The sequence below is a fragment of the Phaseolus vulgaris genome, chromosome 3 (assembly GCF_000499845.2).
Source record: "Phaseolus vulgaris cultivar G19833 chromosome 3, P. vulgaris v2.0, whole genome shotgun sequence".
In the NCBI taxonomy this organism is placed as follows: Eukaryota; Viridiplantae; Streptophyta; class Magnoliopsida; order Fabales; family Fabaceae; genus Phaseolus; species Phaseolus vulgaris.
Genome location: NC_023757.2, coordinates 32,906,463 through 32,978,551, shown reverse-complemented (window position 1 = coordinate 32,978,551; position 72,089 = coordinate 32,906,463). Strand labels below are relative to the sequence as shown.

The 72,089-nt window shown below is 30.7% G+C and overlaps 6 protein-coding genes across 11 annotated transcripts in view; 4 read left to right on the top strand and 2 right to left on the bottom strand.

Moving 5' to 3' along the window:
* LOC137807189 (protein Brevis radix-like 4) overlaps window positions 1-4,134 on the top strand; it is a 6,047-nt gene extending 1,913 nt beyond the window's left edge. The window contains exons 4-6 of the mRNA XM_068607681.1: window positions 1,797-1,932; window positions 2,333-2,733; window positions 3,668-4,134. Of these exons, the coding sequence (XP_068463782.1) occupies window positions 1,797-1,932; window positions 2,333-2,733; window positions 3,668-3,746 (616 nt within the window). The 3' untranslated portion in view covers window positions 3,747-4,134. The remainder of the gene's footprint in view (window positions 1-1,796; window positions 1,933-2,332; window positions 2,734-3,667) is intronic.
* A 6,326-nt stretch (window positions 4,135-10,460) lies between these two features.
* Window positions 10,461-12,004, top strand: LOC137807188 (protein BIG GRAIN 1-like A). Its single transcript, XM_068607680.1, has one exon. It carries the CDS (start codon window positions 10,764-10,766, stop codon window positions 11,922-11,924), a length of 1,161 nt encoding a protein of 386 aa, XP_068463781.1. The 5' UTR covers window positions 10,461-10,763; the 3' UTR covers window positions 11,925-12,004.
* An 11,731-nt stretch (window positions 12,005-23,735) lies between these two features.
* LOC137805876 (vacuolar protein sorting-associated protein 2 homolog 1-like) lies at window positions 23,736-26,114 on the top strand. The gene is made up of 4 exons (XM_068605771.1): window positions 23,736-23,863; window positions 25,118-25,222; window positions 25,392-25,652; window positions 25,747-26,114. The coding sequence occupies exons 1-4, from the start codon at window positions 23,756-23,758 to the stop codon at window positions 25,879-25,881; spliced, it is 609 nt and encodes a 202-aa protein (XP_068461872.1). The 5' UTR covers window positions 23,736-23,755; the 3' UTR covers window positions 25,882-26,114.
* A 12,986-nt stretch (window positions 26,115-39,100) lies between these two features.
* Window positions 39,101-39,586, bottom strand: LOC137805565 (RING-H2 finger protein ATL52-like). The gene has a single exon (XM_068605510.1). It carries the CDS (start codon window positions 39,584-39,586, stop codon window positions 39,101-39,103), a length of 486 nt encoding a protein of 161 aa, XP_068461611.1.
* A 3,520-nt stretch (window positions 39,587-43,106) lies between these two features.
* On the top strand, window positions 43,107-43,743 carry LOC137807187 (uncharacterized). The gene has a single exon (XM_068607679.1). It carries the CDS (start codon window positions 43,221-43,223, stop codon window positions 43,581-43,583), a length of 363 nt encoding a protein of 120 aa, XP_068463780.1. The 5' UTR covers window positions 43,107-43,220; the 3' UTR covers window positions 43,584-43,743.
* A 3,934-nt stretch (window positions 43,744-47,677) lies between these two features.
* LOC137807186 (pre-mRNA-processing-splicing factor 8A-like) lies at window positions 47,678-51,826 on the bottom strand. Of its 6 annotated transcripts, none has more exons than XR_011080485.1 (10): window positions 51,339-51,826; window positions 51,105-51,253; window positions 50,847-50,969; window positions 50,546-50,745; window positions 49,172-49,218; window positions 48,926-49,052; window positions 48,568-48,712; window positions 48,291-48,480; window positions 48,062-48,169; window positions 47,678-47,927 (listed from the first exon to the last, which is right to left on the bottom strand). XR_011080485.1 is itself a non-coding variant. In XM_068607677.1 (9 exons), the coding sequence occupies exons 6-8, from the start codon at window positions 48,598-48,600 to the stop codon at window positions 48,140-48,142; spliced, it is 231 nt and encodes a 76-aa protein (XP_068463778.1). In that variant the 5' UTR covers window positions 48,601-48,712; window positions 48,926-49,052; window positions 49,172-49,218; window positions 50,546-50,745; window positions 50,847-50,969; window positions 51,105-51,782; the 3' UTR covers window positions 47,678-47,922; window positions 48,062-48,139. The 6 variants fall into 6 exon arrangements, 4 of the variants coding, with proteins under 4 accessions (XP_068463778.1, XP_068463776.1, XP_068463777.1 ...); XR_011080484.1 differs by having other exon boundaries at window positions 47,678-47,922; window positions 51,339-51,787; XM_068607677.1 differs by having other exon boundaries at window positions 47,678-47,922; window positions 48,590-48,712; window positions 51,105-51,782.
* Between the last annotated feature and the right edge of the window lie 20,263 nt (window positions 51,827-72,089).

The window sequence follows — 72,089 nt, the reverse complement described above, 5'->3', positions numbered from 1 at the left end:
TCGCAACGCATTGCCTAAAATGTAATGTATTAGATAGTATTTAAAATAAAATATTTACAATATGTAGAGATACTAAAACTTAATGTTCTTTCCTTCTTAATCTGGACAATACAGTTACAGGTAATTAAGTGGTAATAGTGCAATTTTAATTTATATACCAGATGGATGATTTTCACGAGTTTTGAATGCAGTGGGTGATCATCCTATAATTGGTAACTTCTTGCCATTGCCACTGCATTGTCTTTTGTTATAGAATAAGTGTACAGGGAGAGCTAAATAAAAATAATTCTTTTTTAATTTTAAGTTATTTTATTTATTTATTATTTAAAAAAAAATTATATACCTATTTTCATATCCTTAAAATATTTCTTAAAGATCCATCAGTCGATAAATGGGAACTGGTTTGAGCTTCAGCTCGATCACAATTATGCATTTATGCTCAGTTGTCGCTGCCAATCCAAGTATCCAAAGTCCAAATCCCCAATGCTATAAATGAAAGCATGATTCCTCCTCTGCAAATATGAGAGTAGGTTTGGGCCCCACATTCCTCAGTAAAATTTCACGCCCTTGCCAAAAGCAATCAGAAAAGGTGTTTAAAAGAGAACTTGTTGTGGCCTGTAAGGTGGTGGCCCTGGTGGGTCGTTGTTGATTGTGTTGGTACCTTTAAACCAAGTTTTGTCGAGTGGTCGGAGGAAACTCTTCTGCTTCGTTTTTTTTTTTTTTAATTTCGTTGTGTCATGCCTGATTCTTCGTGACTTTGTCTTCGTCAAATTCCAGTATTTTTGTCTTTTAATCTGCAATAGGCTGGGGAATGCTCCCATCATGCTCCACTCCAGAAATATATACAAGACAAAAATATGAACTACCACTACGTGGGCACGAAATAATGTCAGAGATAGATGGCTGTATAGGTTAAAGTCTTCTAGATATTCTTTTATCACATTTTTTTCTGTAATTATTGTTGGATAGAAACATGAAGGACACTTGGGTATGTCGACCCCGCCTGGTGACTTGTGATGCAATCCCAACCAATGTGGAATTAGTGGGTGGGTCTATGTACACATGATTTTCTGTCTCTTCTATTGTCTTTTCCTTATCTGAAGTTATTATTCAATTTAAAACCTATTCAACAATCTGAAATCAATTCATGTTTGGTGGGTTTTAGTTACGTATTTGTCACTAATTACGTTTGGGTCCACCTGCTTTCGATTGTCTAGACAAGCCCCAAATATAAGGTCAAGTGTGGCAATGGAACAACTTTATTCCACGCACCGAATGACTGTTTTAGCTTTTAATTATGTATAAGAATTCTTTGTCAAAAAGTGATCAGTTGAGTAACTTAGCATAATGGATTACAGTGTCATAAACCACTAAGAGAACTTGCAATTCATCTAAGAGCTATTTATTGGTTGGTCAACAAAATAGCATAATAATAACAGCCACAAACTGAAATTAGTTGAGGTTTTAGGCTATAATCACGCGGACCACTCATACAGAATATGCTAAAATAACTTTGATCATCGTTTAGCTTGAAAGAGTAACTATTCCACCCGTCTACGTCTACCCAACATCACACATGAAAAAAGAAAAATAAATGAATGGAAAACAGGATAAGGTGGGAAGGACAAAAGGGACAATTTAGTTTTAATTGTGTTTATAATACTGTTATGTTTCTCTTTTCCAAAATTTAGATGCTAAATACCATGTTGCTTTGTTCTAAAGCATATAGTTCATATGATGACATCAGGCCTACAGAGAAGTGAATTGAAATTTGGTTTATTTTCTATTATGTATAGTCGAGAGATGTTCAATAAATGGCAAGCACAAAGGTGGTGGGCAGACAACTACGACAAAGTTATGGAGCTTTACAATGTTCAAAGGTTTAGCCGCCAAGCATTCCCTCTTCCGACGCCACCAAGATCTGAAGATGAGGTAATTTAGTTAGCTTATACGCATGTAATCATATACTATGGAGTATTTGGCTTCTGCATAGGCAGAAAGAAGTAAGGATCAACTTACAGTGTTGGAATCGGTTGGAAGTTTATTCAACCCTGTTTATTTTGGGCAGTGATTTTTAGTCCGATAACGCAATATTAAAACATAAATCTTACCTCCCTTAAACACAGCGAGTCTACGTAAAAAGTTCAGGTGCTTGACTGTAACAAACTAACGATTCTCCCTTTAGTTCAATGCCTTCTTACCAGCTTTCCTTTTCTTTAAAAACAATAATCACTTACATCAATGATTATTTTCTCCTTTTTCTTAATTACTGAAATCAAAGTTATTGCGTCACTGTTTTTAATTTGTCAATTTTAACATGGATTCATAACAGAGCACAAAGCTTGAGTCAGCAGAAGCCAGTCCTGTAACTCCTCCACTGACCAGGGAACGGTTACCTCGTAATATTTACCGACCAACAGGGATGGGAATGGGATACTCATCCTCAGATTCCTTTGATCATCAGTCAATGCAATCCCGGCATTTCTACGACTCAAATGGTTTGAACTCTACCCCAAAAGTGTCCACTATTAGTGCGGCCAAGACGGAGATATCATCAATGGATGCTTCTATCAGAAGTAGCTCATCCAGAGAGGCTGATCGCTCGGGTGATTTATCAATCAGCAATGCTAGTGATTTGGAGACTGAGTGGGTTGAACAGGATGAACCTGGGGTTTACATTACAATCAGAGCATTGCCAGGTGGCGCAAGGGAGCTCAAACGAGTCAGGTTCAGGTACGCTTGCTGCCAATTTTATGACTGGACAATGCCCTTTAACAGTTCATTACTATGTTAGATATGTGAGAATTTAACAATGAAAAATATTATTTTGACATTTTCACTATCTTAGATATGTGAGAATTTTTACTATGTTACTCTAAATTACACTTTTTTTTTAATGATACAAGTTATGAAATGTAAAAAGATATTTTTGTCATTTGAAGAGATGTAATTTGAAGCAATGTGTCATGACTGTTTAACAATACAGTAGATATTGGTCATCTACAAATATAATCAAAACAGAGTATATAAAAGCTTGTAAATTTTACCATACTAGGGTTTTATATCATTAAATTAAGTTTAAACTCGCATTTTAATGATATTAAAATTTATGTTCACAAAGTTTGTTAAGCTGTATTCTATCATTATCATTATGTGCTATCGGATAGCTATTTTGACCCGTACAATTATCTCACATCTATAAATATATTGATAAAGAGGATAAATGGGTATAGGACTCATCTAAAAAATAATAATTTTTAATTAGGCTTAAACCATGTTTTAGGAAACACATTACAACTTAATTGGCTTATAGTATAAGAATTAGTCTATTTTTGTGTGCTGATTTGTCTGTTTCTGCCTCCTATTCCGTTCCCATTTATCACTGTCCAACTTGTGTTTGGATGGTGAAAATCTAGCTGTGAAGATACCAAAAGTTGATTCACTTTATTACTTATTCTAACAATATAATAATATTTATTAAAATATAGTTAAAATAATAATATAGAGTTATAAAGTGGAAGTAATTTTTTGATTAGGGCCACCATATCATCACTCGTGAAGATACATTCATGCATTAATTAGTATAGTGTGTGTTTGTTTTTCATGGTTGAATTTTGATTTAGAACTCCATGGAATTTATTTCTTGATGTTCTCATGGGTTACACAGCCGAGAAAAATTTGGAGAGATGCATGCTAGATTATGGTGGGAGGAGAACCGTGCCAGAATACATGAACAATACTTGTGAGTTGAGATTTTACAAAAGGGGGTGGCTGCTGATGCTTTACAAAGTGTGGAGCTGGTGTTGCTTATTAAATTGTTCCATATTTATTTTACTATACTACTAAGTCTCTTTATAGGCGAAGGTGTCAGATAAGGTGCTACTTGCACCTCTGCCTTTTTTTTGGGCTATTTACATCTCTACGCACGCTTCTCGTCTTTGTGCCATTGGTTCAGGTTATGTTCTCTCTTGAATGTGGGTGGTAAATATAGTTTCTAGTAGTTAAAGGTACTGATGGACCTAGAGCGGCAATGATTTACTTAAAAAAAGTTTAAGAAAGTCTGGTGGCTGTAAATTCTATTACTATTCAAATTGGATACAAAGAATGAATTTATTTTCTTTATTTTTCTTCCTACACTTCTAGCTATAAGTTATCATGCACAAACATGAAATGCACATCTCACCAGCTTTACTGTGTCTTTCATTACTGCTGAGTTACTCATTATTTGTTTGTTTGTTCATTTATTTACATTTTTTTCCATACGTCTCCTCATATCTCTCTTTTCCATTCCTTATTATGTACTCAGAATAAATATTGTATTATTTTGGGTACTGTAGAACGAAATGTTTCTAAGGATATACAAGCTCCACGCTTCCAGTGGCACTAGTACTATTCTTGGGCGAGGCTCGCGCTTAACCTACATTAATTTTTGTTTCGTCTCCAATTCCCCCCACAAGTTTTTGGTGAAAAATGTGGTCGAATTTTAAAAAAGTACAATCATTGACACAATAAAAAAATTAAGATAGTTAAATGTGTTGTGAAGCTTTCACAAGAAAAGGAGAAAGATCGTTGTCATCCTTATTTAAATGACAAGGAATATTTTCATCCTACCTTCACGCAATTATCAAAATTTAGAACATTTGAGTCAGATTCCCCGTTCAAGAGTATCTCTTGGTTTTGTCAAGTTTTATGTTCTTTAATGCACTCTCTTCAGGGACGTCCCATAAAATGATTTTGTGTGGGCAACTTGTAAGCATTCTAAGAATAATGATTAAAAAACTGATAAAAATGCAATATATATTTTCTCCATGAATTTAATAAAAATGTTTATTTATTTTTAACTTCTCTCTCTAAGGTAAGTTAACATTCTCCCTGAACTAAAATATATAAATAAAAAATAGGCATTTAAATAATTTAAATAAGTAAATTTTAACTACCTCAGTCTTGTTTAATGTTATTTTTAAAAAATATTCATATTTTTAAATCTATCCATTACCTCCAATAAATATTAGAGACTAATTTAGGAAATTTATTTTTATATTTATGAAAATAAGAATATTAATTAAACTTAATTAGTACTATTATTAATCAGAAAGTAATAGTCAGCAAAAATAAACTGGCACAAGTGACCTAAAGAACTGCTAAAAGTTTTCCTTTAGGGTTTAAGATGGACTATTTGAAGGCTATACCTTTAAGCCCATTGAGTTAAATAAAAAAACGAGAATCCACAAATTTTGACCCAAAATTCCCATGGGCTTTATTGACTATATTTTATGGCAAATTCTCTCCACACCTCCATATTCTCTTTTTTTAATTCTAACAATACCTTTTTGAGTATGGTGAAGAGTGTGATGTTTTTTTCTTCATTTTCAAGTGATGGTGGTTGTTTGTGGTGGTTGGTAGTGAACTTTGGTAGTTGAGATAAGTTTTGTGGTATTTTTATTGGTTGTGACCGTACTTTCATTGCTTTTTTTTCATTTTTTTGGAAAACATAACAAAAAAAAATCCAACAAGATACAAAAATGGAGTGAAAAAACTCTAAAAAAAACACATCTTCACATTGGAGAATATCAAATACAACGAATTTTCTCATCAACTCCTTCATACATGCTCAAATGATGAAACTATTAACTCAAACGTTGCGAGTAGGGAAAAATAGAAGTGTTGCGATTGAAATAAAAGTATGAGATGCGAAAATGTTGATGAGAATATTTAAAAATATGAGATTATGTTTCATTTAGTGTTATTTATAATTTTTTTTAAATGTTAAAACTGACTTTTCAGAATTAATATGGAGGTACACGATAGAAGGTATGAAGGTGGAAGTATGAAGGTGGTGGGAGAATTTGTCTATTCTATTTTTTTTTGTAGTATAATATTTTTATGAGAGTATTTTGCGCAAAAATGTAGTTGGGATTAATGGAGTCCTAAATTCTTTTTGGTATTTCTTCCTGTGCCATCAAATAGGTAAAATAATCAAATGTCTCATTTAATCGCTCTTAGACAAGTTCTTTCTGAGTATATTTTGAAAAAACTATTCCAAAAAACACATCCCAGAACCATTTATATATGTTTTAGAAAGTTTATTTCAAAAGTTATTTCTTAAAAATTAATTTCAAAAATATTTTCCATAAAGTTTATTCCGAAAACCATTTCAAGAAAATGTTTTTCAGAAATTTTGTTCCTTTTCATAAAAACGTTTTCATAATACATTTCATGAATTCTGTAAAGAGGTGTGTTCCAGAAACTTCCAAAGAAAATAATCCAAAAGTTAATTTTAAAAAGGGTAATAACAGAAATTGATGGGGGTGCAGGAAGCGTTTGGATAAGATGCAGGAAGTGTTTTGATAAGGTGGTGGAAGGTATTTTGATAGGGAACACCCAAATCTTTTATGCCAACACCAAAATACAAAACTGTTTTATTTGAAACGTTATACAGTGAGACGTTTGATTTGATGAAAAGACAAATCACCCAATTCAGAACTACTTTTAATTATATTTCAACGTTGTTTCGGTTTATGCTGACAATCATAAATGCACTCTTAAATGCTGCTAAGAGATCATCAAATTATTATTTTCAAAACAATCATTTCGTACTTAAAGGATCTACGCAAACAATAAATAATAAAAGGACCAAATTTTGAAAACTAAAAATGACAATTCATAATGTACATACATACATTATCCATATCTATTTATGTTAAATAATATTCACACTTTTTATATTTATATAAACATGTGACTCATTTATGTTTTAAGTAAAATCAAATTTATATATTTTTTACTTCCAAAATAAATATTCACATATTTTATATTTATAATAAATAACATTTATCTTTCTTTGATTTTTAATAAAATTATACTTATTTTATTTTATTTTAAAAAATATATATCTACTAGTACTTAAATAAGAAAATGTGAAATTTTAAATTTTTAAAATATAAAAGTTATTTTATTTTTTATATAAACAAGGAATTGAATGATTTTATATTTTATCATGTCTTCTTAAACTGCTTTCAGGTATTCTTATGAATATCTATGTAATACCATTTGCGTTGGATTCTTATTGTATGTGAAAACTTATCAGCCTAATGGTAATCGCAGTATTATAACTGAGATTGATTTTTAGTATATTTAGATGAGAAAAATTTATTATAGGATAAAAAATATATCATAATAATATGATTTTAATTTTATATAAATAATGTTTTCTAAAGATATACCATTTTATATTTATAAGATAATTAATGAGTGATAATATAACTTTAGGATACTTTAAATATAAACTAACTAAACCATTTCCTTTTGTTTTATAAAAAATACTTTTAATATTTAATATTTTGATATTTTAATATATAACTTTTAATTTGTTATTTTCATAATTTTTATTAAATTTTTATTTAATATGATATTTTTAAGTAAAATGAAGGAGCATAATATCACTGTTAAATTAACAAATATAAGTATCATATAATACCAATGAATTTGATTAAAAACTAAAAAAGTATGTAAAATGTACACAAATATTAATGTATATTTAAAAATTAGAAGAATTTTTTTTTATTTAATGAGATAATCAAACGATTCACTTGAACATAAGATTATCAGTGTGAAGTAGATAAAGTTATTTCTATCTAATATTTTTCAAACAAAAGTTTTCATTAATTACTTAGTGAAGCAAACAATACCTCCTCCTATACATACATATTTAAAAAAAAATAAAAACTACTTTCCTACGTTCCCAAATCATGTTCTCATTTTATATCATAAGATCCTAACACACGTTAATTACTTTCAGGATTTAATATAAATTTGAGGTTTTGATTTATAAAAATATAAGAGATTTTAATTTTACATTTCACACAAGAATTTACGACTTAACGAATAATGTCAAACACACATGCCAATAATGTTTTTCAGATTTTACAAACAATTGAAGAACATTAGATATACATACAACAAATGTTTTTTATTTTCTACAACTAACTATAGAACATTAGACGTACATATAACACATATTCTTCAATTTTAAAAGAAAAACTCTATTCTTATATTCTTACATTGCAACCCAAAAACTTTATCCTTAATATACAATACTAAAATCATCCTATATAAATAAATTACACTTTAAATTTATTTTTTTTATATATAAAGTTTTCATGTTAGGCATCACTATGTTACTTCAAGTAACAACAATCATTTGCCATCACATGAAAAAATGTTATTAAAAAAAACAAAAATATGGAAGAACTAGACCAAAACTCATATGTTAACAAAAATGATACATAGGTAGACTATACCTATTAATAAAGAATTTTAAGAACAGACTAGATGGAAGTCTATTATACCAATGAAAGGATTTTGCATGAATAAATCATAAATTAGCCAACTTATCAGCACACACATTCCCTTCACGAAAAATATGAGTAACCCTAAACCTGATTTTTCCACAGTAATTAAGATAAGTATTCCATCAATTACGAAGCATCTAATGAACATTTATCCTAACAGTAAATGCAGCACAAACCAAGACATAATCACATTCCAGCCGGACATTAGTAAAACCCAACTTTTGAGCTTCTTCCAAAGCATATATAACTCCATAAAATTTAGCAGCCAAAACAGTATGAACGTCAAGAAACATAGATAAAGCTCCAATAAACTCCCACATACTCCCACGGAAAATACTTCCACAAGCGGCAAGACCTAAATAACCCTTAGTAGCCCCATCAGTGTTAATTTTAACCCAGCTTGGTGAAGGAAACTTCCATCTAACATGAAGAGGACGTAAAACTTTACCAGTATGAGTGTTAATACCAAAAAACTTGAGCACATTGAAATTGAACATATAATTCTTCATTGAAACTTTAGACGAATTACCCACTAAATAAGTTAAATCTTTAATAACCAAAATAGCCCTAGAAATCTCAATCTTATCTTGAAAACGAGCATAATTTCTCATACGCCATATCATCTAAATAGAAAAAGTTATCACAGTTAACTTAACCAATTTAACCAACGGACTACCATCACTCTTAATACAAGAAGAAAATCATCCTTAGAGAAATTTAGGAAACTAAAACTTCTCTTACCTAAAAAATTTTCTTGTTCAAAAAGTTTCCAACTCACAAAAATCACTTAACACATTGAAACTCTTATATAAAAACTATTTAGTTATTTTTTATAAAAAGAAAAGCTATTTAGTTGTAATTATCTAATTATGGTAAGATTTTACTGAATTTTGAAATAAATAATACTTAAACTCTAAATCCTAAACAATAGTGAAAATAAAGAAAGGATAGAAAAAAAATCTTAAAAGTAAGAAAAAAAAAAGAGTTAGGTTTATTGATTTTATCAATGTATATTGATATAACTTTTTCTTTTCGTTAAAACGAATCTTTTAATATCCTTTTAGTGACTAATTTCTTAATAATTCAACCTTTAATTTTAGTTAGAAACTCAAGTTAGTTAAATTTTGTTTTAAATAGTCTTGAAAAGAAAAAATATCTAACGTGTTTAGAACATTATTAAATGAAAAATATAAATTGAACTATAATGTATTTCTCATTCGTATGTTAAGATTGAATAGCTAGTCCCCAATATTGGTATCTTATTTATGAGAGTGTGACTTAAATTTAAAGAGACTTGTTAGTCAAAACAATAAATATTGTTCGGAAAAGAAATTAAAATTAGGTACGTTAAGATTGACTTAGTCATGTAATCAATGAACTTAATTGTTAATATACAGACTACTGAATATAAAAACAGTTATATTTTATCTGCTTTTGTTAATAAAAGTATTTTTTATACACAAATTTTCAGACAAATCTATCAGACCGTAGTTTGATATTAGAAAAACATTTTTTTAAAATTACAATCCAGTTTTTCTTCTAATGTTTCACACTAACAATTAGTTTTAACAACAAATTTAAGTTCGTAAATTTTAACCCAAACACACGCTAAAATCCTATCACTGTTCCTTCTATATATACTCAGAATAATATTTCTTTAATCAACGATCCAATCTGGTAGTCCTGCATGTGTAGGTGGGTTATGGATTCAATTATAAACATCTAATCAATGAAATTCATTTTTAGTATGATTTTCAATACAATTATTTTCAAATGTCACACCAAAAACATTGACACGGTTTATTAATTTTAATTTTTGTATGTAGTTAATTAAGATATAAAATGAAAAGATTTGAATAAAAATCCGTAATGATTAGGTTGTGCGTGATTTTGTTAGTCTAAGGTAAAGTGTAATTGAATTTTTGTTTAAAAATAGTTAAAAAGGAAAAAGTGTGGTGGAGTGTGATCTGAAGTCTGAAAAGATCGGGCGCACGCGCGGGAACTTTTTACACTTCTCTTCTCTTCTTCTTCACACCAATTCCAACCAAATTCCATTATTCCTTTTACACTATCAATCAAAATACAGAGAATGAATCAAAATCAAAATAAGGAAACAGCATGTATTAACCATCTCAGATGTGTATGTGTATGACTTTGTCAGACTCTGGTGTTGGTTTCTTTAATTAAGATTGTTAATTTATTTGTTTGTGTTCACCGAAAGGTGTACGTACACTTGTATACACATGCTCTTGTACAAACACATACAAACACAATCCCAACCAACCCTGTCACTTCTCATTAAAATTCTCCTTTCTCTCCTTCCTCTCTTCTTCACACCATTTTCTATTCAATTCCCCCTTCTCTCTCCCTACATTGCCCTCTTTTCACTTTACCCCCATTAAACCAAACGCCATGAAGGAACCCACCCCACAAAGGAGAAGAACTCCTTCCTTCTCCTCCTCTCTTCTCGACGCCATCTACCATTCCATCGACCACTCAAAATCCAACCTTCACCAGGATCAACACCCTTCTCTCTTCGACCCAACTGTGCAATCTTTCGACTTTCAAAAAGGTGGCAAGAAAGAGAGAATGAATCTTCGCCGAGCCGTCATGCTAGAGGATTGGATGGAGAACCATACTTCTCATTCCCGTTCCCGTTCCCTCAGCTCTCAGTTGCTCAACTCCAGTTCAAGCTCCTCGGAATGCAGCTCCGGGGGGATATTTTCCTCTTCAGAAACCGACACCACGACCTTGAAGAAACAAAGACCCAGACCCACATCGGAGAAGAAGAAACAAGAGCACAGGGTCTCCGAGAAGCAGAATAAAGAGGGTGGTTTCGCAAGGACCAAGTTGCGGGCTTTGAAAATTTACGGCGAATTGAACCAGAGAGTGAAGCAACCCATTTCACCAGGGAGCAGAATCGCTACCTTCCTTAGCTCCATCTTCAACTCCCAGAACGTCAAGAAAGCCAAAATGTGTTACGTTGGGGCTGTTGAAGATGTTAGCTTCGAACACAAATCAAAGTCCCCGTGTTTCTCTTCGACTCCTTCTTCGTTCTCCAGAAGGTCTTGCATGAGCAAAACATCCTCTTCGGCTAAAAAATCCAACGCCAATGGGGTCAAAAGATCCGTTAGGTTTTATCCCGTTAGCGTAATCCTAGGTGAGGATTCTGAACCACAACCCAGTTATCACAAATGTAGCAATATTTATGAGAGTGGGCCTAACTTCACTGTGAGGAAGATCACTAGAAGTTCTTCGATAACGGAGCAGAAGAACACTGTTCGGGGAAATGAAAATGGAGCTGAAGAAGCAGCAGCGCGTGGTTTTGTAAAAGGTTACAGAAATTCTGGTAAGGGTGAATTTGATATTAGAGGCTTTTATGGTAATGAGGAGGAGGATGATGATGATGATGAAGAGGAGGAGGATGAAGAAGATGATGTGAGTTGTTCAAGTTCAGATTTGTTTGAGCTGGATCATCTTGTTGGAGCTGCAAGGTACCAAGAAGAACTTCCTGTCTATGAAACTACCAATTTGGAAACAAATAAAGCCATTGCTAGTGGTCTATGTTTGTAGTTTAGTTTAACAACAATTAATTGTAATTATTTTTCCAAAGTTTGTGGAGCTCATGAATTTTTTAAAACAGTGCCTGTTCTCTTTTTTGTGCTGTTAGCTACCATTAATTGTGATCTTTCAAGGTCGAGATTCTGATATAGGCTTTATGCATGGTAGGAAAAGGAGTTATAATGGTAAACAAATTTTAGGATTGAATTGGAAAATGGACACAATTGTGCGTGTTAGAGAGGAAGATAGGTAGGTAGAGGAAGCTCATGTTCACTCGCACAACTTGTCAAAGCAAACTAAGACAAACTGAAAAGAGAAAAGTAAAAGTAGATTCATTTTTTTTTCCTACCCGATGAGAAAAGCAAAGTTAAAAAAGCTTAACGCTTTTCCACTGGCTTGGCACATGGCCTCACTGAGACATGGTAAAAATCTCCACCACTTTAACGTCATAGAAGATTTAAATAAATGATTACATCTCACAACTTTTTGCGCGTTTGAAATCCGCGATTACTGAGTGATTTTGAACTGATATTCTTGGTTGTAAAGCCAAAATTGAAGCTAATCTAAAGAGAACGTATCAACATATTCATATATAGGAGAGAAAGGAGACTATATAGCAGACAGGGTAGGGCCTCTGATTTGAAACTGGGGAAGTCAAAATATGGTAGGAGGATATGATCAGGCATAATAGCATGAATCTAAACTTACTTTTGACAGTGCAGAAGAAAATTTGGTAATCCTAATGTCCACATATGAAAATATGAGACACCATGGGCAACTTGGTTGACAAAAACAGCATCCCTGAAAGAGGCTTTTGAGTAAAAGATTAAAATGAAAAAGCAAGGTATGATGGTGAAGATTTAGATATGGGCATGTTGGTGCTTGTAAATGTTTACTTTATGAAAGGTTGACTAAAGAGATGAAGGATTGAGGTGAGTTAATTGGCAGTGAGGAGAATTGGGATGCTACTCACCAACCAAGCATCTCTGGGAAGATTATAAATGCGTAGCAAGTGCATGTGAAAGCAGCTTCACTTCACATTATCATCTATGGCCACCACCCATATGCCTATGATTCCTTTGCCATTTTCTTCCCAAAAACACACTTCACCAACTTCCTCTGCGCCTGCTCTCCATAAATTCCCTATCTTATTTTACCTTTTTCTTATGTAATACTAATAATAATATTACCAAAATAACTCATATTTCTCATTTTCTTATTCCTTAAAGTAATACTCTTTTTTTCTTTCAAATATGTCATCAGATAAAACAGGAAGACATAACGAGGACAATACTGTGTCAAGAAATTTAAACACTTCTCAAATTTTATATTTTAACCATGTTTTAATATTTATAATTTTTACTTTTTTTTCTAATTTTTATCTGGAAATTGTTAATTGAAGTGTACTATTAAGTGATTTATGTTGGAGATTCCACCAAAGTGACGAGGACATTTCACAATAAATGCATTTTTTTTAACATGTTTTAAAAAGATGTGTTGAAAATATAAGAATAAAAAGATAGTATAAAAATATCATTATTTTGAAATAGGTGATCTCAAAATACTATATTATAAAGCTTGAAATTAATTCTTTTAATTTTGAATAAATCTCTATTACAATCACTATTAATAATCACGATAAAGATTATGTTTTTTAACTGAAAATGATTCCATCTCTATTATTTCATCAAAATATGCTTTGAAGAAACTTAGTCAGTATATTCTTTTCAACGTCATCTTTTTATTTGAATTGAAAAATATAAACTATTTTTTTATATAACGTGTTAATGAATACTAAAATTTATCATGTACATTATCAATGAAGACAATCATAAAATAAAAACTAATTTTTAGTGACAAAAAATAATTATTTACTAACTATATTAAAGACCATTTTAGATTTTTTTTTTTATATATTAGTTTCTATTATTGTTAAATGATTTCTAAATTGGTATCTAATTAGCCACCAAAGTTTTTGTTACCAAATTTAGAAACTAAATAATTGGTAGTTAAAACTTTGGTTGCTAATTAAATACAAATATAAAAACTATTTAACAATAATAAAAATTAATTTAAAAACCAATTTTTTTTAGTTTTTAAAAAAATGATCTTTAATTTAGTTATATAACAACTAATTATTTTTTTTTCTCTAAAATTGATTTTTATTCCATGTTTTCTATTTCATGTTTTTCTTTGTAGTGTATATATACTCAAACAAATTTGTAAATTCTCAATCTTACCAACGAATTAACATAAATAATATAACAAATGTATCACCTAATAGTAATTTAAATTTAAATTATTTTAAAATATATAAAGCATTAGGATTTTGAATGGAAGCCTGTTAGGACAACTCTGCACTGTGCTGGCTCCGTTGTAGCTAGCTATGAACTTGGGGGGAAATGAAAAATAAAAAATATGCATTTATATAACAACGTTAAAGTGTAAATATAATAAGTACGATTTTTTTTTGCTTTGTATATTATAATAATCACCATGCCACGAACAAAGTAATTGCTTTCATACTTTTTAGGTGTGAAAATAGTTTGTATTATGAAATAGTTAATTTGATCAACTTTTAGTCATTCGACGGGTCCAAAAGGGAAGCTTTTAAATTAAAAAAATTGTAATCTGAAGCTTTTAAAATGTTCTTATAAGTCTCTAAAAGTTTTAAAAAAATAGTAATCACACTAAATATAATGGGTGTTATAGATAGTATAATAATATTATCAATAAGGAGATATAAGTGAGACAATAATATTAATATTTGAAATACGGTAAATATTAAGTTATATAATTTCATGTATATACTATTTAAAGACTTATGATTGAGAAAAATGTTGATACAATTCTTTTTTCATTAGGAATTTTCGTTGACCAAGAATAATAGTAAGTGATAGATTAAATGTTGAGTTGTTGTGGTGGTAAATGGTGATTTTGAAACTTGTTAGAATATGCAAGAATGTGGTTGATAAAGTTTTGAAGAATAAGTAGTGCATGTGTTTATAGATCTTGTTAAATTATACAATCGATCTTATTCTTCAAATATTGGTATAATGTTTGAGAGAAACAAGAGAATGATACTTGTTCAAACAATGAGAGAACACTTGAGTGAGAAAGATGTTGAATTAATTATTTTTTCATTTTGGAGGAAATATCGTCCAAGAAATTTTTTCTTGTTAAAGGAAGCAAGATCGCTCAAGAGGAGATGCGTTTGTTCAAGCAATGTGTATGTGATATATGTGTTATGTTGTTACTTATAATGTGGTTGTGTATTATGATACCTTGTGTGGTATTATGACCCTTCATGAATGTACGGTAGAGGATACCTATGATAATATTGTATAATATTAAACATGAAACTTATTATGGAAAGAAGATATCATAGTTTCAGTGATGATTTGGATTACATAGATTAAGACATTAGGTGGTAAGAAATTGAAGGAGATTTGTGCATCAAATTGTTATAAAATAGGTGTAACAAATCATCATAACATAAGAAGTTGAGAATAAATTTCCAATAAGCTTTTGATGGGTGAAACATGTTCAATATGAATCTTTCGAAAGTCATAAAGCTTGATAGGTTACTCTAAATCATTAAGTTGTAGTTGAGAATTTATGTAGTCTTTGATAAAAGAGATTGAGGTGCAATTTGTTATGATATTATCTAAAGTGAGAATGAGATGTGTGATTAATATATATTATATGATATATCATGTCATGTTGATTGTTTATATTATTAGCAATATTACGTGGTAAAACTTCTATGAGCATACTTGACACGAGAGTACATAATGTTAGTGGTGACACTGGAGAGGTTAGATTAGATTAGAAAATATTTTTACACATATATTATTAATTATGAGGTGTTTCAAGCGAAACCTACACCCATTTCTACATTTAGACCCAAATCACCTCAATTTCAAGAACCAACAATTTGATTTTAGCCTTCATATGTTCAAGCAAATCAACCTAGAAGTCTATGTGTCCTTTCTAATAATTAGAAATAACCATATAACACATCATTATTACCTTAATTGTATTTGTATTGGCTTGTAAATCAATGTTTTAGATCAACCTTAATTGAACTTACTATCTCATTCTTGAGGATAAAGTCTTTAGAAATTCAACTAAAACTCCAACAAAAATTTAGGTTATAAAAGACTAAAACATTATCAAGTCTTTAAATCTAACTCTACTTGAAAATGATTAAAGAGAATTCTTGTAACAAAGAAATTCATCATCTTTAAATAAAATTAGCACAAAAATATATTGAACATTTTTATTTACAATAATCAATTAGATTATAAAATTTCCCTTCTTAACAAGTTAACAAACCTAGAATTTTGAGAGTTGAAATGACCTAAACCCCTAATGAACACTCCAAAACAAAATAACAATAATTTGATAATAAATAATAAATCACAAAGCTAATCTCTTCTTTAAAATTTGTTATGTAAAAATCTTAAAGATATTATTGTGATATTGTAATAAATAATCAGAGATAGTGATGGATAACCTATCTCATTATTTGTAAAGAATTTGGTTCATATTCTAATCCAAGTCTATATAATAATAAAAGTATCTATTTTTAATATTTTAAAATAGAATGGGATTACATTTTATACCTTTTTACTTGTATAAATGAAAATTAATTTTCACTATTTTTACATATTATTTGATGTAAAAGGTCAAAGTATAATATTTATATAATTATATACAATTTGATTCTACATGCTACACACCACACATATGAAGTGCATGCAACCAGGAGTGCCCACAGCCAGGGTGCCCCTGTACCAACTAATTATTATTTTGTTTTTTATGTCTAAATTCCTTTCACTTAATATTGGATTGTTCTTGCATACAAGATCTGATGCTATTCCAATTATTTTCACATGTCAAATCATATAAATGTCACCAAACAGAATAATTTGCTAATACTATATCATCAACTTTTCTTAAAAATCTTTTTTTAAAAGTGGAGATATATATTTAATATCTTAAATTACAGTAAAAAAGGTTTGGATTTTTTTTATAAAATAAGTTCAATTAAAGTACCAAACAAGAGCAAATCACAGTAATTAGCATACAGTTTCTTTTAAGATTCCACTAAATTTCATGTGTGTATTTAAAGGTATTTATTTAGAGCAAATTTGGACAAAGAAGTACCCATATTATTATTGGCCAAAACAAACAAAACATTATTTTGCTTATGCCACAATTACTTTTTTTGTTTCATTTTAAAATAATTTGTTAATTTTTTTGTTTGGGAAATACAATTTTTTTAATATTTTAGGATAAGTTTGTTAGACAATTTGTTTTAGTTTAATAAGAATGTAAACGTAGAAAATTATCTATTTTATATTTAAATTTGAAAAAACAACGTTATCGAAAAAACCGGGTTTCCCAAAAGTGGTTTGAAAAAGTTTTCCACAAAAGCTTTTGTTTGGAGTAGGGGAAATTTAACTTTTCAAATAAAAATAAAAATATAATATTACTCCTATAAAAATATTTAATCCGATAATAAAATTAATGTTTTAATAAAAATAACACATTATTTCATTTTGTAAAAATCTATAACAATAAAAGAGAATGAATTTTATAACTATTTTCTCGTGGAGATATTTTCTTATTTCTTTTATTTTTCTGTCTGCTTGTATTCTTCAATAAATATTTTTTATACTTAGAACATGTATTGATATATGATTAATGCAATAAATTAAAATTTGGATTCTGAAATTTTACTTTTTATTTTTTATATTCATGTAAAAACCTGCTGTAATTATATATATTACATATACTTTGAAATGCTTTTATTTTGTAAACTCTATAATAAATAATAGTATAACATAATATGTATATATATTTTTAAGTGAAATATGGTGTTACAAATAATATATTCTTAATATTCATTATCTTACTAACAGTATACTTTTCACATTAATCCCGAAAATTATTATTTTTTTAAAAAATCATTTTTAATTTTACTTAAGTTTCTACCCTCTTATCAATTTTTTTTTTTGTATTTTATTTATTTATCTTAAAAAAATATTTTAATTTATTTTTAAAAAATCATTAATAAAAAATAACCTTATATTATAATTATAATAATAAACTATAGATCCAAAATATATTTCACGATATTTTTTCTCATGGATTTTTTAATTATAATAAAATCATTTATTTATTAGAATTTTATAATAATGAGATTTAATGTAACAATATATATTTGTGAATATCCCTTAATCATAAGTGCTGCTTTTTATGTCTGGAACAGAAATATCCTCGTAATTTAAAGTTAAAGAAAATAAATGGAGGAGAGTGAATGAAAAAGGAACATGAGAGAGTTTTTATTTAATGGTCACGCATATAGTATGTAATTTTAAATTATTAATTAATTATAAATAATTGAATTAACAATTTTATCATATACCATAATTTGTAATTGAATTACAAAAAAAAAAACACTCTAGAAAACTATGAGGTTTGGAAATATAATTCATCCCTCTCGGTCAAGATTCTTTCTTCATTTTTTTATCACGACAGTTTTAAAAAAATAAAAAAAATGTGTTATATATAATATTCATTTTTCCAAAATCATAATAAAATAATTAGAAAAGTGAATGCGTGTTTTTTCCCATGCCAAAAGAGAAAAAATAATGGGGGACAAAGGTTAGCCCGCTATTTATAGATTTCTGCTTAGTGCACCTATTTATTTGCTAGTTACACCCCATAATTTAAGTAAAAAGTTAAAAATGCACTTGATGAGTTTTCTAACCTAACCCTAATTCTTTTTTCCCTTTTCTTCATCATTTATGTCTCTCCTTCAAGGTTGCTTGCATGTGAGTTTTCTTTATTATTCTTGTTTATTTTTTGAAAGTCATCATTAATGTAAACAAGAATTTTTTATGACGGTTCTATAAGACTTTTTATGACAGTTTTTAATAATGATATAGATTTAAATGATATAAAAATTCTGCACTTTTTATGCCAGTTGAAAAAATACCATAATAAATTTTATGCCAGTTGAAAAAATACCATAATAAATTGACTTATTATGACTGTTGTATATAAATTATCATAAAATGTACAAAAATGTCTCTCAGATTATGTTCAAACGAAATTTTTTGTAACTGATATTTCTAAAATAATTATAAAAAATATGACTTACGACACTTAACATGACAACTAAGTCAATTTTTATAATAAATATTTTTAAAAAATACAAATTATTATGATAGGTCTCATAACTCTCATAATAAATTATTTTTTATTAAAAAAATTAATTTACTCTATCATATTTTCCCCAATTAATTATTAATATTATCGACTTTCATATAATAATATATAACTTTCAGATAAACCAATTCTTAAATAATTATCATATTATCGAATAAACATTGTACACAACGAATAAATATTGTAGAAAAACATGACTGCAGATCATCTCCATTTCTAGTTTCTTTCCAAATTTGATATATCATATAAATGAGGTAAACAAATATAGAATTATATAAAAATTATAAAATGTCTTCTAAAAATGACCAATAACTTTTTTAATATATATCAAGAGAGGGAATAAAAATTAAGAAGGATTATATAAAAAAATTTAAAAATTAATTTAGGTTATAAAGTAATTTAACTTAGCGAGAAACTCGTCCATTTCTTTCTTGTTATAAATTCGTTCATTACAAACACTTTCACTGATTCTATTTTTTTTCTATGTCATGAGTTTTAGTGAATCCACATATGTTAACGCATATATTAACACTATTTTCCACAACTTATATATAATTTATTTTCTTATTATTTATGAGAGAAAAAAATATTTTATTTTGATTTTTTTAAATAATGTTATATAGGGAGCTTTCATATTATTAGATATTAAACTAAACCGAAGAAAAGTTACCACAATATTGAAACTTTAGATACTTTACTAGTTCCCTTTAAAAATCTGATTAAAAAATAAAGCAGTATACATTAAAAAAAATCAAACTTTTCTTAATTAATATTTTAAATACTTTTTTATATTTTGTAACAAAAAAAAAATCTTTTTTGAAAAGGAACATTATATAATAAGAGAAACGGAACCTACAATCAAAGGGAAAAAGTGTCTTTATAATCATTATCGATTTATAAATTGTTACTACCAAATTTGATTTAAAACTCATATTACACATAATTTTCATTTAATTAATTATGAAAGTTAATTACACAAAAGATAAAAAAAAATGAAAATATAACCAACATGAAAAAAACACGAAATTATTACCAAGAATTTGTAAAACATAATAATTCTATTAAGATTTGTCTGCAAGGCATTTCTTAAGCGACCTCACATCATAAACACAAAGATAACCAAATCAAGAATGATATAAATATAATATTCTCCAATTTGAGCGTTAGAGTCCTTGTAGATACACATGAATTGTGTTGGAATAGTACATTTCATGACTCATGCAACATCAAATGGCTTTCCCCAATGACCAAAACTAATTACGAACTCTAACCTAATTCTATGAAAAATTCAAACAAAATAAAAGAAAATAAACAACTCAATTACCGATAACAACCTCAAACATAGTCATACTGAATGAAAACAATAAAAGAGGAAGTGGAGTTATGAGGGAAAAAAAATAATGGACTCACTTTTGAAACTCTTTTTCATATCAATAACCTATAACCATCTAGGGGTAAACTCGAGAGGAACACTCAATTTGTTCTCATTTTTTACTTGTGCTCCAATCACTCATGACATTAATGTAGAAATATCTCACACGTGAAATAGACGTTATAAAACCCAATTCTTATATTACACCTCCAAAATTTAGATAATGAGGTGGGTGTAATGGAAGACTTTCATTACGTGTTAATCTACCAACATATGAACGACCTACTAATATTTTTGTCAAGTTATGATAACAAAGGCACAAAATAATTTCACAATCTACCATTCACTATCTTTTATCGGTTCCCTCATAATCTAAGATGACACTCGCATTTCCTACTTCCACTAACAACTACTTCTAAGTCATTTCTGTATCGTTTGTAATTACCTTTTTTTTTTACAACATTGTTGAACTTGAAGCTTTGATGTCTCCACATCCATGAAGATTGCTTGAAGACTAGGTTGTTGCTTGTGAACATGGGTTTTGGGTAGATTAGAATTTATCAATCCATTCTTAGCTTAATCCAAAACTAAATCAATCAAGTTCTTTAAAGGAAAATGTTTTTCAAAGTAAGTGAAAAACAACCTGTTGATTTTTCCTTTCAATTAGTTGTTTTACACTTGGTAGTTTTGGAAAGGATTTGAAAAAGCTGAAATTGACTGACCTCACAGTCAAAGCCAATTCAATCGATTGATTCGCACTTTCAATCGGTTGATTTTTTTAAAACTTAACAGAATTAGTTAAATATGTTTTTGCTTAATTCAAATCTGTTTTGGCCCCTGATTGAAAGTCTAAAACAACTATTTTTGAGGCTATATAACTGATTTTTGAATCTCTGATTAAAGAGAGAGATGATATTACAAAAGATCAAAGGTTTTTCAAAGATTACAAGATTGCTTAAAGCTTTGCATTGGTTAAGAGTGGAATGGGATCTGCTGTATTCATTTTGTATCAGGTGTGATCCTTCCTATTCCTTGTTGTTCTTTAATTAATATTTGTAAAAGTGTAAGATACTGGTGTCTACAGTCAGAGTGTGTTCTGACCTGTAGTGGTTGTGTTTCAAAGAGGGTGAGTGTTCTTGAAGGGGTCAAGATCACCTCTTTGGTGCCTGTGTTGTGTACTATGTGTTTGATTACTTAGTGAAATACCCAGGGGTTTCTGGGGACTGGATGTAGCTCAGGTTAAAAGTGAACTAGTATAAACCTTGTGTGTTGAATCTCTCCATCCCTCAGTGCTAATAAAACTGTTTGATTTGTGCTTTTACAAAGTGCTGATAAAAACAATGTATAAATAACTGATTGATTTTTTTGGATTAAAATTAAAAAAATTTGTTGTTTGGCTGATCTGATTGCTTCTTCTTTGATTCTGCATTTATATTCATTCTTGTCCAGAGTTTTCAAAAATCTTTCATTAAACAATTCACTCCGTCTTGTTAACAAACATAACCATACATAGGTATTCCTTCTTTGTAGCCAATTTGTTGTATCTGACTTTAATATAAGAATACAAAAAATCCAAAATTATAATAAACTTTTCTTACCTAGTCCAACCGGTCATCACAAGTAGCGAATACCTACAACAACATAGTATATTTTTATATTTCTTTCACAAAATTCATCTAACAACTTTACCGCATAAAAAAAATGATATTTCAATAATATTTTTCTCATCAATAGTAAACACATCACTATAATGCTATGACTTCCATGCATTATATATTACATCAAAAGACATAACATACTTCATATGAATGTCATTTATACTCAAACACATGACAACGTCATCTAATATCAACTGGTAGAAGTCTTCATTTAACTTTGTAAAAATGAAATTTAGGTGCCATAAAGAGCCAAAATAACCAAATTCTTTAGTTTTTGGAACATTTAATCAAGAAGTGAAAATATGTATTTCAAAATTGTCAATCTAAAATATACATTTCACCTTTCGGATTAGTTTTCAGATTAGTACGTGTTTTAAAGCCTAAAATAATTGTTATGGAATACACTTTTTTGGAATAATCTATGACAATTGCTTTATGGGAATGTTGTTCTGGATAGTTTTTAGATTCGTCATTTTGGAATTCACAAAAAAACTTCTAAATACAACAATTTGAAATAATTTTTTTTACAAATTACATTTTGGAATGTGTTTTCTGGAATTTAAAAACACCTTCAAGATACAATAATTCAAAATACATTTTTTTTTACGAATCACATTCCAAAATACATGTTCCAAAACCCTATATTCCAAAATTTGGAAGAACATTCTTCACCCATTAAAACAAACTAAACGCAACCCTTTCATACCTTCTCCACATACTACAGGCTAGCCTACTTCCACTACCACCAAAGTTTGCTGAAAATGTTCTGCTTTGAACCTTGAGGCACAAAAACAGCAGCTGAAGAACACTATTACAAAGGAGAAAAAGCTTTGGGGTAAAAGATGTAGTTTAAAGCTTAGGAAAGTGTAGTTAGAATTTATGAGGGTGCAAGAAGCAAAAATCTATTTATATGATGGAAAAACAGGCCAGAAATTGTAAGTGGAAAAAAGGCCCAGGCCCATGAAAGGATGACAGTTAGTTTACGGTTCTATGGCTTAACGCTTGCAGTGTAAGAAAGATGGACGCTCAAATTGGAAAGAAGATGATACATCAATCGCAGAACAAAAATCTTGGCAATTTCACCTCATCTGTTTCCGCGCAATTACCGTTAAAATAATTACCTTCGCAAGTTCTTCTGATTCCGGCATCATGAGTTTCATCTTCGGAAAGAGGAAAACCCCTGCAGGTATCTTTGTTTCCCTCCCATAAGTCAACTATTTCATTACATTCATTTCAAGAAAATTAAAATGTTTGAATTTTCTGCTTATTGCTTGATATTATTATCATTTAAATTATTGCTATAACTAAACGAATAAATGCAGACTTTAATAATGTAATACCATGAGTAAACTTTGAGCAGCAGATTAATGTCGCTGTGACAACCAGAATTTTATCGAACTATTCTGTGTGGCATGCGCATGTTGTCCATTTTTTGCAAATGGGTACTATGGGAATAATGGTGATCAGTTTCGCTCATGCATTTACATAACCTTCAGGACGTATATCATTTTAATATTTATAAGCTGATGCACTGTTTGTAATATTCAGAAATCGTGCGGGAGAATAAGAGAATGCTGGACAAATCAATTAGAGAAATAGAACGAGAGAGACTAGGTTTGCAGTCACAGGAGAAGAAACTGATTTTGGAGATAAAGAAAAGTGCCAAACAAGGCCAGATGGTATGGTGATTGCCTTTTGAACTTTTGCTACTATTTTTTTCCTAGTTGTTTATGTCTGAGTCAAACGTACAAAACCCACTTATAAGATAATTATAAGATTTTGGTATTATCTTTAGTTCATGTAAGACTTAGGTTTTTCTCAATATTATTTGCTTTAGTTTTTGGTTGGAGCATTGTCTATGCTAGGTATGTTGTTCTTTACTGCATATCCATAATACCCTCCTATGCCCCCTAAGTTGGAGGGTGGAGTTTGAGTTTTCTGTTCATCTGTTTATTCATTAGTCAAAGAGAGTATGCGGATGTTGGCTGCTCACTTTAATACAATGTTCATATTATTTCAATTTTCATGTACTTTGCTGTGTATGATGCCAACAGTATACGTGGCTGGAAAAATTGTTCTCCGTGAGTTATAATAACAAACATGTAGGACTTGTTTGGAGATATATTTTCCATAATCACTTCCAGGAGAGAAAAATAAGAAGGAAAAATGAAATTAGTCTTCTATAGATTAAAATTAGCTTATATGTTAGTTAAAAAAAAAGATGTTGGAGAAGCTAATATGAAATCTTTTTGCTATTTAGTTAATGAAGTCAATTTTCTTTTTCCTTCTTATTTTTTTCTCCTAAAAATGCTTTTAGAGAAGTTTCTAAAAACAAGCCTATATATATAATGCATGCACAGGTATTCACATTATGATGGGGATTAACCTGCTGTACCTGTTACTCTTTGAACAATTGCTTTCCTAATGCATCACATGCTCAAAACTATCCACTTAGGCATCTGTTTATTAAAATTGTTGAAGATTGAGCTCTTATTTTAGAAAAGCAATGAACAAGCTTGAAATTTTGTGGAACTGATATCTCCTTCAGTTGTTAAATTTAGGGTGTCTTTAATGTGGTACTGAAGTTATAAGCAAATAAAGTTGTGATTTTATTACAGCGGCACTTAACTTGTCTGTTTGGGAAGTATATAGGAAATGGTCATAGTTTTAAACTTTGAAATTTAACTTCATGCGATTCTTGCAGGATGATTGAAACTGGCTTGCATATGATAAACTCTCTTCTTATTTGGATATAAGTACGCTGTTTTATTCTAGTAATGTAATTTGATAAAGGCTGATTTTTATGACAATCTTGATTTTGTCAGCAAATTTCTTGTGCTCATCATGGTATATATTTAAATCTTAACACGGCCATTAAGTTGGGTAACTTAGGCTTTCCTGATGCAATGTTTTATTCATGCAATCTTTTTCAGGGAGCTGTTAAAGTGATGGCAAAAGATCTTGTTAGAACAAGACATCAGATTGACAAGTTTTATAAGCTCAAATCGCAGCTCCAGGGTGTATCCCTCAGAATTCAAGTATGTGCACCATGTTATTGTGGTAGGATATGATCATTATAAGATTACAGTTCTGAATGTGAAAGGTTCACTGTCTATCATTAAATTCCCGCAACAATTTGATAAAAACTCATGCCTTTGCTGAATGTGAATGCTAAAAGTTGGTTTCTAATTTATCAAAATTATTCAGACTTTGAAATCAACACAAGCGATGGGTGAGGCGATGAAAGGTGTGACTAAGGCAATGGGACAGATGAACAGGCAAATGAACTTGCCATCATTGCAGAAAATCTTACAGGAATTTGAGTATCAGAATGAAAGGATGGAACTGATTACAGAGGTGATGGGAGACGCAATGGATGATGCTTTTGAAGGGGATGAGGAAGAAGAGGAAACAGAAGAACTAGTGAATCAGGTTCTTGATGAGATTGGTATCAACATCAATCAAGAGGTACCTTGTTTACCCTTCCACTTATTTTTTTCAGCAGTAAGTATATGAATTAGTCACTATAATGTTATCTGACAAGTTCTGATTTGATATGCAGCTTTTGAGTGCACCATCAACAGCTGTTGCTGCCCCAGCTGCAAAGACTAAAGTGCCTCAAGTTGAAACTTCTGGGGATGATGCCGCCATAGATAGCGATTTACAGGCAAGGTTAGACAATTTAAGAAAAATGTAATCTTCATTCTGATCAAGGGACTCCAGTTTTACTGGTAAAGCAGGAGCTCATTTTGAACATGCACTGTTATTTAAATTGCCTGTGTTCTACCAATGTTGATTCACTCCTTTTTTGGTTTACTACTTTTGTAAGTCGTTCAAGCTTAATTCTTCTGTAATTCTTTGAAACAATTTCTATACATGCTGTAAAGTAGTACACTTGGTAGCTAATTTCTATATAGTAATTATTTTTTATTTTTTGCTCCAAGTTCTTCGTAATCACAATGAATCAAAAAGTTACGATCTATCTCTAACCTAAAGATCATTTGATTATGACAGTAGCTGCTTTAGTTCTCAGCGCATTATCTTTTGAAATTCATCCACTGTGTTGTATAAACTTCTCAAGATACAAGAGACTGATTTTAATAATAACTGTTCAAAGAAAGTAAAGAACTAACAAGATTTAATCTTGACATGAAAAAGAGAGAGAAAAAAAGATGTGGAAGGAAATTTATACAAATCTTAATAAATACCGATATGTATAATTTAAAAAATTGAGTACCAAAAAACTAATTTAAACAAATAAATTGTAAAGTGACAAGTGAAAGAAGCCTAAGAAAAAGATAACAAAATATCTTATTTTTAAATAAGTACCCAGTTAACTTAAAATAATTAAATGAAAATTATGAATCTTAATATCCAATCAAAAAATACAATATACTGTATGGTTAATCAGGAACCTTGATTATGTCGTTCCACTTTAAATTTTGAAGATCAATTATATTCAAAACATCACTTAAAAATGTTATGGCTCCATTAATTTATCTGTTATTTATAAAAATAATAGGATCACTATTTTTTCAACTAATGGATCACCTACTGGTGTACTAGGAATTCATTCATTCACCAACTCACACTTTTTTTTTTGCTTTATTCATTCTCCGTGGAAAGCACGATATTCTTGTATAGTTTATATAAATTGTGAAGCAATAATTGAGATACTAATTTATTAGTAAGTAAATTTGGTGGTAGAAAAGTGGTGCACTAATAGCAGTCGTAATGCAAGTCAATTTTATAAGAAGTCTTAATCATGGTGGTCATGGTCGTTCGCGCTTCAAGGCTTTCTGCAACAGTAACCTGCTATTTGTTTTTCAATTATTCCTCCTTTATGGATTTCTCTACCAAGGATTTTGCAAGAGTTGGTCTACAACATTTTCAATAATATTTCATTGTAATACCATTTTTTAATTATGTTAAACATTTTTTTCCTAACTAAAAGTTCTGAACAGACTCTAGATTATAGATTTTAAAATTTTAAAAACAGAGGAAAATGGAACAGCCGTGTAATGAATTTCAATTGCATATGAAACTCGTTACATGCTATAATCCATGTTATATTTACTGATTTTAGTGTCTGCATGATTATTTAATATTATATTATTTTATCTTAGAAGATGTTCCCCTCTTGTATAACTCCATTAAAGCTATTCGTAGGTTGGATTGAGTTAGGATAAATTTTTTTAATTTTTTTTAAATGTTGTCATTTTTAAGTATCAACTAATTCAAGAAAATATTGTTTAAAAAAAATTAATTTAAGATTTCAATAAGTGAACAAGTCATTATAACAAGTTTGTTCAAATTAATGTAAGACATGAAAAAAAATATAACACTATCCAAATTAATCAAGTTATAATCACAAAATATTTAAAATTTAAATAAAAGTCACAATATTTTGATTCACGAAGTCTCTTATGTCTAATACTATAAAATACTATAAAACAAAAACAAAAAATATAAGAAAATGATGAAAAATGGTATGGAGAAGAGATGTTTTTTATTTTCTTATGTGTATGGTTACATCACTTCATGTATAGGAAATATATAAGGAGTTTCTCTCTCCAATTTACAATCTAATTTAATTAGGTAGGATACTAATAATGACATTCTATCATTATTAAATTAATTGCATATAATTGGATACAATATTGCATACAATAATTGCATATAATTTGATAATTATTATTTTCTTAATTCTCCCCTCAAGTTGGTAGGTGAAGATCATGAACTCCCAACTTGTGTCGTAGCGTCAAAAACCGTTCCTTGTCTAGTGCCTTTGTAAAAATATCTGCGAGCTGATACTTTGTCGGTACATATGAAAGACTAATTATCCCAGCTTGTAATTTTTCTCGCACAATGTGACAGTCTATCTCAATGTGTTTTGTGCGTTCATGAAATATTGGGTTTGCTGCTATATGTAATGCCGCTTGATTGTCACAAAAAAGTTGAGTTGGCAAGTTACATGACACCTTTAAATCCTGCAACAGATATCGCAACCAAACTATCTCCAAACAAGTGGTCATCGCGCGGTATTATGCTTCCGTTGATGATCTTGATACGTTTGTCTGTTTTTTTTACTTCCATGAGATAATAGAAGAACCAAGAAAAATGCAATACCCAGATACTGATCTCCGAGTTTTCTGACAACCTCCCCAGTATGAGTCGCAATAAGCTGTCAATGTCAGATTGTTTTCGGATGACAATAGCAATCCTTGTCCTGGTGATCCTTTGATGTACTTTAGGACTCGAATTGCGGCATCCCAATGAGGTTTCCGTGGATCCTATATATATTGATTTAGAGTCCAAACCGAAAATGCTATGTCAGGCCGAGTAACCGTTAGGTATATTAGTCGTCCCACGAGTCGCCTGTATTTGACTGGATCCTTTAATAACTCTCCATGGTGTGAGTTTTAAGTATTGTTCCATTGGAAATTTGTCTGGACGAGCACCTGTTGTGAGTCCCGTATCCTGCAAAATATCAAGCGCATATTTTCTTTGGGACATGTAAGTACCAGCTTTGGAACGCAAAAATTCAATCCCTAGAAAATATTTTAGGTCTCCAAGATCTTTAATGCGAAATTGTTGTAATAAACAATATTTAACACGCTGAATTTCTGTCAAATCATTTCCTGTCAAAAGAATATCATCCACATAAATCAAAAGGGCAGTAAATGATGAGTTATTCTGTCTTGTGAATAAAGAGTAATCTGTCTTGGACCGTTCAAATCCTACAGATTTAATCACATGAGAAAATGTTGAAAACCATGTTCGAGATGCTTGTTTGAGACCATAAAGGGATTTGTTGAGTCGACATACAATGTTCTCCCCTTGTCGATGATGCCCGGATGACAAGTCCATGTAAATAATTTCATGCAATGTGCCATGTAAGAAGGCATTTTGCACATCTAGCTGGTGAGTAAACCAATTTCTGGTTGTTGCAATGGTGAGGAGACACAATTTTGTTGTTGGTGAAAAAGTTTCAGAATAGTCGACACCTTCAATTTGAGTGTACCCTTTGCGACAAGGAGCACCTTATATCTGTCGACGCTACCATCTGAGTTGTACTTTATTTTATAGACCCATTTGCATCCAATGGGTTTCTGCCCAGCGGGTAACGGTGTCAAGGTCCACATTTGATTTAGCTGCAAGGCGGAAAGCTCTTCATCCATTGCTTTTTGCCAATTTGGATCAAGGATAACTTGAGCATAAGTGTGAGGTTCTTTGGTGGCTGTGATGTTAGCAAGATATGCACTATGTGTAGAAGAAAATTGTGAATTAGAAAGAAAATGATGCATAGGATACCTGGTTCCATTCGGCCGGTCTTGGGCAGTGGTCGAATGATTGGCTTGGGATCCCGTTACGTAGTCTTGAAGTCAGGAAGGTGGGGTTGATGTGCGACTGCATCGTCGAGCAAGAAGGTCGGTTGGAGAAGGTTTGGTAATGGGTGCTAGATTTCTTGGCATGAGAGAAGAAGGTTAGTCTACTAGAGGTTCAGGTGTATTATGACGAGTAGGAGAAGAAGGTTGGTTTGATGGAGGTCCAGGTGCATTGTGACGAGTAGGAGAAGAGAGTTGGTTTGATGGAGGTTCAGGTGTATTGTGACGAGTAGGAGAAGAAGGTTGGTTTGATAGGGGTTCAGGTGCATTGTGATGAGTAAGAGAAGAAGGTTGATCAAGTAAATGTTGGACATGAGTGGGTAAGTCAATGTCAATAGTGGGCAAAATACCTTGTAATGGAGGTGAGGATTGTGTCTGTGACTGTTGGCAGAATGGGAAAACACTTTCATGAAAGATGACATCCCGACTTGTAAAAAAAAGTGTCTGCATCTATATCAAATAATTTGTATGCTTTTTGACTGGGAGGATAACCAATGAAGATGCATTGTCGGGCGCGCAGATCAAATTTAGTAAAGGTGATGGCAAGCGATTAGTGATATATGTGGCGGTTAAAACACATTCTTCCTAAAATTCTAATGGTAAATTGGACTGAAATAGGAGGACTCGTGCTGTGTTTAAAACGTGTCTATATTTGCGTTCTACTACTCCATTTTGTTGAAGAGTGTAGACGCAAGTGCGTTGACATTCAATACCTTTTTTGAGAAAAAAAATCATACATTGAAATAAATTCCAATTCGTTGTCAACGCGGATGGTTTTAATAGATGCCTAAAATTGATTTTGTGCAAATGTAATGAATGACTCTAAGAGATGTTGCATTTCAGATTTGTGATTCATAAGAAATAGCCAAGTACATCTAGTATAGTCATCGACTATAGTGAAAAAAAAACGTTTTCTTAAATGAGTTGGGGTTTTATGAGGACCCCAAATGTCACAATGCAATAGATTAAATGGAGAATGAGATTTTATTGTGCTTAAAGGAAATGGTAGCCTTGTTTGTTTAGCTTTGGGACAAATACTACATTTATTATGAATGAGAATGAGATTTTTACTGATAAGGATAGGTAGTAAGTAAGATACATGTTGTAGACACGCCGGAAAAGGATATCTGAGGCGCTTGTGGCATAAATCAGGGTCGGTCGATATTTGAGATGCGTGAGCTTGGTTTGGAAGAGGGGACATGTAGTATAAAACTGCGTGTTGTTTAGCCGAGCCAATCATCCTCCCTGTAGCCAAGTCCTGTAAAACGCAACCATGTGGAGTAAAAACGACACAACAATTTAGTGAACTAGTTATTTTACTAATGGACATGAGATTTAAATTAAAAGAATGAACACAAAAAACATCTTTGAGAGTGATTTTGTCATTGAATTTAATTGTTCCTGTAGATGAGATGACGCAATTGAGTCTGTGGGCAGATTAACATTTGAAATAAATGATGATGAACTGTGTGTGAAAATTGTGAATCAGATGCAATGTGATCGGTTGCTCCGCTATCCAAAATCCACATGAGTTATGGGCAAGCAGACCTGCAAAGCTAACAAACGTGTCACTTTTATCGTTATTGTTGAGAGAGTAAATAGCCTTTGCCAATTGCTGAATTTGCTCGGCACTGAAGCCTTGTACGAGGTTTCTATCGGACTCGTTACGTATGCCTTCTTTTCCAGACATGATTTTTTATTTAGGAGATAAAAATGGAGAGGCTGTCAGGGCACTAAGATCGGTGTTCTGATACCATATAAGAAAATGATGAAAAATGGTAAGAAAAAGAGATATTTCTTATTCTATTATGTGTATGGTTACATCACTTCATGTATAGGAAATATGTAGGGAGTTTCTCTCTCCAATTTACAATCTAATTAGGTATGGATACTAATCATGAGATTCTATCATTATTAAATTAATTGCATATAATTGGGCACAATATCGTACAATATTGCATACAATAATTACATATAATTTGATAATTATTATTTCCTTAATAAAAAATATAATAGGTTGTCACACTATGTTTATTTCCAAATAACAAAACTTCAACTTCATCATTAAATATAAATATGCAATATCTAACCATGACCACACAAGAAAAAATTTAAAATAAGGTGAAGTATATTGCATAAACTTTCTACACTCTTCATTTTTTACAAACCTACAAGGAATTTCATCAATTATTATCATCATAACAAGTGCAACAAACATTTTCTTAGTTTGAATTCAGCAAGTTTCAAATTCATGGCATTAGAGTCACCTTCATATATTTTTCCAATACCTAATGTCTTTTGTTTCTTATCAACGTTCCTATTAGGTTTCATATAACAATCATTAGAATGTTTAATCAAGTTAGTGGTTCCATGCTTTTACTATTAGCCTTATGTGACTTGTCAAAGTATTTGCCAATTGCATTGTCATATACCATATCGCAGTGAACTCAACCTTTGAAGAAATCTTTGTAAATTTTCTCTTGAGTCCTTGATATGGTTCAGATGACTTTGGTTATGTAGAAACATCTGACATGAATGGTGGTTGAACTTCAAATGGTACAAGTTAAGTAGGATCTTCAAAGGATGTTACTAATGGCACCAGATTTTAGACATTCATACTTTTCGTGTCAATGGTATACCTAATACAACTAATCCTTTTCATTTGTGTTGACACTAGAACAATTATAAATTACCAAAACATTTTAGTAATCATCAACACTTTGTTTCTTATAAGAATAATTAATAATAATCAACAAAAAACAATTACAAGTTCACTGTCACCACCCACCCAATCAAGCACAAAAAAATAGTAGAATCACTTAATGCACACTATTAGTGTGCTTTCTGCATGCAAGGAAAATTTTGTGTTCCTATAAATTAATAAGCAAGATAGTGATAAGGAGATAGAGGGTGACGAAGAACAAAGATAATGATTTTATTTAAAATAATGGAAAATTAAAATAAAAAACATTACATCTAAACCAAAGGTCAAAGACAAGATTGTGTTGGAGAAAAGACGATAGAGCTGAACAACAAGCAAACGACGTGAAGGAAAATAAAAGAGACAAATAAAGGAGGCGAATGGTGAAAGATAGTGATGAGAATGCTACAGTTAATGCAAAGAATGTTGGGTTTAATAGTGCCAAAGTTCAAGAGGGGGGTGAATTGACCTTTTAAAACTTTCTCGCAGAAACAGTGTGTTTACAGAAAATAAATCGATTTATGTGAAAATGAACAGATTTATTTCGACACTGTTTTTTGTTTGAAAAGAATTTATACAGCAAGGTTAATCACCAGATCTGTAGATATGTTTTTCAGATGCTCACACACTGATATTGGAATGTAAAACAGTGAAACACAAAACAACAAACTTCAATTTCAAGCAAGTGATTAAGGTTCAATTGATAGCATGCCAATTAATTGAGTAACCTTTACAATCAACCTGTTTCAATGGCTTTGGACAAATTATGAATGTTCTTCTTGATATCAAACAATTTTCCAGAAATTAAGAACAATGAATCACAGAACAGAAAGCTTCAGTTTTAAAGCAATTGTTTAAGGTTCAATTAATAGCTTTGACAATTTCTTGAGCAACCTATCACAATCACTTTGTTCCTGTGGCTTTCAACAAATTTTATATGTTCTTATCAGAAACAAACAACTTTTCCAAAGATTAAGAACAGGATGAAGCGAGCCCAGAAAAAAACAGATTTATTAATGAATGAACAAATTTATTTCTTTGTTGTTTTAACAATTATGCAGAAACTTAAATGCAGAGAGTAAGGGAGAATGAACACAAGGCAATTATACTGGTTCACTCCACTGAGCTACATCCAGTCTTCACCTAAAACCAAGGTGAAATTCACTAAATCACAGTACAAACAAACACAATTCCCACTGTTCTTGAAACCTACAAGAACTTAGGTACTATTGCTGAAAAAAACCTATTTCAGCACACACACACTCTCTAAGAAAACCTATCAAGAAGAGTGTTCAACCAAACTATTACAAGAAGTGAAAAGTGAAACGACTACACCTGATTGAGGATACAAAGATCTGCCTTAAACCAGTAGGCAAGATTGCTAGAACAGTAGGAACACCTCACACCAAGCTTTTGGAACCAAACCAAGAACAAGCACTTTGTGATTTTCGAAATCTTTGAAGAACAAATGCTAATCCTTTGTAAACTCTTGATTCTCTGCTGTAAAACTTATTTTTGCAAAAATGTATGAACGATTGTTAAACTCAGAAACAAGTTTCCATTTTATAGAAAACCAACTTATAACAGAATTTTGAAAAAACAGTTAAAGCTGTTATAAAATGAACAGATTGAAAATAAAATGAACAGATTTATTTTCAAAAGCAGTTAGAGAATTTGTTATGTGAGGAGACTTAGTCAACCATTCTGGTGCAGAGATAAAACTGAAAAACGTTTAAGCTTGACATGGCACCAGAGACAAAAAGAATCTATTCATTTACAGATGAACAGATTTATTTTTCAAAACGAAAACAGAGAAAGTTTAACTGTTTAAAACTCAGTCGTTTTGAAAGGTAGAAGACTTAGTCAAAATACCTGATGCACAAAATCTAATTTTTCACAAGACTTAGCCAAGGCATCAGTTTAAAAATGAATCTGTTTATTTAGAAAAGAACAGATTTATTTTTATGCAGTAAACGTGTTTTTTGTAAAACATGTGAAAAACAGTTTAAGAAAACTTATGCTTGTTCTTATCACATGGCCAGTGGTTATGAGGTGAGTTACTCAGCAAAAAGCCCACTCTTAGACAACCTCTAAGCACTACCTAAGACACACCTAAAGCAAAGCAAAATACACATGAAATGTACATAGAAGTCTTCATCAAACACAATCTTGAAGGGGCAGCAACCATCTTCAACAAAGAAGACACATCTAAAAGGTGTTTAGATTTTTTTTGTCTAATGTTAATGTTAAATGTTGCAGGGGTAAACAACATAGATGAATGAGAGACGAGAATGTTACGGTTGATATGAAGAAGTAGACGCATCACTATAAGACTTTTTAGGTTTGTTTGATTGATGTAGGGTTGATATACAATAGAGGTGAACATCAAAGGTGAATGAGAGGAAGACTCGTTGTCGTGAGAGTTTTAAGTTTTTCTAGAATTATGCAAGTTGTGAATGAGTATGAGACAAGCATGAGAGTCAGTATCAGGTCACCCATATTAAACCATGACCTAACTTTATAAAAGTGAGTTAAATTAAGTAGGTTAATATTTGATCTAATCATAATGAAACTCAATCAAATATAAATGAATTGAATCTCTAATAAATGTACAATTCTTCGAATCAAATTATCTTTTTCATAAAAGTACTAATTACTTCACAAAACAACCCCAAACATATCAACATGCAATCCTATATGAAAATAAAATTTATCAACACATAAGAATGAAAAATAAATATAAATTTGAAATATAATTAAACATTTTTTAATAAAAGGTATAATTACCTTATTGGTCCCTACATTTAATGTTAATATTCAAGTTACTACAATGATTTTAAAAAAAAATCAATTTGGTCCCAAATTTTTTTTTAAAAGTATGCAATTTGGTCCCTTCTGTTAGATTGACACGAACAACGTTAACTAGTGAGTATGTAATCGAGTGTGTGACATACAGAGTGACATTTTTATTTACAAGTGTCTCCAAGTGTAATCTCGTATTCTAACACCCTTCTCCATTATCATTTCATTTAAATTAAATTCTTTAACTGAATTAATTTCATTCATAACCCAAACCAAACTATAAGAAGAAAAAAAGAGAGCTTTATATTTGAATCAATTAAAATTGCATTCCAAGTTTATTTGTAGTTATGTTGAACACAAGAGAAAAGGTGAAATCTAGTCAATTGATTTATTTGAGAAAAAGTTGTTAAGACATAAGGATCCACCCACTAAAGAAAATAAGGGGAAAAATTGATGTAAAGAGGAAATTGAATTGGAGATTTGCAATTCCACATTTGTAATCCCTCATTTGTACTCTTGCTTAAGAGAATGTTGTTGAGTTAAGAGATTGAAGTTTCAGCCCTTTCAAAAAATAAAGGGCCTCCAAAGCTTTGTTGGTGAAGAATCAGGATTTTTCAGATTTAGTGAATAAGTGAGTCCATCTTTTCCTCTTCTAAAACCTCCTCTCCAATTTTCCATCGCTAAAGCCAATTTCCCCAAATTTTGCAACTCTCTTCGCTACGCCCTCTGCCTCGCCACCCTCGCCTGCTCTGCATACTCACTCTCCTTAGCCAACCTCTTCTTCAAATTTGCTTCCAAAGCCCAAAACGACAACAATAAATGGGTCTTGCACATAAACATCGTATTGCTTGATGAACCAGAAGACAAGAATCACGAGAAATTGAACATGCACGAGCTATGATTTCACTTATGACTTTGTGATTAGGGTTTGAGTAGATGGAGATGTAATATTTGCTTATGAGTTTGGGATTAGGATTTATCCAGATGGAGAGAAAATATTCAAAAATTAAAAATAAATATAATTAATAATTAATTATAAATGTGACATGATAAGTGGACTCAATCTATGCATAAATGTCACATTATGCGCCACCTCGTTATCACTTAACGTCGTTAATGCAATATAATAGAAGGGAACAAATTGTATACTTTTTAAAAAAAATTGGGACAAATTGAATTTTTAAAAATCATTATAATAAATTAAATATTTATCCTAAATATAGGGATATAATTATACCTTAATAAAAATATGTAGTATCAAATAAAATAAACAATAAATTATATATAACTTAAGTATATCAAATTTTAAAACATTTCTCGTATTTAGGGATTTTCGTCGATATCTTATTAGTTCACACACTAACACACAAGGTAATCCGTGAAAAAATAACATATAATTGTTGATATGAAAAAAACTATTTTTAAGGATTATCAAATTTCCTACTTGTCTTGCTTAAAATAATAAAATTGTGAAGCAGCTCACTATAATATAAGAGCTGAAAGAGATTTTAAAGATTTATAAAATATTATAAAAATAAGATGATGATTAAATATCATTATAAAAATATTTTCTTTACTGATTTTGTATAATGTATAAAACATTATAACATATAAAACAAATAAAAATTCTAAAGGAAAGGTAATGGATTTGAAAAGCAAGAAACTGTAAATATTTTGTCTTCCTTTTATTTCTATTGAATTTATTTCAAATGAAAATAAAAAAATAAATACCTAAAATCAGATAAATATATAAATAATCTAAATTTAAAAGAAAAAATGCTAATGTGTAAGGAGAAAATTTAGTTATTGTTTTACGTGAATTGACATATATAAAACAAATCACTATAAATTTTATATTTTTGTTGATTGATGAGAATAAATGTCAATTATTAAAATAAACCACTTAAATTAAATCAAATAAATTTGTACATTTTATCAAATTAATTTGATTAGAATTAAAAGAATTAAAAAATAAATTAATCACTCTTTTATATATTTTCTCTTCAAAATTTTAATTAATTTAGTCTCACCTTAAAGTGAGAACAAGATAAATTTATCCTTAAGAATAAAAATTTGATTTAAAATTTTGAAAATAATTTTAAAAAAAGTTTTTATTTTATTTACTTGGTAAATGTCAACTATTAACTTTATAATGTTACGTTTCTATTTTTCATTTTTCATTTAATTATTAATACTTTATTGATATTTAATTATTTAACTAATTAATTAATATATTTATAAAATTAACCATGTTTTTGGAGAGAAATTATTCATCCTAACTTTCTTAATTTGATATGTTGAAAAAATTAACTCAGTTTATCCTAACCACTAAATATTAAAGCTAAAATAAGTTTATTCTTGAAAATAGAACTATGTTTAAAATTTATATTTAGAAAATAAGTTTACTTTAAAATTATACATTTTCATTTTCATATAAATTTTAATTATTAACATGTTTTAATTTTGAAGTTATTAATTAAGTATTAATATTTTATTTTTTATGTTCATTAATTAGTTAATTTAATATATTTATAAAAATATTAAGAAATAAACTTTAAACCTAACTCAACCTTATAAAACTTATTAGATAAGATATGCACGCTCTTGTATACTATGAAATGTTATTATTTTTAGTCGATGTGAGATATTCAACGCATCTCTCTTCCAACTCATGCATGTGATTATATATTTATAGTCGGTGACCTGATAAGTCTAACAAACTCTCAGTGACATATGTTCTAAATGATTCTAATACCACATTAAAAAGTGAATTTTAAGAATAACTCAATCATATAAAATCGAGTTATATATTATGAAATATCTTCATCTTGTATCGTGAGATTAAAAAAATAACTTTAATTTGAAAAAAAATATTCACTCCAATTTTTTTATTTTTATATATTAAATATTGTATCAAGATAAGATAATGTTGAAAAAACCAACCAAGTGGCCCCATAAAGCAACCCAAAACACAAATGAGGCCCCAATAAATTATGGTGAAAAAGATCTTCATAAATTGGTATTTATCTTTATTTAGCATGCTAAACATATATTAGAATGTGATACAAAATTCACACTTCACGTATGCTGTATAAACCTTGCAATACGAAAATAATAATAATAACAATTTTATGGCAACGTGACTTTATAGAATTTAACATGGCTTTCTTTCTGAGTTATGCAATGATTTTAAATTTAAAACACTTCCAAAAATCCAACAAACGACAATAGTATCGTACCAATGCAAAAGGCAAAGACGTGATGATTATAATTTAAACAAAAACTATTGTTAAAATCAGTTTATGTATAATAAAGTGAAATAAATTATTTATTAGTGAGCTTAAAGCAATCGACAATGAATTATTTAAAACAAAAAAAAAACGATAGTATTGCTCACTCATGTCGTAACGAGAACGAATCAGAATCAAAATCTTGAAATCTTATATTTTTTATTAGAAAAAATGTTGTCGGAAATGATTAAGCCAGTTAGAGGCAGCAAATTGTTGTTCCCAGCAAGAGATATACTTTAAGATCTACATCAAGGTATGCATAAATTTGATACTATGAAGTATGGTTTGAAGTGTAAATGAATGAAGAAATTTAGCACTTGGGATATAAGAGAAAAAAAAAAAAAAGAGAAGGAAAATGTCACTTTCATACACATTGAAAGAAGTCACCGGTTTATTTATCCAATATAATTTCAAAATTATTGGTGGCTCCATTTATAATACAATAGAGTGAATTATGATTATAATCTGGTGTAGAATGAACCCTAAAAAAGAAAAATGAAAAAAGAGTGAGGAGTAATGAACCTGTTTTGTGACGTAACATCAGGAAGAAGGTATCCAAAGTTGGGTGCTTTAACTGTGTGTTTTGTTTTGGTTGTGGAGAAGGAGTGAGTGGTCACAATTCCAGCGCAAGGCCTGGTCCTACCACCCCATAAACAATCTTCTAATCTACATTTCATTCTAAATCAATTCCACAAAACCCATTTTCAAACTCATAATTTTTACTTTGATTTCATCTCATAGGGACACACCAGTGGCGGATTCAAGCAATGCCGGACCAGAGTTGTGGTGCGAAAAACGAACAACAGGTGTTCGACAAATTGGGCAGTCGAAGTGAGAATAGAGCCACATGTGTATGCATGGAGCGTGGAACCAGTGCTTGCACTGTGGCAGCTTCCCAACTTCTTCTCCTTCTTCAAAACCCGATAAGCAAACTGAACATTCATCATCATAACCCTCAACTCCTTCTTTCTTGTACTTGAACCTTGACACCAAGTTCAAGTTCCTTTCACAGTTCTCTATTCTACTTTCCATCACCACCACCTCCTCAACTTGTGACTGCCTCCTGCTTCTCCTGATGATGATGAAGTTGTACAGGGCTAATGCCATAGCTGCAACCCCCACCACTACAAGGCCATAGTATAACATGGTTGTGCTGGACTTATCCGAGGAAGAGGGTGATGGAGGGGGTGACAATATGAAGGGACCTTGGAAATCACCCATTTCTGGAACTTTCCACTCAGCAAGTTAAGAGAAGAAGAACAAGTTGTGGAATATGTTGTCGACAACTAGACATCAATCACAGAAAATCTCATCTGTTAGCTTGGAGGGCCTGGCTCACGCAATTATAGATATTACTTTTCTCTTATCTAATTAAATTAATGTAAAGGGTTTAATCTAAATGCCGTGGTGGTTATGTAATCGTTGTAGAAGAGAAAGTGATATTTTTTATTGCAAGATATCATAAAATATGTGCTGTTTTGAGAGATGAGAAAGATAAGAAATGTAGTATAAGTATGCAATGACACATGCAAGAGAATTTTGCGGTCTTTCATCTTTTCGTTTTCAATGAAAAGTTAGAAGGGACAGAGCATTGAGTTGCCAAAATGCCTTTTCTGATACAGAAGTTAATACGCCCACTCAAGATTGAAATTACAAAAACAACAGAATGTTTCAGTATTTGTAAGTATCAAATGACCCCAAAATCAACCTTCTTATCTGCAAAATTGTTAGGTTTCAGACTCTTTTTTTTCCGAAAATTGTTAAGTGTAGGTTTGATTTTTGGAAAGCAGTAAGTACACTATTCGTTAAATTCACTTCTCTCATGATTGAATTCAAACATTTTCAACACGCCTGCGATTTCGGTTATGCCAATTATTCCAAGAGGGGAAATGACTGCTGCAATGAATTTTTCTGGCTACGACAAAAATATGGGCCTAAGATAGAGACCACAAGGGGGAGAACTTTTTCTAATTACACTTCCTTTTGCTTTTATTTTTTTTCTTACCAGATATAACCTTTTGTTTTAAAAAACAATAAACCTAAACCCTTTTCTTTATACTCCACTTTGGTTGTGATCTTAATCATTTTCTACCAATTTTACCTTTATTTCCGTTTCATTTATCGAATTCTTGATTCTGTGCGTAAGATTGGAGTGCATTTCATTGTATTATCATTATGGTAAACATCTTTCAAGAAATTTCAAAAAAAGACTTCCAGAAATAACTTATAGAACAGATCAACAAAATACCTTTCAAAATTGTGTCCATGACTTTTTTTATTTTCATAGAAGGTAATGAGGTAATTTTATATGCAAAGAAAGGGGGAAAAGTGAATTTAGCCCATAGGAGAAATGTAAACAGCAATAGTCCAATCGAACTGCAATCCAACTTGGACTAACCCAAACTTTAGCCCAAAAAGAGTGAATCACAATCAAGGCAATTACATTCTACAACCCCTCGTCTGAAACTTGCACTCTATCTCATGGGAGTGGTAAAATATAGAAAATATTGTGAGTTCATACTTATAAAACAACTTTCTTGAGTGTGAGGATTTGAGAGAGTAGATGTGCGAATATTTGAGAGAAAAATATGAAGAAAATAAGTGTGTTTGGATTTGGATATGTAGATTTGTGACTAAAGTTTATTGAAGTTTGTAGTAATGTGATGATTGTGAAAATATTTTTCTTTATTTAAAGATGTAACCTTAACTTTAAAAAATAGAATAAGCAAATATTATGTATTTTTTTGTCTAAATTTGGATGAATTAAAATTATTAGTAATATAATCTAGTATAGTTGACAAAAAAATAATTTACATATAGAATAAATAATTTAAATATTCATAAATTTAAAAATTCTAATTAGATATTAAATGTAAATAATATTATTATATTTATAATAATAATGATTATAATATAATTTGTTTATTAATAATAACTATATTTTTGTATTAAAGTTTTATTTTATTATTTCATTTAATTAAAATATTTGTGCTAGTTAAATTTATTTAATAACTAATATTTGTAATGAAGTCTGTTTTTTTATTAATGAAAAATATAAAAAAAATGTGAAACCCTAAAATAAAAATAAAAAGGTAAATTTGGAAAAAAAATCAATGTTGAGTTGACTTTTCCTTTAGTTCTTTTCATTTTAAGGGGAGAAGAGATTTATGCCCGACTTGTTTTTAGGGATGAGGTTCGAGTAAGGATTGACGAGCTTGTGACTACATTGTTTGTTTCCACTGTTTTGGAGGTGCTTGTGCGGATGGAGGAGCGGGTAAGTAACAAATTGTCATATTCACACAAATGCACGGATTTGAGAGGATTACACATATGAGTATACGTTTTGTTTTGTTGATACCCTTGCTGCATCACAATTTTCTAAGACTAGGCACTGTGTGAGGAATCAATGTAGAGAAAATATTATGGAAAAGGTAAAATCTATTTTGCATCAAATGTGTAGAGAACGAAAATCAATTTTGGAGACTTCATATTAAAGGGAGAATCGATTATTGTTTAGCTTTTAGTCATGAAAATCGATTTTGGAGACTTTGTCCACATGAGAGAATCGGTTTTTGTTTATCTATATGTCATGAAAATCGATTTTCGTGCTTGTTGTATGGAATGTCAAATTTTTATTTAATTATGACTTTAAATATTCAAGAGTTGTATTTATTTAAGATTTTAAATATTTTAGAAATTTTATATCTTTTAAATTTTTATTTAAATAGAAATTTAAATATTTAGGATTTGTATTTGTATTTATTTAAATTTTTTGAATATTATAGAAATTTTATATATTTCATATTTTATTTAAATAGGACATTAAATATTTAGGATTTGTTTTTATTTAAGATTTTGAATATTTTAAAAATTTTATATATTTTATAGTTTTACTTAAATAAAACATTAAATATTCAAGATTTGTATTTATTTAAGATTTTGAATACTTTAAAAATTTTATATTTTTATTTAAATAAGACATTAAATATTCAGGATTTGTATTTATTTAAGATTTTGAATAATTTAAATTTTTTAAATAATTCATATTTTTTTTAAATAGGACTTTAAATATTTAGAATTTGTATTTATTTAAGATTGTGAATATTTTAAAAAATTTATATATTTCAGATATTTTTATTTAAATAATACTTTAATTAACTCAAATCTAAAAAAAAAAAATTTACTATTCAAATATTTTTTAATAACAATAGTAAATTTGTAAACTTACATCTCTTAATCCAAACAACCTCACATTTTCTCTTAAATCCTCACAAAGTCATTCACTTCCCTCTCCACCATCCCCACAAATCTCCTATCAATTCAAACACAACCTTACTATTGATACTTATATTTTCTTCACATCACTATGATCGAAATAAAGAATATACTCTCAAATCTTCACATCATTACTGTGAAGAGTACATCCATAGGAATGAACACACCCTCGATGATAAGATTTTGGATTATATAATTCAAAATTTATTTTAAAATAAATTTCAGAATTAAAATATATTTTAATATATATATATATATATATATATATGTATTAATAGATTGTGAAATATATTTTTTAAAACACAAAAGAAAGACGATGGAGAAAGCAAAGGAGGATCTAGATTTATATATAGTTTTGAAGCAAGAAGAGGTGATTGGACAAAAAAGATAAGCTTATCTATCCACGTCAAATGGAAAGCTGCCACGTAAGACATAAGGAAGCATGCTAAAAATTTCCACCTCTCCTTCTCTCACAGTTTTCAGAACCGTCCCTCTCAAAACACACAAGCACCACAACCATTTCACTTTCCTCACTTTTCAAACAAGTTTCACCGGAGTAAGCAACTTGCAGGGGAAAGGAATGGCTTCAACTTCAGCACTTTCAATGTCTCTCCCACTAAATCACACCACCCAGAAGAGGGTGGTGCCCACTTCCGAGGCACTGTTCAAGGCACCGTTAACTCTGCCAGCTTCAAAGGGTGTGGCACTGTCCAAACCCAATGGAAGGTTTCAGGTGAGGGCATCCATGAAAGAGAAAGTTGTCACGGGTTTGACTGCAGCTGCTTTGACGGCTTCCATGATGGTTCCCGATGTGGCTGAAGCCGCCGTATCGCCTTCTCTCAAGAATTTCTTGCTCAGCATCGCCGCTGGTGGAGTTGTGGCTGTAGCAATTGTTGGCGCCGTCATTGGGGTTTCCAACTTCGATCCCGTCAAGCGAAGCTGAGAAATTTTCTAAAATTTCTCTTGTCACCCTATGTATTTGTGTTCTTCACTGTCGAACTCTCTCTCTTTTGTAATATGTGATTATCTCCCTTTGAGCAGAATCCAATTCTTACAATGTAATGAATCATTTTGACGTATCTTAGAAACATCTTTATTGCTTACATATTTCTGCTACGTAGTAACAAGATGTATCACTTTTAATGTTTCTAGTGCATAGGAAAGTTTGAGTGCATGCGCGGTTTTCTGAAAAATCGTACAAAAAACTGTTTTTGCACATGTATGATATAACGCTATAAAAACTATTATTTGACATCTCTTTAAGTTAACTTCTGGGCTTTGGTTAAACTTTTACAAAACCAATTTGATAGGAATACATGTGGAGAACTCGTGGAAGCTCAAAACTTCATTCTTTATGTGAGAAATAGTTTGGCGTACATCATTCTTAGGTCCTTCAGGCATAATGATCGATCTTCCCAGTGCCAAAATTCACCCCACAGACCTTTCGATTCATAGTTCCATGTCTTCCTCAAGATGGGAACTGATGGATTGACAAATGTCACAACGGCAATAACATCAAATATGGAGTTATTGTCAACATTCACTATAGCACTAACAGGTCTGAATAGAATTGTTGCCTAGGTATAGAACAATCTCGTCTGGGTAGTGTTCAACTGTTGATGCCAAATCCAAAACAAGTTCCACTTCATTCTTAAAATGATTGAAGTTTTTCCATGCAGGTTTCAACTCACTTTTGGATACCAAGTAAACACTACCTACCTCAATTGCCTTGATTGCCATCGACATTGATAAGGATTCAATGCAGGTATTGGAGAATGTGACCAGGGCTCATTTTTCACAATCTCACCATGGCTTGTGTAAAGTGGTGGTAGTTGATAGAGTTGAACAATAGGCTAGAAATACTGTATATGCAACGGTATTTTGAGTTGGCAGATGAAAATTATTACCTCTGCAATCGTATAGGCAATGTCGATGGTGACCACTACAAAAATCCTGTACAATGAGCACAAAGTCTAATTCCACACCGACCAACATGACCATTACAAGCAGTTTAAGTACACAATTTAATTCTGTAAGAGAAGCCTATTTAATGAAGAAGCCATGTTCCTTCTGCAACAACTCTTTAACATTCACACAAACACTTTAGCACCCAATGTCAAGGTTTAGTCGATCTGTTGAATTTCTTTCTATCTCCCAAACATGATCACTGATCGGTCTCCTAAATCGTTCTCTCCATTTTTATTCACCATAAGTGTAAAATTTTACACTTTAAATCTCTTCAAAATTTCTATCCAAAACGAAAAATAGAGTGCGATTTTACAAAACCAAAATATCGAGAATGTGGCTTTATTCATGAATCCTAATACAGTTTTGACTTACGAATCTAATAAGATTTTGATTCACAAACCTAAAATCTAGGGTTCAGTTTCCTTGTTGCACGATTCGCGAAAACCCTCGTGTAAGCGTTTTGTTTCTTTTCACTCACGATCTGTGCAAGGGTAAAGCATGAGACTTGGACCTTTGAAGACTTCGTTATTCTCGGGAGGTTGTGCAGTTGGGACATGGAGTAGTGTTGCCAATGGATGGAACGTGGGTTGTGGCAGTTTTGGGAATGTTATTTTTTTCCCTATATAAACAAGGGTTTCCCTCTTCCAGAAACACACATTCTTTGCCTCTCATCTTCCGCAACTTAAAGCTGCAACCTTTCTTCTTCCTCCCACCTTTTCACAATTTTCTCTTTCTCTCTCTTCATTCATTGTTTTACTTTATTATATTTATTTTTCTGAGTACATTGGGTTCTTACTCTATCAAGAGTAACTTGCTAGTTCTGATCCTCAGAAATTATCAGGAAGTTCCTATTGTATCCTGGGGGACTTGCGCAATACACCATGGATAAGTCCTTGCGGACAGTGATTACTCACGCACCAGGAAACCAATTTTGTTTGTTTTAAAGCCTGATTTACTACAATCGTAAGGACTTATGACTGACAAGACGGATAAAACTAACAATGCTGCTTCGGAAACGTCAAACACTATTTTCGCAACGCAAACCATTTTTGTGAAACCATTTCCGGATGTCTCAAAAATTGAAGTCTTCACCGGTCAGAATTTCCGACGTTGGCAAGAACGCGTGTCCACCCTATTGGACATGTATGGAGTTGCTCTTGCACTTACAACTTCTAAACCCGACTCAATCACAGTTGCGAAACAAGTTGATGATTGGATCCACGCAAATACGGTATGTCATCACACCTTACTCAGTGTGTTATCTAACGATCTGTTCGATGTCTATGCTTCTTATAAGAATGCAAAAGATATTTGGGATTCTCTTATCCTCAAATATACTGCCGAAGACATCGTAAGACAAAGGTTCGTAATTGCAAACTAGTATCGCTGGGAGATGATCGAAGACAAAGACATCAAAATCCAGATAAACGAATATCACAAGCTTATTGAAGATATCAAAACTGAAAGCATAACTTTGCCGGATGAATTTGTGTATGAACTCTTGATCAAAAAGCTTTCGCAATCTTGGACGGATTACAAACAACAACTGAAGCACAAACACAAACAGATGTCACAATCAGATCTGATCACCCACATCATCATCGAAGACACAAACAGGAAAGAGTGCGTTGCTACAAAGGCCAAAACTTTGTCCCAATGGAACTAGCCCCACTTTCAAGAAAAAAGGATAATTGCTTTGTCTGTGGAAAGCCAGGTCATCATGCACCTAAGTGCAGACATAGGGCCAAAAACGACTATCCTCCTAAGGCAAATCTAGCCGAAGGGGAAGATACTATTGTGACAGTCATTTCACAAGTAAATCTTGTGAGAAATGTGAGCAAATGGGTGGTAGACTCTGAGGCTACCAGACACATATGTGCAAACAGAAATGTGTTTACCTCCTACACAAGTGTGGGGGATGGAGAAGAACAAGTATATCTCGGTGACTCCAAGACAACTCCTGTCCTAGGAAAAGGAAATGTTCTTCTGAAGCTCACATCTGGTAAAACTTTGGCGTTGAGTGATGTGCTACACGTGCCATCAATTAGAGTTAATTTGATCTCTGTGGCATTGCTGAGCAAAGTTAGGGTTAAAGTGTCATTTGAATCTGACAAGATTGTTATGACAAAAAACAATGTTTTTGTGGGGAAGGGATATTGTGATCAAGGTCTTTTTGTATTGAACATTTATGAAGTTATTAATAAATTTGAATCTTCTACTTATATTGTTGATTCATATGATATATGGCATGCTAGATTAGGACATGTGAATTCTTCGTATGTTATGAAATTGCAACGATTAGGATTAATCAACATGCATGACAAACAAAATAGTAAATGTGATGTATGCATAGAATCTAAAATAACAAAGAAAACATGTCACTCTGTAGAACGTCAAACTAAACTTCTTGGTTGAATTCATACCAACCTTGCTGATTTAAAACAAACCATGTCTAGAGGTGGTAAAAATTATTTTGTAACTTTTATAGATGATTTTTCTAGATACACCCACTACAAAAAAATGTATATTGTGGCGGTTATTTTCGTATAAACTGACGTTTATAACCGCCACAATATACGCTTGTGGTGGTTTCCCAAACCGCCATAGAACTGGCCGCCACAAAGTTTAATGTGGCGGTCTTACGCTACCCGCCGCAACACCCGCCACTTTAAACATAGTGTAAATAGTGGCGGTTTTATATGTAAATATTGTCAGTTATAACTGTTGCAATTTACATTCATTGAAGAAGATTTTAACGCCATAATATATGTAAGTAGTGTCAGTTATAACTATCGCTATTTACATTCATTGAAAAAGATTTTGGTGTCATAATATACGTAAGTAGTGACATTTTTAACTGACGTAATTTTAATTCTGAATAAATAAAATTTAACGACCACTTTTTTATAATCTATTTTATACAATTATAAAATTTAACCACCACTTTTTTATAATCTGTTTTATACAATTATAAAATTTAATCACCACTTTTTCATAATAAAATAAAATAATGTATAAAGTTATAAAAGCATCCATACATTTTATTGAAAATTAAAGCACACATAATAATGTTCAAAAGTTTATATGCAATTGAAAATTAAAACACATAAAAAGTACATACATCCTTAATCAAGTTTAAAATTAAAATACATAATTGTTCAAAAGTTCAAGTAACATTAGTTCGGTAATTGTTCAAGTTCCACAACTTCCCATCGTGCCTCTGATGTGTCCACCAGAAGGGGTTTTGTTTCAGAACTTGGTAATGCTTGAAATCAGTGCGCACTCTCCATCCTTTAACATAAGCCAAAGTGTGCCTATCCTTTTGAAACAGAGTGTTAATAAGTAGATTTGTCTCAAAGAAAAACACATGCACATTACCACTGTATTATCCAGAGTCATGACAACTACCTAAACACAAATATTAAGGTCAATAAAAAGTCAACAAAAACTCACTTCCAGATCTTCGAGGGTCAAACGTCTGTTTTGTACCTATGCTTCCTGTCTTTTCAATGCATATTCAGCCTAGACACGCTATGAATCAATGAACTCGCTCTCCCAAGGCTGCATGATCCAAGAGAACATAAAGATAAAGTTTATTTTAATAGATGACTCTTCATAAACCACATGACAAGGCAAATGCATATAGATTAGTACATATAAGAGGAAGATAATTAAGGTTCACCTGTATATAACGATAAAGGTTGGGAATGAGTTGGTCCTCCTCGTGACTCATTCCACTCCTGAAGTGGGTTACTCCAACATCTGTCTGCTGACTGTATCGAAGATCACTTTGTGGAATCAAAATGTGACCCATGGACAATAATCCAAACCCTCCAATTTCTTTAAGAGTGTAGAAAAAGACAGGTGGGAACCTGATAAAAGATACAATGGAGCATAGATTTGAACATTAAAACCCACTATTTATGAATAAAATATTAAGAAACAACTAATATACGTACCATAAAAAAAAGAATTAATTACTTGCTAGGCATCTTTGAGTTGAGCCCAATCTTAATACGAGTCTGAATTTATTATCACATTTAACTAGCAAATCTAACAACTCTTGGGTATGCACAATTGCCTCTCGAAAATAGGTCATAAGCCCTGAAAACAAACAAAGACCATGGGAAACCAATGATGACCTCTTCACAAACTATCCACAATTCAGCTTCACTCACCAATTAAAAGTATATTTTCAACCATAATCATGATAAATTAGACATCCAAGGCCAGTTAAATATTCTTAAAGGCTTGAATGCAATGAAAAAAGGGAAAGATAAAAAGGAATTGGTATTGCTGAAAATAATCAACACTCACATGCTGAAAAGCAAGTTTGGATTATCCTTGCTGTAAACAGAAACAAAGTTGTTCTCCCAGTCCAATGTTGAGATGCTTCGAGGAAGACGATTCTTCATATCCCAAAAGACACTTCTCCCAAGATCGACTGAATTATACCAATTAAAATGTCAAATAAGTTAAGAACCAAACGCCAATATATAATATATAATATATTATATATTATATATTAAACGGAAGTAAAAAAGTTAACTAAAACAAACTTACTTGGAGTGATGGTTGTGAAGTTGTGAAGCTGCTAGATGATTGTGAAGCTAGAAAAGAAACCATAATATAAAATTATTAAATCTGAACTCTGATTAGTGGATTTTTGACTTTATAACCTACATAATAAATGTATGAGAAATGTCATGTGATGGAGAGTTTAGTATTATGGAATTCACAAATTTGACTTCTCAAATCTACTAAAATACTAGTGTACGACTATAAACTTATACTTCACGTATTTTTTTTTATTAGCCATCAAGAAACATATATACCCAAGAACCACTTATTATCAACATTATAAAACGTATAATTAATCCATTTTTATGAATATTAATTCTTAATAAAGTTAGTAGATATTTTTCAGCATTTAATGGAAAAAATATATTAAAATTTAATCAAATTTTGGTTTCATAGATGTGGCAGCATAAAATTGATTTGTATATTATAGATCCCTGTGAAAACCTGCATAATCTTACAAATTCTACGGATTAATTTCTTTGCCAAGTGTTAATAATTTGTGGATCTAATTCTTTAGCCAGGCAATAATGGTTACTTAATTTGTATTGTTTCTATATACAGGTTAATAATGTACATGGGAAAACCATATAAAAAATCATGATGTAGGAAGGTTCACCCAAGGTTTTGCTGCCTTCCTCTGCAGACAAGCATTTCATTTCTATCTTATCTGGTTTCTTGTGATAAGTTTGTCATGGTTTCAAAGATATTAGTGTGACTATTTTATTCCCACTTTTCCTTTCTACTCCCTATATAACTATACATCACCAAGTTCATCCTTTGTTTTTGAAGAGGTAACATGGAGATATCAAGAAACTTCCAAGTGTAACTTTATATCACATAAGGGTAAGAATATTCCAAACAAGTGACATCCAACTTAAATAAATCAATAAATATTCAAATGAACATTATAATCCATAGAATCTGGAAGAAATAACAAACTACCATAAGTACTGTTACTCTGCTTCTTTTTCCCACTCATACGGTTACTCTGCATCATCATGATATGGGAAGGTGTCACAATCACACATGCCCACGGGAATCTAATCAATTACCACCACTACCTATTTTCCTACCAAATGTTACCATTTCTATTACCAACTACAGTGTAGCCCTACACAAATTCTAACACTTTCCTCAATTAGTTTACTTTAATTCATAAAATTTCCTTCTGGAGTAGCCACAGAAAAAGACTATAAACAATACTCTAGAAGTTAGATAAGGGTGAAAATATATAAAATTAAAGCCTTTTTCCTTTGCTGCAAGCATGTACTAGCAGATCAAATCAAATCAAACCAATCATTAACCCAAACCACTTAGATGCAAGGTCACACTACAGAAAAGGAAATTGAAACTCACTCTACCATGCCACCGCTCTCTCAAATCCCACCTTCTTCTTTTCTTCACCCTTCAACCATTGCTGAAAACACTGCTAACACCACCTCCAGAAAGAACCACACAATCAAAACAACACTTATCCTTTCATCTCATAACTCATCAAGAACAAAATTCAATACTAGACAAAATGACCAATAATCCGAGCTCATAGGATTTGTCATCTGAAAAACATTTCAACAATTTCCAATCAACATTCTAACAACAATCAACATTTCAATAATAGATAAACTATTAATCTCCTTAAACAGCTAAAAGAACTAACCTGAGACTCCTTTGTAGCACCACAAATAATAGAAGAAACATTGGAATTAGCAGCACACCATGCAATCGCAAGTTGTGATAGTGGAACACCAAGATCATCAGTAATTGGCTTCATTCCATCAACCTTCTTAAGCACATCATCAACCAATGATCGTGATGTCAGATTATACGAAAAGCACCACACACAGAGACAAAAGCCACAATAGTCAATAAAAAATTAAACAAAAAATTCCAGTACTGAGATTGTAAGCACAGATACCTTTAGTCCTAAACTTAATAAGATCATTAAGTGTCTGAAAAGTACTTTGTAATTTTCCAATGCAAATATGCTATATGGCGGTATAACTCTTTTACTATCCTAGGATGAGCCGCATCAAGAAGCTGGAAGTGAACAGCGCCGGAACATGCCTGAAAAATTAACGATCCAACGAAATAGATAAACTAAGAAATTATAGAAGACAATCAAATTAAAGTATAAAAAGAGAAGATAAACCTCTTCGATTTTGGAGAGACTGAGTTGCAGAGTCGAGTTGATCCAAGAAAGAATCTCATATCTGCCGACAAAGTAAGCCGCATCCATGATTCTAATGTTGGTCGCCATTTCTCTCTCTATCATGGCGGACAATGGCAGACCGTCGCGGACAGTGGCAGAGAGTTAACGCGTGAACGCGAGAGTGAGGAGAGGTAGGGTTCGCGGACAAAAGTTTCAAATCCTTGCGCGTATCGGTGATGGCGAATAATGAAGGGCGCGATAGTGAGCACTGGGTTTAGGGTGCGCGAGTGAGTGAAGGTAAAGTACAGAGGTTTCATGAATCAGAGAGGGTTTCGTGTGGAGGATTTCGTGAGGAGGGTGGAGGCTTCGTGATGATTTCATTAGGGTTTGTGTGTTTAACAGAGAGAAAAGGAAGAGAGAGGGAAGAGAGTTTTGGGGTTCTACGAGTCAAGTTTTCAAAAATAATTGGAAATAATAAGGAATAGTGTATGGAAGGAAGGAAAACGTGAGATTTTTATTTTGAATGATAATTATGGCGATTCAAAATAACATATTTTGAAGGATAATGGCGGTTCAAAATGACATATTTTGAAGGATAATTGTGGCGGTTAGTCAAATGTCGTTTTATACGAAAATTTGTGGCGGTTATTAATAACCGCCGTATTAAAACTGCCACTTTATACACGATTTTTTGTAATGACCAAAGTGTTATTTAATTAAACATAAGGATGAAGCTTTTGACATGTTTTTTAACTTATAAAGCAGAAGTAGAAAATCAATTGAATAAGAAAATTAAAAGAATTAGATCAGATAGAGGTGGTGAATATGTTTTATTTAATGATTATTGTGTAAAAGAAGGTATTATTCATGAAGTAACCCCACCATATTCACCTGAGTGTAATGGAATAGATGAAAGGAAAAATATGACTCTTAAAGAAATGATGAATGTCATGCTTATTAGTTCTAATGCTCCTGATAATTTATGGGGTGAATCTCTGCTTATTGCGTGCTTTTTGCAAAATAGGATACCACATAGGAAAACTGGTAAAACACCTATGAGTTGTGGAAAGGTTATCAACCTAATCTGAAATATCTAAGAGTGTAGGGGTGTTTAGCTAAAGTGATGTTACTTGATCCAGGATCTAAAACATCTGATTGCATGTTCTTAGGATATGTGAAACATAGTGTTGTCTATAGGTTTTTAGTTCTTAATAGTGATATAATTGAACGTAACACTATAGTAGAGACGAAAAATGTTGAGTTCTTTGAACATATCTTTCCTCTAAAGAGTATTGGTACATCTGAACAACCTATAGATAGTACTAGTGATGCCATCAGTGAGGATGTTAGGAGAAGTAAAAGATAGAGAAAAGAAATCTCATTTGGAGATGACTTTTACATTTATGTAGTTGAAAATGATTCAATAAGTGTTTTAGAAGCTACTAGTGCTCCTGATGCTAAACATTGGGATAAGGCCATTAAATCTGAGCTTGATTCAATTAAGAAAAAAAAAAATACGTGGACCTTAGTAGAACTGCCTAAAGGAGCAAAACCCATTGGTTGTAAGTGGATCTTTAAGAAGAAGTATCATCCTGATGGATCCATAGAGAAATATAAGGAAAGATTAGTAGCTAAAGGTTTTACTAAAAAAATAACATAGATTACTTTGATACTTTTGCCCCTGTTACTAGGTTTCCTCTATTCGTGTGTTGTTAGCCTTAACATATATCCATTAGTTAGTAATTCACCAAATGGATGTTAAAACAGCCTTTCTGAATGATGAACTAGAAAAACATCAAAATCTATTAAATGTGCCTCGTGCTTTATATTTTAATCAAAGTGATCAATCCATTGTTGTTTTTCTAATTAACAAGTACTCTCTTTAGTACTATAATATAAATCACTTTATCAAATTCTATGTGAATCCAAACCTGATTATCCGTCATTAAAAGTTTTGGATGTTTGAGTTATGCAACAACTTTTCCCTTCTTTAGAAACAAATTTACTTTTGTTTCATTCCATCCATTTTTATTGGTTATTCTAGGACCACTACAAGGAAATAACAATTTAGTCACCGAATTTAGCGACCGAAAATTAGTAGTCGCAATTTGCAACTGAAATAGCCACCAAATAACTGTAGTGTCAAATCTGCGACCGAAATAGCGACCGAATGAATTATTTATTATGTTAATTAGTTTTGCGACCAAATCCGCGACCGAACATGAGAGTGACAAAACCATTGGTCGCTAAAGTGGTGGCTGTTTCGAATAACTTAGGAAAAATATATCTGCGACCGAATTAGCGACCGAATATGTTTATTTTTTAGCCACCCCTGTTATTTCGGTCGCTAAATTTTATTGCTTTTTTCTGCCACCGAATTAGCCACCGAATATTCTTACTTTTTAGCCACCGATTTTCTTTTGGTCGCTAAATATAAATGTTTATTTTTGCCACCGAATCAGCCACCAAATTTATTTATGTTTTAGCCACCGATTTTGCTTCGATCGCTAGATATAATTGTTTATTTTTACCCCTGAATTAGCCACCAAATACATTTATTTTTTAGCCACCGAATTTCTTTTGGTCGCTAAATATAATTGTTTATTTTACTAGTACTATTAATAATAATAATAATAATAATAGTAATAATAATAATTTATTTTTATATTTAAAAAATTATAGAAGGATCACATACACTTTGAATATTAATGCGTACTCATCCCTTTAAAAAATAATTAGTTGTATTACTAATTTCTTTTTCTATTTAAAAAATATGTGTCAATTATATTTGTAATTTCTTAAATTTAAATAAAATTTATTAAATATTGTTTTTATAATAGCAGCTCAAATAAAAATTCTAAATAAAATTATATAACACAATATTATTATTAATAAAATTAATCCTTTAAAAAAAATAGATTACACTATATAATTAAACTTAAATAAAATGATTTCTTTAAAATAACTTTAATTTTTAAAAATAAATATATTTTCCAAATTAAATTGTAAATAATTTTTTAATTATTAATTTCTTTTATTAATAACAATTTTATCACTTGTTTCTAAATTATTTTTGTTTAATTAAAAATTATTAACGTATCTACCTTAGAAATTATAAAATGTATCATTATGAAAAATAATTAATTGATTAAAATATCCATATTTATTATATGAATATTTAAATACTTATTTAATAGTTATTTTTTAATTTTACATTTTTTAATATTATTTATGAAGAGGAGTAAAAAAGAATGTGATAATTAGATAAAATTGGAGATTTGTTTTTTTTAAGTTTCAAAGTTATTTTGAAGTTGCAGATGCTTAGGGCACCAAATACTCAAAATTGGTCCATGGTGTAAGCAAAGGTGGGGAGGAAGCTGCAAGGTGGTCGGAGGCGGAGGTGAGCGGAGGCGGAGGTGAGCGGAGGCGGAGGTGAGCGGAGGCGGAGGTTAGCGGAGGCGGAGGTGAGCGGAGGCGGAGGTGAGCATAGACGGAGGTGAGCGGAGGCGGAGGTACGAACAGAGGATATTTCTCCTCTCAGTTTTGTTAACTCTTTTCTATGTTTGATAGTTTTGTTCCCCAAATGGATTAGCTTGCCTTCTACCAATCTTGTTTCCATCAATTCTGTCTCTTTCTGATTTCTTAGTATGTTTCATTGTTAGTTTCATTGTTTAATGAGCGTTATTACTTATTAGTTTCATTGTTTAAGATCTCACATTTCATGCATATGCTCTAGGCCGTTTGGGTGAATTATTGTTTGCAGTGTTTTAGGGTTTTAGTAGTTTTGAGCAAGTCTACCTTATATAAGTTGTAATCTTATGTTCTCAACTGTAGCTGTATTGTGTTGCTCTGTTTCGAGTAAAAGATCTTCTTTCAATATATGTGTGTTGGCCTACCTTATGGACTCAACAAGCTCCTTCCACCCAAACCACATGGAAATGTGGGGTTGGGCAGATTTTGCTGTCAGTTTTTAGATATCTGTCTCACCTTGTAATAATACATATAAGTTATAACTAATATTTCAATCACTAAATTTACAGTGTACAAAATTATGCAGAACAGAATTATGCAGCAAGCCTTGCATAATATTGACTTTGTTGCTATGAGGTTATTCCAAAGAAAACTAATGATATCACTAGTGTGTTATGTGAGGAAACTGAAATTTGGTGATATAGTGATAGTCATTGTTGAAATTTTTTGAAAGCCAGTTGCTTCTGGGATTTGTGAGTTTGGTAGTGAAACCTTAGGTTAATAGTCTGCAGCCTGAACCTTTTTCAAGCTTTCTAGTGTGCATTTGAAGCTTGTTTCTGTCCAGTTCTCTGTTATTCCCCTACATGTGTGATATGGCCGTTTGACTCCTTTTCTGGGCTTCATTTTTTCTGTCATTACATTGAGGAGTAGAAAGGTTAAAGTTGTCTAGCTTGGGCCTTCCCAGCAATTAGAGTTTAGCCCCAATTTAATCCAGTCACAGGTTGACCACTATCTCTCCAATATTAGCTGTGTCAAATCTCCAACTGCATCAACTTCTAGATGTGTCTATTTCCAGAAGCATCCAGTTCCAACAGTTGTAAAGAGTACTTAGTGCTCCAGTGCTCTTTTTTGTGGCCTATAATCATGCCCTTTGTTTCCTTTGTAGCCTTCTGTAGTGGAGTCATATTATTTATAAAAAATTGTTTAAAACAAGCTTAAAACCCAATTTTCTAAGGTCTCACAAATAAAAGTTTAAATGTTGAAGTAACAGAAAAGTTGGAAATATTATGGATTAAAATGTCATTTTTTATTTTATTTAATGGCTTGTCTTAATTTCCCTATAGAAATCAATATTTGGGAAAAAATCTTAAATCAAACAGAAAAACTGAATTATCATTTAGTAATTAATCACTTTAAAATATCATTATTATATCTCTGAACAGTCTAAGCTCATTGTTGTGTCTTTAAAACGTGTAGAAGGGATAATATATACTTATTGGATCATGCTTACGTTGGCTGCAACATGGATATGTTCCACTCATGAATTTTATTTTAATCAAAACTCACGACTACATTTCATTGTCATGCACTATGTCGGAAATATGTGGATGATGTTTATCTATATATTAGTAAGTCACGTTAAGTGAGAAAGTTAAACATTATTATATATTAAAAAAATTATATTTTGAGTTAGAAATAATGTGATTATATAAACAGTTGATGGTTCATTAATGTCAATTTTTTCTAGTATATTGTGTGATCAATGTTACGTCTTTCCTACTAAAGTGTTATACTCAGTGTATATATGATTATAAGTTTACTTTAATCTAATTAACAATACTTTTTATATTTATATTTTACCTGTTATGATATTTCTTTTATAAAATACTATTGACTTTATAGTGTTAGAGAAATGAGTTAATATATAGCAATTAAGGGGCAGCATGTCTGGTTTGAGGAAGTTGTTGGAGTATTTATTTGATGATTTGATAATTAAGTGCCCTATCGTTCCACACTTGACCCTTCCTTGTCCTAAAGAGAAACCTTTCATAATGAACAGTAAGTGAAGATCTATGAAAATCCCACTTTTACTTGCATAGTGCATGCACGGTTTATTCCTATTCCTAGTGACGGTTTATAAGACAGTCGCTAGGAGGGGAATTGAAAAGAAAATTGCTATTAAGAAAATGTGGTACTTTCCCATCATTCCTAGACTTAGAAGGTTATACTCTTCAATGGCAACTGCACCTCACATGAGATGGCATAGTGAGAATCAAAGGGACCCGTCTATTTTGTCTCATCCATCTGATGGAGAAGCTTGGAAGAATTTTGATAGAATGCATCCAGATTTTAGTCAAGACCCAAGAAATGTCAGATTAGGTTTATGTGCAGATGGGTTTAATCCTTTTGGTCAATATGGAAAAAGTTATTCTTGTTGGCCAGTTATCCTAACCCCATACAACCTTCCGCCTTCCATGTGCATGAAGAGAGAGTTTATGTTTTTGACAATCTTAGTTCCAGGTCCTTCAAATCCAAAGCATAAGATTGATGTGTTCTTGCAACCACTTATAGATGACTTATGCACCTTGTGGACTGAAGGGATATTGACTTATGACGTGTCACTAAGGCAAAATTTTATGATGAAAGCTGCTTTGATGTGGACAATTAATGACTTTCCAACTTACGGCATGTTATCGGGTTGGATGACTTCTGGTAGACTTTCTTGCCCTATATGCATGGAAAGAACAAAGGCTTTTTATCTTAGTCATAGCCACAAGATATCCTTTTTTGACTGTCATCGTCAATTTCTTTCACCTGATCATCAATTTAGGAAGAATAAAAAGGCATTCAAGAAGAAGTTTGTTGAGACTGATCCCCCTCCTCCACGTTTGTCTAGTCTTGACATTTGGAATAGGGTTGCACACTTACCAGTTTGCACTGAATTACAAGAACAACCAAATATTCCTGAATATGGTATTAAACATAATTGGAATAAACAAAGTATATTTTGGAGGTTGCCATATTGGAAAACTCAACTTTTACGTCACAATATTGATGTTATGCACACAGAGAGAAATGTGTTTATGAATGTGTTTGACACTGTGATGGATATCAAAGGAAAAACTAAGGACACAAACAAGGCTCGATTGGATGTAGCACAAATATGCAATCGAAAAGAGCTAGAGTTGAAAGACATTGGTGGTGGCAAACTTATCAAACCAAAAGCAGCATATACATTTACGAAATCCCAAAGAGTCTTTATTTGTAAATGGGTTAAAGAACTGAAGCTTCCAGATGGATATGCTTCCAATTTGGGTAGATGTGTTGACCTTAATCAAGGCAAGTTACATGGCATGAAAAGTCATGATTGTCATGTGTTCATGCAACGTTTGCTTCCAATTGCATTTGACGCATTACCAAAATCAATCTGGAAAGTTCTTATTGAACTTAGTCTTTTCTTCAGAGAATTAAGTTCGACAACACTAAATGTTGAACACCTAAGAGTTATGGAAGAAAATATTCATGTGTTATTGTGTAAATTGGAACAAATATTTCCACCAAGCTTCTTTGATTCCATGGAACATCTTCCAATTCATCTACCTTACGAGGCAAAAGTTGGTGGTCCAGTCCAATATCGTTGGATGTATCCATTTGAGAGGTATAAAATTACTAATCACTATTATAATATTTGTTGTTTATTTATTTAATATTTAAAATTATGTACATCCATATTCATTTTTAGGTTCTTATACTCCCTAAAAAAAAAAGTAAAAAATAAAGCGAGGGTGGAAGGCTCTATTTGTGAAGCTTACTTGGTGGAGGAAACATCTACATTTGCCTCATTTTATTATCTTGATCATGTTGAAACAAGAAGGACTAGGATCCCTCGTAATCTTGAAGTAGGCGAGGGTTCTTCACGTGCTCCTCCTATTTCAATTTTCAATTATCCAGGAAGAGAAATCGAAAAATGCATGACATATTATCTAAATCAAAAAGACTTTGATGCTGCCCAATTGTATGTTCTTCAAAACTGTGAAGAGGTTCAACCATACTTTGAGTAAGACAATGTTCACTCATTTGAAAAGAAAGTTAATTATGTTGCATGAGGTTTGAATAATCAATTTCTTTGTTGCAGTATTTATGTTGAATATTTAAGAGAGATTAGTCCTACTGCTTCAGAAGCTCAAATTGGCCAATACATTTCATCCTATTTTGCTACATGGTTCAAACAATATGTATGTTTTTAATTTGCCTTTTATACAAATTTTAATTTTAGATAAACATTGTGTAATTTATAATCTTTTGTTTAGGTTCTAAATCCAGAAAATAATATTGAAGATCCATTATTGGTTAACTTAGCATGGGGTCCTAAGAGAAAAGTTCAATCATGGTCTATCTATGTTATCAATGGATACAAATTTCACACTGTTCTTTGGAGTGAAGGCATGAATTCCACTAACTATGGTGTTTATGTACGAGGAACCAATGGTCAATTAGAGTCAGATTTTTATGGAATATTGTCTAATATTATTCAATTGGAGTATACTGGCTTTCCAATAATGAATGTAGTTCTCTTCCAGTGTGAATGGTTTGATAATACTCCTAATATAGGAACCAAAGTAGATAAGAACTATGAGATCGTTCAAGTAAAAGAATCACGGAGATATAATAAAGCATATGATCCATTCATATTTGCCCAACAGGCAGAGCAAGTTTATTACACCAAATATCCAGAGGGACATCAAGGTTGGTTGGGAGTAATTAAAACAAAAGCTCGTATTAGAATCATTGATAACACAGTAAGTGAGGTTGAGCATGACACTCCATACCAAGATGATGAGCTTCTACAACTTGAAGTAGTGCTACATGTTGATCCAGAATTCATTCATGATTCTCTTGCTGATGTTGATGGGGGGGGGGGGGGGGGGGGGGGAGAAGAAGTAGATATACAATTACTAAATGAAACAAACATAGATGAACAATACGAGGAGGAATACATTTCAAGTGAGGATAACATTGAGAGTGATTTCAGTGACACAGATACCTCTTCGGTAATTCATGCATTAAAATTGATTGTATACCTTGTCCAAATTATGTTTAACATTAATTTTATTGTGGTTTCCCATAATTGTAGTGAATAACAGGGAAGATGACTGACATATTTGGTTGTAGAAAACACAATCAGGTTTGAGTCTTTTGATCATGATTACTTTATTTGTTTATTCAAAATTGATTGATCCACTTTGATTATTGTATTAATTACATCTTATATATGTAATATTTTTTACTTGCAGATGACACCAAGGGGTAGAGGTGGTGGTCTACCACCTAATCGTGGTGGTCGAGGTGTTCGTGTTGATGATATATCTTTACCCAATACCAACATTCCCCCTTTGTTTGTTCTTCCAACAACTATGGAGTCTACACATCCTATTTATGAAGGAGCCGCCCCACTTCCTACACTTCACGGACAAGATATTGAACATCATGTAGGAGAATCAAATCCTACTACCTTTTCTACAGAGCCAACTATGAATCAACCTTCACCGATACAAGACTCTCTTACACCTGACAATGAGTCTGGCAATGTAGTTGATCAAAGACCCTGGCTTCATGCAGAAAGAGGAGAGTAAGTATATTTTAATCTAATTGTAATTCGTAAATATGATCTAATTTTCATATATCATTTTGACAATATATTTTAAACATAGTTTTTCACCTGCAAATGGACCTTCCAATGTAATCTCACGAATCATCAAGCAAAAATATGATGAACCCAGTCCCACTTGGAAGAAGGTTCGTCTTGAGCTTAGAGATAGATGGTTTGGAGAGTTCAAGGTAATTTGAGTTATGATTACATTTAAAATGATATTTTATTTTTCTACAATGTTTTTTTTCTAATTTATTTTACATGCAGAAAGAGTATAAGTGGGATATGGAACAAGACCAACTCATTAGATCCATTTTTGATACAAAAGCCTCCCGTATCTTTAAAAATGCTATGAGTAAAGTTAGGCATGGTCAAGATAAGGGGACCTGGATTCCACAACTTGTTCGAGCAACCTTGGACCAACATTGGAGTTCTACAGAATTCCAGAACAAGAGTGTTATTGCCAAGGCGAATCGGGCTGTTGAGAAGGGAGCCTCAGCCTACTGTGGTGGTTCCATATCTACCGCAGCTCACTTTGAGAAAATGGTAATATTATTATATTTCTTCTCTTTCTATATTTAATTTAAATACAATCTATGATATCTTTTTTATTGAATTTATGTAGACTAAAGAGCTTGAACGACAACCAATTGCTTGGGAGGTTGTAGAAAGAACAAAGAAATTGAAGACTGGACAATGGGTCAATGACAAGACTCGCGACCTTGCGGTATGTTTAAAATTTGTTATGGTTTAATTTTTACTATATGTTTTCTTCGCAATAATCAATTTGACTTCATTTTCAGGAGAAATATAAGAAACGTCGAGAAGAAGCCCAACAACAGCAAATGCTTGAAAGCGCATCTTCGTAAAACTCTCATGTTGCCTCTATTGATGACAATGAAATATACATCGATGTTGGTGGAAGTGGAAATAAAAAAGGGAATGTCTATGGTCTTGGTGTATTGAGCAAAAGGTTTAATAGTTCAACAAGTGCTCACTCTGCTGCAAGTCAAGCTCCAGTAGTCCATCAAATAGAAGAAATGCGTGAGATTATTCAAAAGCTAAATGATGAACTTATGACAAAACGTGTCAAGGAGCGGACACTTGAAGAAAAGATGGAGCTATTGATGAAAACTCATGAAGAGCAAAGTGAACGCATGCGCAAACAAGATGAGAAGATGCAACTCATCCTACAACACATTCAAATGAATAATCCCGCATCAGGATCTTCAGATCCTACTACCAGTGGACATCATAAAGGAGACCAGAGTAGAGATGACAGTTCAGAAGAAGATTAGTTATAGTTGAATTATATCATAGATTTGACTCTTTTAACTAGTTTTCAACAGTTTTAGTTGTGTAGTATGATTTACCTTTAATTTGAGCACTACTTCTTCTTAAACTATGTATTTGAAGTTCATTACAATTTAGTTTGATTGAATTTTGAGTATCTCTATATGCAGGTCTGAATATTTTTATAAAATGGTCAAAATCCCATTTTAAATAGGTATTAATAATACAAATAAAAATAGCCACCGAAAATTGATTTGGTGGCTATTTAGCCACCGAAATGAAATCTGTCGCTGTAGAAGTCTCCATTTAGCCACCAAAATAGTCACCAAAAGATTTCTTTTTAGCGACCGAAAATGGTGGTCGCTATCACCTTCTAATTCAGCCACCGATTTAGCCACCGAAATTTGGGTAGCTAATTTGGGTTTTGAATTTCTGTGACCAAATTTTCTGCGACCGATTTAGTCACCGAAATTTCGGTTGCTAATTTGGTTTTCAAACTTTGGTGACTAAATTTATCTGCGACAAATTTGGCAACCGAATTTTTGGTGGCTAATTTAGTTTCTAAATTTTGGTGACCAAATTTCCTACGACCGATTTAGCCACCGAAATGTCGGTTGCAAATTAACGACCACTTTATAATTCGGTCGCTAACGGCTTTGCGACCAGGGTTTTCGCTTCCATCTTTATTTGGTGACTATTTCGGTCGCAGATATGATTAGCGACCGATTATAGTGATTTTAGCGACCGAATTTGGTGGTCGCTAAAAGTAATTTTTTTTGTAATGGACTACAAGGGATACAAATTGTACAACCTAAAGACCAAACAATTTTTTAATTCAAGTGATGTTATTCTTCATTGAAACAAATTTTCCTTTTAAAGAAATGACTTCTTATAAAAATTCTTCCTCTTTCTTTGATGATACAGTAATTCTTTTACCCATTACTAATGATTTGCCTTCAGATATCACTCTAATAAACCTTATGATGCATATGAAACATCAATGTCTCATATGATGGTTTTGAAACCTTTTATCAATGATCATCTAATTATCTAAGAATCTCTCTTATTTGTTGGAATATGTGTGCTCTAACACTCCCACAAGTGATATAACTTACTTCTGTAAGGCTTTTATTAGTTTTTGTTGTTGCAAAAATTAGAGTTTACAATTTAGAAACTATTTATCAATATTAGAAACTAATTTAGATATTAATAAATTTTTTAACGTCTAAAATAATATTTCATTTAGTCAGTATAAAAATTTTATTTTTTGTCTCTAAAATTGGTTTCTATTTAATTATTTTCTAATAGTGTTTAGAGAGAATTAAAAAAAAATAAAAAAATATTAGGAATAACATTGGAAATTTTATCGGAAATAATATTGGGAATAAAAATTGCATTCACTAGTCAGAATAAATGAGTAATCCTATCCAAAAACCAGTATAAAAGCCAGGAAAAAACTGTGGTGGAAACTACAAGAAAAACTAGCCAAAACTTATAGTAAAAAAAGTAAAATCAGTAAAATATTTAGAAAAATTGGGGTAAGGCTTAGGGGTACCTCACTGGAAAACAAAAATAGATATGATATATCTCCTTTCTTTTACTATTTTTCTTCATATTTTTCTTATGTTGAAGGTGTAACACATGTCCTCTCTTTATAGAGTGTGTTGTAATAATTACTCATGGTTTTATTTAAATGATTTATTTTGGAACTCAATTAGATTCTAATAGCTAGTTTTAGTTAAAGGTGAGTTAAAACTAAGGTGGCATGGTGAAATTATGAAGAATGGGACCACTTTAATATTACCTTATCAAAACATTAAATAGATGAAGATATTTTCTTTCTTAAGCTTATCTCCTCTTTAAAATTATAAGTCTTTTTTATCCTTTCACGTTTCTGATAGAGAGTGAGGATGTTTACACTTAGATTTATTGAATAGATCATTTAATACTTTTCAATTTGATCGTCTAATGTCTCCTTGAACATCTAATGCTTTATTAAGATTGTCTAACATTTTATTGACATTCTACAATATTTGACTATCTAATCTAAAATTAACTATCATATTTGAACTTTCAAACGTGTAATCAAAGTTTGACGGTCTAATTCATGTTAATAGTCAACTCTAGAGATTGATCTTTATTCTTTTATTTCATAATTGAAACTCATTAAATAGTTCCTTATTTTTTTTTAGAATTATGACAAAGCTAAATAAAGTGTACGTATGTTGGATAAAAATTTGTGTAATCGCATACTATATTAGATTATCAAAACCTCTAACAGGTTATTATTATATTTTTTTAATATTATAAATTTCTAAATGTTATAACCTCCAATAATCACTTTTAAATTTAGCAGGTTAACTTTTCTCATTAGAGAAAATAAAAAGAATAAGGAAAAATATAAACATACTGTTTGACTTTGTGGGTGAAAAGAATCTAACATGTCACTGAGATATACATGTAACCGATGTTGTGTAAAGACTAATTTAAGTATGCGTATATGAATTATGAGAAATTTTATAATTAGTTTCTATTTATTGTAAATTGTGAGAAATTTTATAGGACTTATTTTATTACACACAAAATTTAGATGGAACTGTCTTTTTATCTATTTAAATTTAGAGCTGTTACTCGAAAAACATGCATTCATAAGTTTAACATTTTATTATTGAAATTATCAAAATTACATATAATGGAGAATAATATTTAGTTTTATCCTTTGATTATTTATTGACTACTTTTTTTATCTTTAATTAAATATTTTTTATTTTTCGAAATCTTTCAGCAACACGTTAAAAAATTACAGAGGGGGCATTTTTAGAGTTCCATTAAAAAAATCCTCCTTTTTAAAACTTTTTTAAATAATTATTTGCTAATTTTAAAAGCACTAGACTACACTAACATAAATGAGTTAGATTTACAAAATGTCTTTTCTCTATAAGTTGTGATAAAAACATAAAACAAATAAATAAATCTAAAAAAATTAACTAATTTAGTATTTATGTTGATTAACGAGTGACTTAGCGGATATTTTTATAATATAATACATGATATATTTTAGAGTCTAATACGAGTGTACGAGAAAGAAAACTTATTTTTTTGAAGTTTAGTTAACATTATAGATTCTCCAATGAAACAAAACACTAAAGGAAGATTATGATGAAGGTGTTTTTGAGATCTTAGATATGGTGACTCTACACGGAAGATAGAAGAAAACATTCATGAATTTAATTCTCATTTTTTTGTTAATAAGATAACTTTTGAGGATCAAAGTTTTGTAATTGGCGATAATGATTTAAGATTTATTTCACTAGACACATTATCTTTCTTCTTTCTTTTCTGAAGAAGCTTTTATCTCCAAGTTGAAAGCACTTTTGTGAATAGTTTTGTAATGTTGATTACTATTGTTGGATTATTGGAATCGAAAACATGTGTATGTTGACATAAAAAAGTTGGTGTGTGTGTTTAATTTAAATTTTGAACATAAATTAAATAAGACATTTTATTTTGATTGTAATATTAAGTTGAATGTAATTTAATGTTATATTGAGTTTTGAAGTATCATTTTGAGTTAAATGAATTAGAACATTAAATATGAGCCATATATATGCTTGTATTTTAGCATTTTGAGCTTCTTGAGGATATCCTATACGTAAAGGATTTACCAAACTAAAAGTACTTCAAAAAATAATAACACACATAGCATATATATTCATCCCTTGAAGTACTAAAATAAACTTCTATATTTCTTATAGTTTAGTGCACCATAGTACTAAAATAAACTTCTATATTTCTTTCTTGTGCAAACACAAACAACATTTGCTCAAATGTAACATTCTACAATTTCTATTTGCATTTGTATTAATGGTTTTTTCAAATTTTAAAAATGGAAATATGTAGAAGTTTAAATGAAATATGATCAAATATATAACATAATTTAAATTATGTTCCTTAAAATTGTTAAAATTCAAACATGTCTAAAATGAAATTCTGTGATTCCCAAAATTAAATTTAACACAATACTTTTTAATATATAGTTCTCCAATTATAGAAAGATAAATTGTTCATTTGTAAATTATTTCGTCTCGTCATTTGATTTCTATGTAATTCATTTATGAAATCATTACAATTATCACTGACAATGAAAATTAAGGGCCAAAATAATAAAAAAAACAATAAATATAAATAATTTCAAATAAAAAATATCACAACTTGCATATAATTTTCAATCTGCCTAATTAAACGATCTCTAGACAACCAAAATTTTAAGTAAAATTTTATATTGAAGTTTATTGATTCTACTTTTTCTGTGACTAAAAATCTTTTACACAATCTTCCCTTACTCATCAATATTTAGCTTCAACTAAATTTTCAAATCTAGTTCATTAATAATAATTTATAAAAAAAAAATTCCCTTGTCTGAAAGTGACTTGCATTTCAAGAAATAGCTAAGAAAAGGTTGGAGAACACCAAAATTTTAAAACTTAGAAAACAAAACTAAATAAAACCAAATTTCAATAGAGAACTAAACTAATTGATAGAATATCTTTTCTCAACTTCCTCAACCAATAATGAACTGAACTACTAAGAGAAAAAATAATTGAATGATTTTTTAATGAAAAAAAAACATTTATTATGAATTACGAAATTTTTCAGGTAAGATTGATCATTGATTCACCAATTAGGATCTACCCTTGAAAGAAATGAGTACTCAGGTTAGTAACTTGGAGAGATTTAAGAGAGAAATATTGAGAAATAAAGTTTATTAAGAAGAAGAAAAACAAGAAAAAATATTAATTAATTTTTAGTTTCTTGAATTAATCTTTTATTTTCATAGTTAATTTGATTGGAAACGACCTCAATGTCTCCAAAAGTATTTTTGGAATAGGAAGAGGAAAGTACGAAAAAAATAAGATTGCTTGGATTTAGATATATAAAGTAAATTTGTGCTCGTGAGATAATTTTTTATTTTTTTAAAATGTTAAAAATGTAAGTTTACAATTTACTTATCTTTAAAAATAAAATAAATATTTTCATGTATATTTTGATTGATTAGAAATTTATGCATTATTTTAAATAATTATTTTTGAAAAAAAATACAAATTCCTTAACATATAATCAATTATATATATATATAATCAATTACGTATATATATAATAATAATAAATAAAATTATTGTATTTAAAAAATATTATAAAATTTAAATTAAAAATATAAACAATTTATTATTGTATATATTTAATTAATTTAATAATATTTTTTAGAAAAATATCACATGAAAATATATATTATTATTACAGTTATAGAGATCATAAGGGTAAATTAGACTTTTTAGTTATGTCATATAGCTTTTCTCAATTTTCGGCACAATGAAGAGTTTTTTCACAAGAGAGAATACATTGTGCTTATCTTCCGCATTTATTCGTTCCAGAATAGTTGCAACACCCTTAATCCAAACAAAATTAATCCATAGTTTTCCATCTTTGTGTATAGTGTTTAGGTTGAAACAAATACAATGTAAATGTAAGACATGTTTCTAAAATTTATTTATAGTATGAGCTCTTTTTTATTAAAAATTTTTATATAAAAAAAATATGAAAAAGTAAGACTCGTCAACTAATTAGGTCAAAAAAATTAAATGATAAATCTCAATAATTTAAAAAAAATCTCAAAAAAAGACATAAATTATTATTAAATTTAATGACACTAACTAAATTTACTTACTTTAACGTAAAATTAATCTTATTATTTATTTATTTATTCTGTTCAATTTAATCACTTTATTAATGAAATATTCAGTTAATTTCTTCAATTTTAAAAGTACAATATTGTATTTTTTTTAAGAATCAATCAAGTTTCTCAATTTTTTTAAATGTTATATGACTCTTAAAAATATAATAATAGGACATTTTAAAAATTCAATCAAGTTTCCAATATTTTAAAAGGTAGTATGATAAGGGAATGACATTTTTAAGATTCAATCAAGTTTCCAATATTTTAAAAGGTAGTATGATATTCCATTTGTTAAGGTTGACCTCACTAGTTTTAATACATATCACTATGTCTTTTATTAAGGAGGGAATGACACAGAAAATTAGTCTTAGGGTAAAAGTGGTACAATTTAAAATGACACTTGAATATTTTATAAATATAAATTAAGTTATTCATGGTTAATTTTTAAAAAAATCATCATCCTTCTAAAACTCCTTTTTCCTTTCCTCTTTTTTCTAAGATTCTGACATTCTCGCTTATCAGTTTGACGATCGGAGTCCGCCATTGGACTCCTGACAGTAAACTCTACAAGATTGCCCGATCAAAATCTCAGATAGAGTAAGTTCATTTTTTGCTCATTTTCCTTTTAGTTAGTTTTGATTTGGTTAGGTTTACCTTTAGTTTAAGCTTGCATGTGATGTTTTTATCTTCAGAAGTAGTCTCTGCTAACCCAAGGTCCTAGTGATATAGTTATATTTTTTATGAGGACTCTGTGGTTCAAGTTAAGCTACCCTTGAGCTTTTAGTAGGTTTAGAACTCTTAGTGAGCATATACAGGGTTATGTGGTCACCAGTTCCAATTTTGTTTGTATGATTTTTTTTTTAAGAGTAAAGTAATATATTGACTGAAACGGTTAATTTTGAATGTTATATATTGATTTTAAAGTGAATAAGTTATTGAAAGTGTTTGTGATTGAGAATTGAAAATGTTAGAATGGTAATATAAATGAGTTGAATTGTATTTGAATAGTTTGTTGAATTACATAAAATATGATGTTTGATGAGAATTGGTTGTTTGATTTTGATGATGATTGATTTAGAGAGCATATGAGTGAGAACTGTCGATTGAATGTGTAGATTTATAAAATTATAAGTTGAATGAAATTTTAGTTCAGAAATATAACAGGTAAAACAGGTTTATGCATATTTTTCTGCATATCTCGCTCAGGCGAGATAATTTTCGCTCAAGCGAGAATAAAATGAAAAGATGGGTTGCTCTCGAGTCTGTTTTCGCCCAAGCGAGAAGAAATCTCACTCAGGCGAGAACTGGGATGAAATTTTGGGTGCTTTTGGGTTCAATCTCGCTCAAGCAATAGAATTTTTGCTTATGCAGATATTTTCGCTCAAGCTAGACTCTGTAAAAAAAAGTTAAAACTGAAATTTTTATCTTTGCTTTTAAAATGTTGATTTATTTCTATTTTATATTTTTACTTATAAATTATGTAAAATTTTGTTTTACGTATATTTAATTGAAAAATCCTTTAGTTAGATATTTATGTGATTCTTGGATGAATTTTTGTGTGGTTTGAAATTTTAAGTTTTGGTGTGATTTAATTGTGTGATTTTGGATATTGTGAGATGTGGAATATGAATCTTAATCAAGACAAAGTATTTTCAGAAAAGAAATATCGTGTTAAGATTGTTTAGGATGTGCATTAATTATGTATTCGTCTAGAAGAAGATATCCTGACTCTCCTAAGATGATGAAATTAGATAAATGAAGTTATTCAGGTGGTTACATTGGTGCAGAAACACACAACGAGTGCGGCTATTTTGAATATATAAATGCAGTTATTTCATTTAGCCGCACTTGTCTATGCTTTAGTAAATAAAAAATAAAAAATATGTTCAAATGTAACCCACAATGTACAAATTATTTATACATAATATACAAATTATAATACATAAAAAAATAAATTCAAAATATTAAAGAAAAATTCAAATAATTTAAAACACAACACTAACCTTGTGTGTGAACCAACGTTGGTGGTGAAGAGTGGCAGGGCAGCGCCAGCAACGGCGGCGATAGCGGAAGCGGTGGCGGAGCAGCGAAGCAGCGATGGAGATGACAATGCTAATGGAACAGTTTGACCACAATGCAAGGAGAAAAAATAAATATAAGGAAAACGAAAAAAAATTATACGTAGTGAAGATGCAGAGGAAGAAAGCAATTCAAGAAACTCACAATGACACAAATGAATGAAGATGCAGAAAAAGAGATGAATAGCAAGCGTACGCGAACGTAGGAACAGTGAAAACGAAAGACAAAGTGGAGAAGAAAATATGAAAATGGTGTGGTGCAATTCAAATTCTAAGGTGAAAAAGGATTTACAAATGCGGCTATTTGTATAGCCGCACTTGTAAATCAAATTAATTTGAAAAATGTCACCGTGTTTTTTACGAATTCGTTGAGCATAAAGTCGCACTTAATAAAGAGTATTCTTTTCATCATTTTGTTCTAGTGTTAGAGTCGAAGAAGGTTCATATGAAAAAGTATTTACACGAGAGCAAATGATATTACAGGTGATAAACCTCCTCAGTGAGAAGTTAGATGATGAAAATGTTTATTTTCTTTTGAACATTTGTTTTAATTTTATGTAAATATTTAAAGTCCTATGAAGAAGGATATACTTTGAAACACTATATGAAAAAGTTGTAAACATATTTGTATTATGTTTATATATTTATTTTGATATTTCATGTAAATTATGGTTATTAGATATAGGAAAAATACAGAGATATTTCAATTAAAGGATACATTACACTTAAATTAAAAGGATTAATATTTATTCATTAATTATTCTGCTGATAATTAAGGGATTTGATTAAAAATGAGGCTAAATTAAATAAATAATAATAGATAGAACATCTCTATTATAAGAATAATATTTAAATTCATCTAATTTTTATTTGATCTTCTCTAATAATATACGATACAAAAGTTTAATTTTTTGAGTTTCAAATAAGACTTTTTCGATCATAAGAATAAAATAGTACTTATTTATCTAAACAATATTTGTTTTCTCCCAACAGCCAAAAAAAAAAAAAGAGTGTTATCAAATGGATGTATCGAAAAGAGATCTTAGAATGGTGTAAAAGTATAATCCAGAGAAAAAGTAAAATAAAATCTGAAGAGTTTTTCAATGGAAATGAAGAATATGATTAAAACATTTATTATTATAGTACTAGTTTTTAAGTGGGAGGATTTTGGAGATGATCGGAGAATAATGGTTGAAATAGATGAAGAAGAATTGATATCGAAATAATGAGGGGGTTTTGTCTTTTATTATGGAGCTTGATAATGCATGTTTGTATGTACACTGATTTGAATGTATTGGGAGAGCGTCCATGATTACCGATGGGCGCGAAGCCCTCTAAAGTCATTTAACCGTCCAAAACCATTTATTGATACTCGATACAAGTGGCATAGGAGTTTGGACTCTTCTTTCTCGTTATAATTCAAGATCTCATGCACATCCCACTGTTAAAAAGAAAAAAAGTTAGTTGTAACTTGCTACATGTACTTAAATAAAGCCTCGTTACTTCTTTAAATTCTCTAAATTTTTGTTGATTTTGGTTGGAAATAATATGATAAAGTCATTGAGAAAAGGTTGAGACTCACTCTCTATTTCAATCCATTCGTCCGGTTAAAATTCATCTTTCAAAACTTGTAGTCTGCGCGAGCTAAGGGAGGGATGAACGAATTGGCCCATATGACTAGTATAATTTAAAAATTTAGAAATTTCTTTCTATATTCTAATATTTTCTTCATATAGCCTCATATTTCACATTTCAGAATTTTTACTCGCATCTTATTACGCGTGTGTCATAAGAATAATATTGTGAGACCATTTACTTAATGCATCTAAATAAAAAAACTTAAATTTATTCAAAAATTCTATTTAAAAAACTATTTTTTATTAATTTTAGAAAAAGTATTTCTTAGGCGGGACAAACTAGTAAAATTAACTCATATATTCTATGCGAGACGGGCCAAATGCAAAACGGGCTTATGCGAAAACGTAGGTGTTGTACCTGCAAAAAGTATTTTGATACCTAAGTCAATGTTGAGATAGTTGAGTGTAATAAATATTATTTAATGCATACCTTTGTCTCGATTATATGTCCGGATTTATGTTGAGATTAAAATAAGTTTTAGAATTAATCTTTGAATTTTAGGTGAACCTCCTTACAGAAATTATATTAATTATTTGTGTTAAAGGATGTTTATTTGGACTATGTCCTAGACCGAAATCCTCTCGGAACAAAAATTAGAATGATTAACAAATAGTGGTTTAGGACAAGAAGAATTAAGCAAGCATTGAGTACTACCAGGCAAGAGGATAGTGATGTGGTTTTTGTGAAGGGAAAATGAAAATAGGGATAAGTTTGGTTATTACATGGTGGCAGGTGAAACTTAAATGAGACATGATCTTGGTACCAAACAATGCAATATAGAATGAGTGAAACGCAACTTTGCAACGTTAACGGGTCACCTAACAGAAGTGATGTCAACCTTGTAAAGTTGATTTTGTTAAAGTATGGATTTTTTCAAAAGTGTGTAT

Coding starts and splice junctions, on each gene's coding strand:
- LOC137805565 (XM_068605510.1), bottom strand. CDS start 39,586: ATGGGTGATTTCCAAGGTCCCTTCATATTGTCACCCCCTCCATCACCC.
- LOC137807186 (XM_068607675.1), bottom strand. CDS start 51,131: ATGATCTTATTAAGTTTAGGACTAAAG. Junction 50,970..51,104: donor TATTAAGTTTAGGACTAAAG/GTATCTGTGCTT, acceptor GTGCTTAAGAAG/GTTGATGGAATGAAGCCAAT. Junction 49,053..49,171: donor CTTCACAACCATCACTCCAA/GTAAGTTTGTTT, acceptor GGTATAATTCAG/TCGATCTTGGGAGAAGTGTC.
- LOC137805876 (XM_068605771.1), top strand. CDS start 23,756: ATGCTGGACAAATCAATTAGAGAAATAGAACGAGAGAGACTAGGTTTG. Junction 23,864..25,117: donor GTGCCAAACAAGGCCAGATG/GTATGGTGATTG, acceptor AATCTTTTTCAG/GGAGCTGTTAAAGTGATGGC. Junction 25,223..25,391: donor GTGTATCCCTCAGAATTCAA/GTATGTGCACCA, acceptor AAAATTATTCAG/ACTTTGAAATCAACACAAGC.
- LOC137807187 (XM_068607679.1), top strand. CDS start 43,221: ATGGCTTCAACTTCAGCACTTTCAATGTCTCTCCCACTAAATCACACC.
- LOC137807188 (XM_068607680.1), top strand. CDS start 10,764: ATGAAGGAACCCACCCCACAAAGGAGAAGAACTCCTTCCTTCTCCTCC.